At 50.9% G+C, this 68659-nt stretch overlaps 1 long non-coding RNA gene across 3 annotated transcripts; it reads right to left on the bottom strand.

The window, feature by feature from the left end:
* Nucleotides 1-42823: 42823 nt before the first annotated feature.
* LOC128076615 (uncharacterized) lies at nt 42824-61045 on the bottom strand. 3 transcript variants are annotated; one of them, XR_008204540.1, is made up of 3 exons: nt 60930-61045; nt 48238-48313; nt 42824-42919 (listed from the first exon to the last, which is right to left on the bottom strand). It is a non-coding gene; the product is annotated as an uncharacterized LOC128076615 (long non-coding RNA). The 3 variants fall into 3 exon arrangements; XR_008204538.1 differs by lacking the exon at nt 60930-61045 and adding an exon at nt 54769-54884; XR_008204539.1 differs by lacking the exons at nt 42824-42919; nt 60930-61045 and adding exons at nt 45972-46029; nt 54769-54884.
* Nucleotides 61046-68659: the final 7614 nt, after the last annotated feature.

Here is a 68659-nt window from a genome sequence, read left to right as displayed (position 1 = left end):
ATTGCTTATTTTCACTTAAATCCCTGTTTTTAGCACTAAAATATCGCTTATTTTCATAGAAAACCCTTTTTTATTAACCCTAAAATATCGCTTATTTTCACAGAAATCCCTGTTTCTAACCCTAAAATATCCCTTATTTTCACAGAAATCCCCGTTTTTCCCCTAAAATATCCCTTATTTTTCACAGAAATCCCTGTTTTTCCCCTAAAATATCCCTTATTTTCATAGAAACTCCCGTTTTTCCCTTAAAATATCCCTTATTTTCACAGAAATCCCTGTTTTTAACCCTAAAATATCACTCATTTTCATAGAAATCCCTGTTCTTAACCCTAAAATATCGCTTATTTTCACAGAAATCCCTGTTTTTCCCCTAAAATATCGCTTATTTTCATAGAAATCCCTGTTTTTCCCCTAAAATATCGCTTATTTTCATAGAAATCCCTGATTTTCTCCTAAAATATCACTTATTTTCACAGAAATCCCTGTTTTTCTCCTAAAATATCCCTTATTTTCACAGAAATCCCTGTTTTTCCCCTAAAATATCCCTTATTTTCATAGAAATCCCCGTTTTTCCCCTAAAATATCCCTTATTTTCACAGAAATCCCTGTTTTTAACCCTAAAATATCGCATTTTTTCATGGAAATCCTTGTTTTTAACCCTAAAATATCCCTTATTCTCACGGAAATCCCTGTTTTTCCCCTGAAATATCGCTCATTTTCATAGAAATCCTTGTTTTTAACCTCAAACATCACTTATTTTCATAGAAAACCCAGTTTCTAACCTAATACTCCGCCTATTTTCACATAAATCCCTGTTTTCCCCATTAAATATCGCTTATTTTCCAAGAAATCCCTTTTTTTTCCCCCTAAATATTGCTTATTTTCATAGAAATCCCTGTTTTTCCCCTAAAATATTGCTTATTTTCATAGAAATCCCTGATTTTCCCCTTCAACATAGCTTATTTTCACAGAAATCCCTGTTTTTCCCTTTAAATGTCGCTTATTTTCACAGAAATCCCTGTTTTTCCCCAAAAATATTGCTTATTTTCATGGCAATCCCTATTTTTCTCCTAAAATATCGCTTATTTTCATAGAAATCCCTGTTTTTAGCACTGAAATATCGCTTATTTTCATAGAAATCCCTGTTTTTCCCCTTAAATATTGCTTATTTTCATAGAAATCCCTGATTTTCCCCTTCAACATAGCTTATTTTCACAGAAATCCCTGTTTTTCCCCTAAAATATCACTGATTTTCACAGAAATCTGTTTTTCCCCTTCAATATCGCTTATTTTCACAGAAATCCCTGTTTTTCCCTTTAAATATCGCTTATTTTCACAGAAATCCCTGATTTTAACCCCAAAATATCGCTTATTTTCACAGAAATCCCTGTTTTTCCCATTAAATATCGCATATTTTCATAGAAATCCCTGTTTTTAACCCTCAATATTGCTTATTTTCATAGAAATCCCTGTTTCTATCCTTAAAATATCGCTTATTTTCATAGAAATCCCTGATTTTAACCCTAAAATATCGCATATTTTCATGGAAATCCTGTTTTTAACCTAAAATATCGCTTATTTTCACAGAAATCCCTGATTTTAAACCCTAAAATATCACTTGTTTTCATAGAAATCCCTGTTTTTAGCCCTTTAATATCGCTTATTTTCATGGAAATCCCTGTTTTTCCCATTCAATATCTCTAATTTTCATAGAAATCCCTGATTTTAAACCTAAAATATCACTTATTTTCATAGAAATCCCTGTTTTTAACCCCAAAATATCGCTTATTTTCATAGAAATCCCAGTTCCTAACCCTAAAATATTGCTTATTTTCATAGAAACCTTGTTTATAACCTAACATATCACACATTTTCACAGAAATCCCTGTTTTTAACACAAATTATGCTTATTTTCATGGAATTCCCTGTTTTTAACCCAAAAATACCGCTTATTCTCATAGCAGTAGCTGATTTTAACCCTTCGATATAGCTTATTTTCATAGAAATCCCTGTTTCTAACCCTCAATATCACTTATTTTCATAGAAATCCTTGTTTTTAACCCTTCAATATCACATATTTTCACAGAAATCCCTGTTTTTAAACCCTAAAATATCGCTTATTCTCATAGAAATCCCTGTTTTTAACCTAAAATATCGCTTATTTTCATAGAAATCCCTGTTCTTAACCCTAAAATATCGCTTATTTTCACAGAAATCCCTGTTTTTCCCCTAAAATATCGCTTATTTTCATAGAAATCCCTTTTTTTCCCCTAAAATATCGCTTATTTTCATAGAAATCCCTGATTTTCTCCTAAAATATCACTTATTTTCACAGACATCCGTGGTTTTCTCCTAAAATATCGCTTATTTTTACAGAAATCCCTGTTTTTCCCCTAAAATATCCCTTATTTTCATAGAAATCCCCATTTTTCCCCTAAAATATCCCTTATTTTCACAGAAATCCCTGTTTTTAACCCTAAAATATCGCATTTTTTCATGGAAATCCTTGTTTTTAACCCTAAAATATCCCTTATTCTCACGGAAATCCCTGTTTTTCCCCTGAAATATCGCTCATTTTCATAGAAATCCTTGTTTTTAACCTCAAACATCACTTATTTTCATAGAAAACCCAGTTTCTAACCTAATACACCGCCTATTTTCACATAAATCACTGTTTTCCCCATTAAATATCGCTTATTTTCATAGAAATCCCTGTTTTTAACCCTAAAATATCGCTTATTTTCATAGAAATCCCTGTTTTTCCCCTAAAATACCCCTTATATTCATGGAATTCCCCGTTTTTAACCCTAAAATATCCCTTATTTTCATGGAAATCCCTGTTTTTCCCCTAAAATATTGCTTATTTTCACAGAAATCCCTGTTTTTCCCCTAAAATATCGCTTATTTTCATAGAAATCCCTGTTTTTCCCCAAAAATATCGCTTATTTTCATAGAAATCCCTGTTTTTCCCCTAAAATACCCCTTATATTCATGGAATTCCCCGTTTTTAACCCTAAAATATCCCTTATTTTCATGGAAATCCCTGTTTTTCACCTAAAATATTGCTTATTTTCACATAAATCCCTGTTTTTAACCCTAAAATATCTTTTTTTTTCATGGAAATCCCTGTTTTTAACACTAAAATATCGCTTATTTTCATGGAAATGCCTGCTTTTAACCTAAAATATCCCTTATTTTCATGAAAATCCCTGTTTTTCACCTAAAATATCGCTGATTTTCATAGAAATCCCTGTTTTTAACCCTAAAATATCAGTTATTTTCACAGAAATCCCTGTTTTTCCTCTAAAATATCCCTTATTTTCCATGAAATCCCTGTTTTTCTCCTAAAATATCGCTTATATTCATAGAAATCCCTGTTTTTCCTCTTCAGTATTGCTTATTTTCACTTAAATCCCTGTTTTTCCCCTAAACATAGCTTATTTTCACAGAAATCCCTGTTTTTCCCCTAAAATATCGCTTATTTTCACAGAAATCCCTGTTTTTCCCCAAAAATATCGCTTATTTTCATAGAAATCCCTGTTTTTCCCCTAAAATATCGCTTATTTTCATAGAAATCCCTGTTTTTAACCCTAAAATATCGCTTATTTTCATAGAAATCCCTGTTTTTCCCCTAAATATTGCTTATTTTCATAGAAATCCCTAACATAGCTTATTTTCACAGAAATCCCTGTTTTAACCCTAAAATATCACTTATTTTCACAGAAATCCCTGTTTTTCCCCTAAAATATCGCTTATTTTCACAGAAATCCCTGTTTCTAACCCTAAAATATCCCTTATTTTCACAGAAATCCCTGTTTTTCCCCTAAAATATCCCTTATTTTCACAGAAATCCCTGTTTTTCCCCTTCAAATATCGCTTATTTTCACAGAAATCCCTGTTTTTCCCTTTAAATATCGCTTATTTTCACAGAAATCCCTGATTTTAACCCTAAAATATCGCTTATTTTCACAGAAATCCCTGTTTTTCCCCTATTAAATATCGCTTATTTTCATAGAAATCCCTGTTTTTAACCCTAAAATATTGCTTATTTTCATAGAAATCCCTGTTTCTATCCTTAAAATATCGCTTATTTTCATAGAAATCCCTGTTTTAACCCTAAAATATCGCTTATTTTCACAGAAATCCCTGTTCTTAACCCTAAAATATCGCTTATTTTCACAGAAATCCCTGTTTTTCCCCTAAAATATCGCTTATTTTCATAGAAATCCCTGTTTTTCCCCTAAAATATCGCTTATTTTCATAGAAATCCCTGATTTTAAACCCTAAAATATCACTTATTTTCATAGAAATCCCTGTTTTTAACCCTTTAAAATATCCCTTATTTTCACAGAAATCCCTGTTTTTCCCCTAAAATATCCCTTATTTTCATAGAAATCCCCGTTTTTCCCCTAAAATATCCCTTATTTTCACAGAAATCCCTGTTTTTAACCCTAAAATATCGCATTTTTTCATGGAAATCCTTGTTTTTAACCCTAAAATATCCCTTATTCTCACGGAAATCCCTGTTTTTCCCCTGAAATATCGCTCATTTTCATAGAAATCCTTGTTTTTAACCTCAAACATCACTTATTTTCATAGAAAACCCAGTTTCTAACCTAATACACCGCCTATTTTCACATAAATCCCTGTTTTCCCCATTAAATATCGCTTATTTTCCAAGAAATCCCTTTTTTTTCCCCCTAAATATTGCTTATTTTCATAGAAATCCCTGTTTTTCCCCTAAAATATTGCTTATTTTCATAGAAATCCCTGATTTTCCCCTTCAACATAGCTTATTTTCACAGAAATCCCTGTTTTTCCCTTTAAATGTCGCTTATTTTCACAGAAATCCCTGTTTTTCCCCAAAAATATTGCTTATTTTCATGGCAATCCCTATTTTTCTCCTAAAATATCGCTTATTTTCATAGAAATCCCTGTTTTTAGCACTGAAATATCGCTTATTTTCATAGAAATCCCTGTTTTTCCCCTTAAATATTGCTTATTTTCATAGAAATCCCTGATTTTCCCCTTCAACATAGCTTATTTTCACAGAAATCCCTGTTTATAACCCTAAAATATCACTGATTTTCACAGAAATCTCTGTTTTTGCCCTAAAATATCGCTTATTTTCACAGAAATCCCTGTTTTTCCCATTAAATATCGCTTATTTTCATAGAAATCCCTGTTTTTAACCCTCAATATTGCTTATTTTCATAGAAATCCCTGTTTCTATCCTTAAAATATCGCTTATTTTCATAGAAATCCCTGATTTTAACCCTAAAATATCGCATATTTTCATGGAAATCCTGTTTTTAACCTAAAATATCGCTTATTTTCACAGAAATCCCTGATTTTAAACCCTAAAATATCACTTGTTTTCATAGAAATCCCTGTTTTTAGCCCTTTAATATCGCTTATTTTCATGGAAATCCCTGTTTTTCCCATTCAATATCTCTAATTTTCATAGAAATCCCTGTTTTTAAACCTAAAATATTGCTTATTTTCATAGAAATCCCTGTTTTTAACCCCAAAATATCGCTTATTTTCATAGAAATCCCAGTTCCTAACCCTAAAATATTGCTTATTTTCATAGAAACCTTGTTTATAACCTAACATATCACACATTTTCACAGAAATCCCTGTTTTTAACACAAATTATGCTTATTTTCATGGAATTCCCTGTTTTTAACCCAAAAATACCGCTTATTCTCATAGCAGTAGCTGATTTTAACCCTTCGATATAGCTTATTTTCATAGAAATCCCTGTTTCTAACCCTCAATATCACTTATTTTCATAGAAATCCTTGTTTTTAACCCTTCAATATCACATATTTTCACAGAAATCCCTGTTTTTAAACCCTAAAATATCGCTTATTCTCATAGAAATCCCTGTTTTTAACCTTAAATATCGCTTATTTTCATAGAAATCCCTGTTCTTAACCCTAAAATATCGCTTATTTTCACAGAAATCCCTGTTTTTCCCCTAAAATATCGCTTATTTTCATAGAAATCCCTTTTTTTCCCCTAAAATATCGCTTATTTTCATAGAAATCCCTGATTTTCTCCTAAAATATCACTTATTTTCACAGACATCCGTGGTTTTCTCCTAAAATATCGCTTATTTTTACAGAAATCCCTGTTTTTCCCCTAAAATATCCCTTATTTTCATAGAAATCCCCATTTTTCCCCTAAAATATCCCTTATTTTCATAGAAATCCCCGTTTTTCCCCTAAAATATCCCTTATTTTTCACAGAAATCCCTGTTTTTCCCCTAAAATATCCCTTATTTTCATAGAAATTCCCGTTTTTCCCTTAAAATATCCCTTATTTTCACAGAAATCCCTGTTTTTAACCCAAAAATATCACTTATTTTCACAGAAATCCCTGTTCTTAACCCTAAAATATCGCTTATTTTCACAGAAATCCCTGTTTTTCCCCTAAAATATCGCTTATTTTCATAGAAATCCCTGTTTTTCCCCCTAAATATCGCTTATTTTCATAGAAATCCCTGATTTTCTCCTAAAATATCACTTATTTTCACAGACATCCCTGTTTTTCTCCTAAAATATCCCTTATTTTCACAGAAATCCCTGTTTTTCCCCTAAAATATCCCTTATTTTCATAGAAATCCCCGTTTTTCCCCTAAAATATCCCTTATTTTCACAGAAATCCCTGTTTTTAACCCTAAAATATCGCATTTTTTCATGGAAATCCTTGTTTTTAACCCTAAAATATCCCTTATTCTCACGGAAATCCCTGTTTTTCCCCTGAAATATCGCTCATTTTCATAGAAATCCTTGTTTTTAACCTCAAACATCACTTATTTTCATAGAAAACCCAGTTTCTAACCTAATACACCGCCTATTTTCACATAAATCCCTGTTTTCCCCATTAAATATCGCTTATTTTCCAAGAAATCCCTTTTTTTTCCCCCTAAATATCCCTTATTTTCATAGAAATCCCTGTTTTTCCCCTAAAATATTGCTTATTTTCATAGAAATCCCTGATTTTCCCCTTCAACATAGCTTATTTTCACAGAAATCCCTGTTTTTCCCTTTAAATGTCGCTTATTTTCACAGAAATCCCTGTTTTTCCCCAAAAATATTGCTTATTTTCATGGCAATCCCTATTTTTCTCCTAAAATATCGCTTATTTTCATAGAAATCCCTGTTTTTAGCACTGAAATATCGCTTATTTTCATAGAAATCCCCGTTTTTCCCCTTAAATATTGCTTATTTTCATAGAAATCCCTGATTTTCCCCTTCAACATAGCTTATTTTCACAGAAATCCCTGTTTATAACCTAAAATATCACTGATTTTCACAGAAATCTCTGTTATTGCCCTAAAATATCGCTTATTTTCACAGAAATCCCTGTTTTTCACCTAAAATGTCGCTTATTTTCACAGAAATCCCTGTTTTTCCCTTAAATATCGCTTATTTTCATGGCAATCCCTATTTTTCTCCTAAAATATCGCTTATTTTCATAGAAATCCCTGTTTTTAGCACTGAAATATCGCTTATTTTCATAGAAATCCCTGTTTTTCCCCTTAAATATTGCTTATTTTCATAGAAATCCCTGATTTTCCCCTTCAACATAGCTTATTTTCACAGAAATCCCTTTTTATAACCCTAAAATATCACTGATTTTCACAGAAATCTCTGTTTTTGCCCTAAAATATCGCTTATTTTCACAGAAATCCCTGTTTTTCCCCTTAGATATAGCTTATTTTCACAGAAATCCCTGTTTTTCCCCTAAAATATCACTGATTTTCACAGAAATCTCTGTTTTTCCCCTTCAATATCGCTTATTTTCACAGAAATCCCTGTTTTTCCCTTTAAATATCGCTTATTTTCACAGAAATCCCTGATTTTAACCCCAAAATATCGCTTATTTTCACAGAAATCCCTGTTTTTCCCATTAAATATCGCATATTTTCATAGAAATCCCTGTTTTTAACCCTCAATATTGCTTATTTTCATAGAAATCCCTGTTTCTATCCTTAAAATATCGCTTATTTTCATAGAAATCCCTGATTTTAACCCTAAAATATCGCATATTTTCATGGAAATCCTGTTTTTAACCTAAAATATCGCTTATTTTCACAGAAATCCCTGATTTTAAACCCTAAAATATCACTTGTTTTCATAGAAATCCCTGTTTTTAGCCCTTTAATATCGCTTATTTTCATGGAAATCCCTGTTTTTCCCATTCAATATCTCTAATTTTCATAGAAATCCCTGATTTTAAACCTAAAATATTGCTTATTTTCATAGAAATCCCTGTTTTTAACCCCAAAATATCGCTTATTTTCATAGAAATCCCAGTTCCTAACCCTAAAATATTGCTTATTTTCATAGAAACCTTGTTTATAACCTAACATATCACACATTTTCACAGAAATCCCTGTTTTTAACACAAATTATGCTTATTTTCATGGAATTCCCTGTTTTTAACCCAAAAATACCGCTTATTCTCATAGCAGTAGCTGATTTTAACCCTTCGATATAGCTTATTTTCATAGAAATCCCTGTTTCTAACCCTCAATATCACTTATTTTCATAGAAATCCTTGTTTTTAACCCTTCAATATCACATATTTTCACAGAAATCCCTGTTTTTAAACCCTAAAATATCGCTTATTCTCATAGAAATCCCTGTTTTTAACCTTAAATATCGCTTATTTTCATAGAAATCCCTGTTCTTAACCCTAAAATATCGCTTATTTTCACAGAAATCCCTGTTTTTCCCCTAAAATATCGCTTATTTTCATAGAAATCCCTTTTTTTCCCCTAAAATATCGCTTATTTTCATAGAAATCCCTGATTTTCTCCTAAAATATCACTTATTTTCACAGACATCCGTGGTTTTCTCCTAAAATATCGCTTATTTTTACAGAAATCCCTGTTTTTCCCCTAAAATATCCCTTATTTTCATAGAAATCCCCATTTTTCCCCTAAAATATCGCTTATTTTCATAGAAATCCCCGTTTTTCCCCTAAAATATCCCTTATTTTTCACAGAAATCCCTGTTTTTCCCCTAAAATATCCCTTATTTTCATAGAAATTCCCGTTTTTCCCTTAAAATATCCCTTATTTTCACAGAAATCCCTGTTTTTAACCCAAAAATATCACTTATTTTCACAGAAATCCCTGTTCTTAACCCTAAAATATCGCTTATTTTCACAGAAATCCCTGTTTTTCCCCTAAAATATCGCTTATTTTCATAGAAATCCCTGTTTTTCCCCCTAAATATCGCTTATTTTCATAGAAATCCCTGATTTTCTCCTAAAATATCACTTATTTTCACAGACATCCCTGTTTTTCTCCTAAAATATCCCTTATTTTCACAGAAATCCCTGTTTTTCCCCTAAAATATCCCTTATTTTCATAGAAATCCCCGTTTTTCCCCTAAAATATCCCTTATTTTCACAGAAATCCCTGTTTTTAACCCTAAAATATCGCATTTTTTCATGGAAATCCTTGTTTTTAACCCTAAAATATCCCTTATTCTCACGGAAATCCCTGTTTTTCCCCTGAAATATCGCTCATTTTCATAGAAATCCTTGTTTTTAACCTCAAACATCACTTATTTTCATAGAAAACCCAGTTTCTAACCTAATACACCGCCTATTTTCACATAAATCCCTGTTTTCCCCATTAAATATCGCTTATTTTCCAAGAAATCCCTTTTTTTTCCCCCTAAATATCCCTTATTTTCATAGAAATCCCTGTTTTTCCCCTAAAATATTGCTTATTTTCATAGAAATCCCTGATTTTCCCCTTCAACATAGCTTATTTTCACAGAAATCCCTGTTTTTCCCTTTAAATGTCGCTTATTTTCACAGAAATCCCTGTTTTTCCCCAAAAATATTGCTTATTTTCATGGCAATCCCTATTTTTCTCCTAAAATATCGCTTATTTTCATAGAAATCCCTGTTTTTAGCACTGAAATATCGCTTATTTTCATAGAAATCCCTGATTTTCCCCTTCAACATAGCTTATTTTCACAGAAATCCCTGTTTATAACCCTAAAATATCACTGATTTTCACAGAAATCTCTGTTTTTGCCCTAAAATATCGCTTATTTTCACAGAAATCCCTGTTTTTCCCCTTAGATATAGCTTATTTTCACAGAAATCCCTGTTTTTCCCCTAAAATATCACTGATTTTCACAGAAATCTCTGTTTTTCCCCTTCAATATCGCTTATTTTCACAGAAATCCCTGTTTTTCCCTTTAAATATCGCTTATTTTCACAGAAATCCCTGATTTTAACCCCAAAATATCGCTTATTTTCACAGAAATCCCTGTTTTTCCCATTAAATATCGCATATTTTCATAGAAATCCCTGTTTTTAACCCTCAATATTGCTTATTTTCATAGAAATCCCTGTTTCTATCCTTAAAATATCGCTTATTTTCATAGAAATCCCTGATTTTAACCCTAAAATATCGCTTAATTTCATAGCAATCCCTGTTTTTAACTTTCAATATCGCTTATTTTCATGGAAATCCCTGTTTTTAACCCAAAATATCGCTTATTATCATGGAAATCCCTGTTTCTCCCATTAATATCGCTTATTTTCATAGATATCACTGTTTCTCCCCTAAAATATAGCTTATTTTAATAGAAATCCCTGTTTTCCCCTAAAATATCGCATATTTTCATGGAAATCCTGTTTTTAACCTAAAATATCGCTTATTTTCACAGAAATCCCTGATTTTAAACCCTAAAATATCACTTGTTTTCATAGAAATCCCTGTTTTTCCCTTTAAATATCGCTTATTTTCACAGAAATCCCTGTTTTTCCCCTAAAATATTGCTTATTTTCATAGAAATCCCTATTTTTCTCCTAAAATATCGCTTATTTTCATAGAAATCCCTGTTTTTAGCACTAAAATATCGCTTATTTTCATAGAAATCCCTGTTTTTCCCCTTAAATATTGCTTATTTTCATAGAAATCCCTGATTTTCCCCTTCAACATAGCTTATTTTCACAGAAATCCCTGTTTATAACCCTAAAATATCACTGATTTTCACAGAAATCTCTGTTTTTGCCCTAAAATATCGCTTATTTTCACAGAAATCCCTGTTTTTCCCCTTAGATATAGCTTATTTTCACAGAAATCCCTGTTTTTCCCCTAAAATATCACTGATTTTCACAGAAATCTCTGTTTTTCCCCTTCAATATCGCTTATTTTCATAGAAATCCCTGTTTTTAACCCCAAAATATCGCTTATTTTCATAGAAATCCCAGTTCCTAACCCTAAAATATTGCTTATTTTCATAGAAACCTTGTTTATAACCTAACATATCACACATTTTCACAGAAATCCCTGTTTTTAACACAAATTATGCTTATTTTCATGGAATTCCCTGTTTTTAACCCAAAAATACCGCTTATTCTCATAGCAGTAGCTGATTTTAACCCTTCGATATAGCTTATTTTCATAGAAATCCCTGTTTCTAACCCTCAATATCACTTATTTTCATAGAAATCCTTGTTTTTAACCCTTCAATATCACATATTTTCACAGAAATCCCTGTTTTTAAACCCTAAAATATCGCTTATTCTCATAGAAATCCCTGTTTTTAACCCTAAAATATCGCTTATTTTCACAGAAATCCCTGTTTTTCCCCTAAAATATCGCTTATTTTCATAGAAATCCCTTTTTTTCCCCTAAAATATCGCTTATTTTCATAGAAATCCCTGATTTTCTCCTAAAATATCACTTATTTTCACAGACATCCGTGGTTTTCTCCTAAAATATCGCTTATTTTTACAGAAATCCCTGTTTTTCCCCTAAAATATCCCTTATTTTCATAGAAATCCCCATTTTTCCCCTAAAATATCCCTTATTTTCACAGAAATCCCTGTTTTTAACCCTAAAATATCGCACTTTTTCATGGAAATCCTTGTTTTTAACCCTAAAATATCCCTTATTCTCACGGAAATCCCTGTTTTTCCCCTGAAATATCGCTCATTTTCATAGAAATCCTTGTTTTTAACCTCAAACATCACTTATTTTCATAGAAAACCCAGTTTCTAACCTAATACACCGCCTATTTTCACATAAATCACTGTTTTCCCCATTAAATATCGCTTATTTTCATAGAAATCCCTGTTTTTAACCCTAAAATATCGCTTATTTTCATAGAAATCCCTGTTTTTAACCCTAAAATATCGCTTATTTTCATAGAAATCCCTGTTTTTAACACTAAAATATCGCTTATTTTCATGGAAATGCCTGCTTTTAACCTAAAATATCCCTTATTTTCATGAAAATCCCTGTTTTTCACCTAAAATATCGCTTATTTTCATAGAAATCCCTGTTTTTAACCCTAAAATATCGCTTATTTTCACAGAAATCCCTGTTTTTCCCCTAAAATATCCCTTATTTTCCATGAAATCCCTGTTTTTCCCCTAAAATATCGCTTATTTTCACAGAAATCCCTGTTTTTCCCTTAAAATATCGCTTATTTTCACAGAAATCCCTGTTCTTAACCCTAAAATATCGCTTATTTTCACAGAAATCCCTGTTTTTCCCCTAAAATATCGCTTATTTTCATAGAAATCCCTGTTTTTCCCCCTAAATATCGCTTATTTTCATAGAAATCCCTGATTTTCTCCTAAAATATCACTTATTTTCACAGACATCCCTGTTTTTCTCCTAAAATATCCCTTATTTTCACAGAAATCCCTGTTTTTCCCCTAAAATATCCCTTATTTTCATAGAAATCCCCATTTTTCCCCTAAAATATCCCTTATTTTCACAGAAATCCCTGTTTTTAACCCTAAAATATCGCATTTTTTCATGGAAATCCTTGTTTTTAACCCTAAAATATCCCTTATTCTCACGGAAATCCCTGTTTTTCCCCTGAAATATCGCTCATTTTCATAGAAATCCTTGTTTTTAACCTCAAACATCACTTATTTTCATAGAAAACCCAGTTTCTAACCTAATACACCGCCTATTTTCACATAAATCCCTGTTTTCCCCATTAAATATCGCTTATTTTCCAAGAAATCCCTTTTTTTTCCCCCTAAATATCGCTTATTTTCATAGAAATCCCTGTTTTTCCCCTAAAATATTGCTTATTTTCATAGAAATCCCTGATTTTCCCCTTCAACATAGCTTATTTTCACAGAAATCCCTGTTTTTCCCTTTAAATGTCGCTTATTTTCACAGAAATCCCTGTTTTTCCCCAAAAATATTGCTTATTTTCATGGCAATCCCTATTTTTCTCCTAAAATATCGCTTATTTTCATAGAAATCCCTGTTTTTAGCACTGAAATATCGCTTATTTTCATAGAAATCCCTGTTTTTCCCCTTAAATATTGCTTATTTTCATAGAAATCCCTGATTTTCCCCTTCAACATAGCTTATTTTCACAGAAATCCCTGTTTATAACCCTAAAATATCACTGATTTTCACAGAAATCTCTGTTTTTGCCCTAAAATATCGCTTATTTTCACAGAAATCCCTGTTTTTCCCCTTAGATATAGCTTATTTTCACAGAAATCCCTGTTTTTCCCCTAAAATATCACTGATTTTCACAGAAATCTCTGTTTTTCCCCTTCAATATCGCTTATTTTCACAGAAATCCCTGTTTTTCCCTTTAAATATCGCTTATTTTCACAGAAATCCCTGATTTTAACCCCAAAATATCGCTTATTTTCACAGAAATCCCTGTTTTTCCCATTAAATATCGCATATTTTCATAGAAATCCCTGTTTTTAACCCTCAATATTGCTTATTTTCATAGAAATCCCTGTTTCTATCCTTAAAATATCGCTTATTTTCATAGAAATCCCTGATTTTAACCCTAAAATATCGCTTTCATGGAAATCCCTGTTTTTAACCCAAAATATCGCTTATTATCATGGAAATATTTTCATGGAAATCCTGTTTTTAACCTAAAATATCGCTTATTTTCACAGAAATCCCTGATTTTAAACCCTAAAATATCACTTGTTTTCATAGAAATCCCTGTTTTTAGCCCTTTAATATCGCTTATTTTCATAGAAATCCCTGTTTTTCCCCTTAAATATTGCTTATTTTCATAGAAATCCCTGATTTTCCCCTTCAACATAGCTTATTTTCACAGAAATCCCTGTTTATAACCCTAAAATATCACTGATTTTCACAGAAATCTCTGTTTTTGCCCTAAAATATCGCTTATTTTCACAGAAATCCCTGTTTTATAACCTAAATATCACACTTATTTTCACAGAAATCCCTGATTTTAACCCCAAAATATCGCTTATTTTCACAGAAATCCCTGTTTTTCCCATTAAATATCGCATATTTTCATAGAAATCCCTGTTTTTAACCCTCAATATTGCTTATTTTCATAGAAATCCCTGTTTCTATCCTTAAAATATCGCTTATTTTCATAGAAATCCCTGATTTTAACCCTAAAATATCACTTACTTTCATAGAAATCCCTGTTCTTCCCCTGAAATATCGCTTAATTTCATAGAAATCCCTGATTTTAACCCTAAAATATCGCTTAATTTCATAGCAATCCCTGTTCTTAACTTTCAATATCGCTTATTTTCATGGAAATCCCTGTTTTTAACCCAAAATATCGCTTATTATCATGGAAATCCCTGTTTCTCCCATTAATATCGCTTATTTTCATAGATATCACTGTTTCTCCCCTAAAATATAGCTTATTTTAATAGAAATCCCTGTTTTCCCCTAAAATATCGCATATTTTCATGGAAATCCTGTTTTTAACCTAAAATATCGCTTATTTTCACAGAAATCCCTGATTTTAAACCCTAAAATATCACTTGTTTTCATAGAAATCCCTGTTTTTAACCCTTTAATATCCCTTATTTTCACAGAAATCCCTGTTTTTCCCCTAAAATATCCCTTATTTTCATAGAAATCCCCATTTTTCCCCTAAAATATCCCTTATTTTCACAGAAATCCCTGTTTTTAACCCTAAAATATCGCATTTTTTCATGGAAATCCTTGTTTTTAACCCTAAAATATCCCTTATTCTCACGGAAATCCCTGTTTTTCCCCTGAAATATCGCTCATTTTCATAGAAATCCTTGTTTTTAACCTCAAACATCACTTATTTTCATAGAAAACCCAGTTTCTAACCTAATACACCGCCTATTTTCACATAAATCCCTGTTTTCCCCATTAAATATCGCTTATTTTCCAAGAAATCCCTTTTTTTTCCCCCTAAATATCGCTTATTTTCATAGAAATCCCTGTTTTTCCCCTAAAATATTGCTTATTTTCATAGAAATCCCTGATTTTCCCCTTCAACATAGCTTATTTTCACAGAAATCCCTGTTTTTCCCTTTAAATGTCGCTTATTTTCACAGAAATCCCTGTTTTTCCCCTAAAATATTGCTTATTTTCATGGCAATCCCTATTTTTCTCCTAAAATATCGCTTATTTTCATAGAAATCCCTGTTTTTAGCACGGAAATATCGCTTATTTTCATAGAAATCCCTGTTTTTCCCCTTAAATATTGCTTATTTTCATAGAAATCCCTGATTTTCCCCTTCAACATAGCTTATTTTCACAGAAATCCCTGTTTATAACCCTAAAATATCACTGATTTTCACAGAAATCTCTGTTTTTGCCCTAAAATATCGCTTATTTTCACAGAAATCCCTGTTTTTCCCCTTAGATATAGCTTATTTTCACAGAAATCCCTGTTTTTCCCCTAAAATATCACTGATTTTCACAGAAATCTCTGTTTTTCCCCTTCAATATCGCTTATTTTCACAGAAATCCCTGTTTTTCCCTTTAAATATCGCTTATTTTCACAGAAATCCCTGATTTTAACCCCAAAATATCGCTTATTTTCACAGAAATCCCTGTTTTTCCCATTAAATATCGCATATTTTCATAGAAATCCCTGTTTTTAACCCTCAATATTGCTTATTTTCATAGAAATCCCTGTTTCTATCCTTAAAATATCGCTTATTTTCATAGAAATCCCTGATTTTAACCCTAAAATATCACTTACTTTCATAGAAATCCCTGTTCTTCCCCTGAAATATCGCTTAATTTCATAGAAATCCCTGATTTTAACCCTAAAATATCGCTTAATTTCATAGCAATCCCTGTTCTTAACTTTCAATATCGCTTATTTTCATGGAAATCCCTGTTTTTAACCCAAAATATCGCTTATTATCATGGAAATCCCTGTTTCTCCCATTAATATCGCTTATTTTCATAGATATCACTGTTTCTCCCCTAAAATATAGCTTATTTTAATAGAAATCCCTGTTTTCCCCTAAAATATCGCATATTTTCATGGAAATCCTGTTTTTAACCTAAAATATCGCTTATTTTCACAGAAATCCCTGATTTTAAACCCTAAAATATCACTTGTTTTCATAGAAATCCCTGTTTTTAACCCTTTAATATCCCTTATTTTCACTGAAATCCCTGTTTTTCCCCTAAAATATCCCTTATTTTCATAGAAATCCCCGTTTTTCCCCTAAAATATCCCTTATTTTCACAGAAATCCCTGTTTTTAACCCTAAAATATCGCATTTTTCCATGGAAATCCTTGTTTTTAACCCTAAAATATCCCTTATTCTCACGGAAATCCCTGTTTTTCCCCTGAAATATCGCTCATTTTCATAGAAATCCTTGTTTTTAACCTCAAACATCACTTATTTTCATAGAAAACCCAGTTTCTAACCTAATACACCGCCTATTTTCACATAAATCCCTGTTTTCCCCATTAAATATCGCTTATTTTCCAAGAAATCCCTTTTTTTTCCCCCTAAATATCGCTTATTTTCATAGAAATCCCTGTTTTTCCCCTAAAATATTGCTTATTTTCATAGAAATCCCTGATTTTCCCCTTCAACATAGCTTATTTTCACAGAAATCCCTGTTTTTCCCTTTAAATGTCGCTTATTTTCACAGAAATCCCTGTTTTTCCCCAAAAATATTGCTTATTTTCATGGCAATCCCTATTTTTCTCCTAAAATATCGCTTATTTTCATAGAAATCCCTGTTTTTAGCACGGAAATATCGCTTATTTTCATAGAAATCCCTGTTTTTCCCCTTAAATATTGCTTATTTTCATAGAAATCCCTGATTTTCCCCTTCAACATAGCTTATTTTCACAGAAATCCCTGTTTATAACCCTAAAATATCACTGATTTTCACAGAAATCTCTGTTTTTGCCCTAAAATATCGCTTATTTTCACAGAAATCCCTGTTTTTCCCCTTAGATATAGCTTATTTTCACAGAAATCCCTGTTTTTCCCCTAAAATATCACTGATTTTCACAGAAATCTCTGTTTTTCCCCTTCAATATCGCTTATTTTCACAGAAATCCCTGTTTTTCCCTTTAAATATCGCTTATTTTCACAGAAATCCCTGATTTTAACCCCAAAATATCGCTTATTTTCACAGAAATCCCTGTTTTTCCCATTAAATATCGCATATTTTCATAGAAATCCCTGTTTTTAACCCTCAATATTGCTTATTTTCATAGAAATCCCTGTTTCTATCCTTAAAATATCGCTTATTTTCATAGAAATCCCTGATTTTAACCCTAAAATATCACTTACTTTCATAGAAATCCCTGTTCTTCCCCTGAAATATCGCTTAATTTCATAGAAATCCCTGATTTTAACCCTAAAATATCGCTTAATTTCATAGCAATCCCTGTTTTTAACTTTCAATATCGCTTATTTTCATGGAAATCCCTGTTTTTAACCCAAAATATCGCTTATTATCATGGAAATCCCTGTTTCTCCCATTAATATCGCTTATTTTCATAGATATCACTGTTTCTCCCCTAAAATATAGCTTATTTTAATAGAAATCCCTGTTTTCCCCTAAAATATCGCATATTTTCATGGAAATCCTGTTTTTAACCTAAAATATCGCTTATTTTCACAGAAATCCCTGTTTTTAACCCTTTAATATCGCTTATTTTCATGGAAATCCCTGTTTTTCCCCTTCAATATCTCTAATTTTCATGGAAATCCCTGTTTTTCCCCTTCAATATCTCTAATTTTCATGGAAATCCCTGATTTTAACCCTAAAATATCACTTATTTTCATAGAAATCCCTGTTTTTAACCCCAAAATATCGCTTATTTTCATAGATATCCCAGTTCCTAACCCTAAAATATTGCTTATTTTCACAGAAACCTTGTTTTTAACCTTACATATCGCACATTTTCACAGAAATCCCTGTTTTTAACAGAAATTATCGCTTATTTTCATGGAAATCCCTGTTTTTAACCCAAAAATACCGCTTATTCTCATAGCAGTAGCTGATTTTAACCCTTCAATATCGCTTATTTTCATAGAAATCCATGTTTTTTACCCTTCAATATCACATATTTTCACAGAAATCCCTGTTTTTAAACCCTAAAATATCGCTTATTTTCATAGAAATCCCTGTTATTGACATTAAATATCGCTTATTTTCATAGAAATCCCTGTTTTTAACCCTCAATATTGCTTATTTTCATAGAAATCCCTGTTTCTATCCTTAAATATCGCTTAATTTCATAGAAATCCCTGTTTTTAACCTAAAATATCGCTTATTTTTATAGAAATCCCTTTTTTTAACTTTCAATATCGCTTATTTTCATGGAAATCCCTGTTTTTAACCTAAAATATTGCTTTTTTTCATAGAAATCCCTGTTTTTACCCTGAAATATCGGTTATTTTCACAGAAATCCCTGTTTTTAACCCTAAAATATCAATTATTTTCATGGAAATCCCTGTTTCTCCCATAAATATCGCATATTTTCATAGAAATCCCTGTTTTTCACCTTAATATCGCTTATTTTCATAGAAATCCAAGTTTCTAACCTAAAACACAGCTTAGTTTCACACAAATCCCTGTTTTTCCCATTAAATATCGCTTATTTTCACAGAAATCACTGTTTTCCCCATTAAATATCGCTTATTTTCCAAGAAATCCTTGTTTTTAACGTAAAATATCACTTGTTTTCAATGGTGTCACTTACCACAATCCAAGAATCAGGGTGCAGACATTACAGCAACTGAGGGGGTGTCAAAAGGCGAACAGCATCTGGCGGGGTACTTGGCAAAAGGGGAAAGCATGAAAATACCTTTATGTCCAGGAACAGGACACGCTCACTGCAGAACCATAGACCTCAAAAATGACTGCTACGTCCGGTGGTGGAGTCGCCAATCCTACAAAGAAAGAAGAAAGCCTCACACACCGTCCTCAACAAAGTGGGCTAGAAAACAAAGGTGGGCATTGGACAAAGCCCAAGACGAGGACAGCACTCAGCACAAGCCTGTTTAGGACCCAGGAGTGACCAGTGACACACCAGCGCCCCAGGATTGACAAATCTGCACCACACAAGTGCCCTCCTAGAGCCCCACAGGTGCTGCACAATTATCCTACAGCATGCGGTGACCCACAAGTTCCACACAAGCAACCCACAAGCAGCACAGCACGGATACACAAGCGACCCACAGCATCCTGTGAACCACAAGTGCCCATCAGTGACCCAAAAGTGCACCACAAGTGGCACAGCAGGGACCCACAAGTGACCCAGAACTGAAAAACAAGGGACCCACAGGTGCCCCATCAGAGCCCTACAAGTGCCACGCAAGAGCCCACCAGTGTCCCATAAGCGACCCATAAGCACCCCACCAGTGACCCATATGTGACACATCACCGCCCTATAACTGCTCCACAGAGCCCCATAAATGACCCACAGCACCATGTGACCCACAAGTGCCTCCCAAGTGACCCGCAGGGGGCATATCAGCGCCCCAGAAGTGGTCCATAAGTGACCCATGGAGTCCCACAATTGCCCAACCAGTGCCCCACAAGACACAAATCAGCACCCCACAACTGACCCCCTAGAGCCCCACAAGTAACCCATCAGCGCTTCAGAACTACCCCATCGGTGCCCCACAAGTGATCCACAGCATCCTGTGTCCCACAAGTGCCCCATCAGCGCCCCACAAGTCTATGACTCACAAGTGCCTCTCCAGTGCCCCACAAATGATCCACAGCAGCCTGTGACCCACAAGTTACACACAGGGACCCGCAGGTGCCCCACAAGTGACTCACCGAGTCGCCGAGCCCCGCCATTCAGCCGGCAGCAAAGTGGTGGCCGCGCTCTCTGCTGTTACCGCGTGGTGCGTGGAGCTGCCGCTGCCCGCTGCTGAGGTTCCCAGGCGGCACGACGCATGCGTCCACAAAAGCGGAAGCGCCGTTCTGACCGCTCTGCACAGCTCCTCTGCCGCTCTCTATGGTGCTCAGTCCTCCACTCATAGCGAACATGAACCCGGCAGTTCGCGGCAGCCATTGCTTCATCAGAGAGCTGCGGCTCCGGGCCAGGAGCCGATTCTCACACCGCCGGTTCAGCCGTTTTCTCCCCTTCTACCCCAGGAAGCCCCCGTCTATTGCCACCGTTTTAGCCTGGAGCCCAGCCGGGAACCTACCGGTTCTGCTCCCTGTTCCCCTTCGCCGCCCCGGGAGCCAGCAAACGTCCCCTTCCACCCTCAGCTGCTCTCCAGCTGTTTCAAAGCCCGCACAGCACCAGTGGAACACGAGCGGCTCGGCGCGCTTTGGAGTGGCTCGCGGCGGCTCGGCGCGCTTTGGAGTGGCTCGCGGCAGCTCGCGGTGCTTCGCTGTGCTATGGAGCGGCTTGGAGGGCTTCGGAGCAGCTCGAAGGGCTTCAGAGGGGCTCGCAGCGGCTCGGAGGGGCTCGGCGCAAATCGAAGCAGCTCGGAGCGATTCGCAGCAATTTGAAGCAATTCTCAGTTGTTCGGGGGTTTGCCATGGCGGTAGCGGCGCGCCGCAGCTCGGCCCCGAGCAGTCCCATAAAAGCAACCCCTATGCCGGAAATCCGGCCGCTGACACGCTCTTTATATACGCGCACGTTTCTGCCGCGCATGCGCACTTGTGCCGCAGTGCACTGCGCACGCGCCAGTTCCTTACAGAACTGCGCATGCGCTGCATTTGACAACCTACTGCGCATGCACGAACATCCCAGCCATTTTGCACATGCGCGTAGCCGGATAGCACACCGCATGATCGTCGCAAAAAAAAAAAAATACAGTTGGAGTACCCATTTTTGGCAACACGATGGCAGAAGAGACCGTGAAATAAAAATAAAATAAAAATAAAATAAAAAATAAAAGAAAAAAACAGTAAAAAATAAAATAAAAATTAAAAAAAATTAAAAAATAAGTAAAAAATAAAAAAGATAAAAAAATAAAAAATAAAATTAAGAAATAATAACAAAAATAAAAAATAAAAAAGAAAAGAAAAATATAAAATAAGAAAAAAATAATAAATAAATAAGAAAAATAAAAAATAAAAGAAAATAAATAAATAAATTATAATAAAAAATAAATAATAATTAATGAGTAATAAGCAACAAGCAATAAGCAATAAGTAATAATGGCCACTTATGGGTCACTTTCTGGGCACTTCTAAGCGACTTGTCGGACACTTGAGGGACACTTGGGGGGGCAGAAGTGGGTCCGTTCTGTGCCATTTGTGGGTCAATTGTAAGGCGAAGGGGGGGCACCTGTGAGGTCATTGTGGGGCTCCATAGGTCCCCTGTAGGTCCCTGCTTTGCCACTTGTGGTTCACTTGTGGCTCAGTTATGGGCAGAGAAAAAGCGGGCAAAAGGTAGGAGGAGGAAGAGGCTGGAAACGAGGACGTGGAGGAAAACGAGATGAAGTAGAATGGGGACACAAAGGAAATGGGGATGGAAAAGGGATAGAGGGATTGGGCTTTACAAACATCCCGTAGCTGTGCATCCACGGTCTGCACCCTGTCATTCCTGGGAACATACCAACTTGCTTGGCAGTTGGTGGCTCAATGCTTTGGCAGAAGGCACCTTTCCTGACAACCCAGAGAGCTGTGCTAATGTGCCACCATTAAATCATGTAGGGTTGTTCCAGTGTTCCCCCATTAAACGCAGCAGAGCTGCGCGAATATTCCCCTATTCAAACCACATCACATTTGCCACTGTGCCACCTTGAAAGGCATTAGAGTAGAGCAATGTGAGAGCATTCAACCCAGCAAAGCTGTGAACTGTACCACCAGTAAACACAACAGAGATGCTGCCATCATGCACCAGCTTGTCCATCATTCCTTCACTCTCTTCTGTAACAGGATGAGGGGGAAGAAAGGAGAGAGAGAGCAAAGAGGAAAAAGGGAATAGGGGCAGCAGAGAACAAAAAAAGGTGGTGGGGAAAAAAAGGGAAAAATGGGGTACAGGGACAGAAGAAAGGGGACGTGAGGTGGGGGGGAAGTGGAGCTGGGGATGAAGAAGAGGAAAGGGGAAAAAAGAACAGGAGAATGTGAAGAGAAATAAGGATGGGGGGAGAAAAAGGGGTCCAAGAGTGCAAGAAGAGATGAGGGAAGGCGGGGAAAAGGCGGGGCAACGGCGGGGAAAAGGCTGCTGCTGTCCAATGAGATGCTGGCGGAGGCGGGATGGAGCTGTCGATGACCAATGAAAGACTGGCGAGGGGGGCAGGACAGCGCTGCCGATGACCAATGAGACGCTGATAGGGCGGGACGGTGCTGTCGATCACATATGAGAGGCACATGAGGGCAGGATGGCACTGCCAACGACCAATCACAGGCTAGTGGGGGCGGGACGGCACTACCGATGACCAATCACAGGCTGACGAGGGCGGGACGGCACTGCCGCTGACCAATCACAGGCCGGCAAGGGCGGGACGGCGCAGCCGGTGACCAATGAGAGCCTGGCGAGAGAAGGACGGTGCTGCCATTGACCAACGAGAGGAAAGCGGAGAGCGCTTTCCGGAAGGGACACAGGTGTCACTTACCCCTCTGCAAGGATCAGGGCGCAGCAGTGCAGCAAATCAGGGGGGCCAAAAGGCTAACAGCATCTGGTGGGGGACTGGGCACATGGGCAAGGCATGAGGATAGATACCTTCGTGTCCAGGAACGCCCACACCTTTACCAGGAACAGGACACGTTCACTGCGGAACCTTGGACATCCCAAAATGCCTGCTACTTCTGGGGGTGGAGTCGCCAATCCTACAAAGAAAGAAGAAAGCCTCACACACCGTCCTCAACAAAGTGGGCTAGAAAACAAAGGTGGGCATTGGACAAAGCCCAAGACGAGGACAGCACTCAGCACAAGCCTGTTTAGGACCCAGGAGTGACCAGTGACACACCAGCGCCCCAGGATTGACAAATCTGCACCACACAAGTGCCCTCCTAGAGCCCCACAGGTGCTGCACAATTATCCTACAGCATGCGGTGACCCACAAGTTCCACACAAGCAACCCACAAGCAGCACAGCACGGATACACAAGCGACCCACAGCATCCTGTGAACCACAAGTGCCCATCAGTGACCCAAAAGTGCACCACAAGTGGCACAGCAGGGACCCACAAGTGACCCAGAACTGAAAAACAAGGGACCCACAGGTGCCCCATCAGAGCCCTACAAGTGCCACGCAAGAGCCCACCAGTGTCCCATAAGCGACCCATAAGCACCCCACCAGTGACCCATATGTGACACATCACCGCCCTATAACTGCTCCACAGAGCCCCATAAATGACCCACAGCACCATGTGACCCACAAGTGCCTCCCAAGTGACCCGCAGGGGGCATATCAGCGCCCCAGAAGTGGTCCATAAGTGACCCATGGAGTCCCACAATTGCCCAACCAGTGCCCCACAAGACACAAATCAGCACCCCACAACTGACCCCCTAGAGCCCCACAAGTAACCCATCAGCGCTTCAGAACTACCCCATCGGTGCCCCACAAGTGATCCACAGCATCCTGTGTCCCACAAGTGCCCCATCAGCGCCCCACAAGTCTATGACTCACAAGTGCCTCTCCAGTGCCCCACAAATGATCCACAGCAGCCTGTGACCCACAAGTTACACACAGGGACCCGCAGGTGCCCCACAAGTGACTCACCGAGTCGCCGAGCCCCGCCATTCAGCCGGCAGCAAAGTGGTGGCCGCGCTCTCTGCTGTTACCGCGTGGTGCGTGGAGCTGCCGCTGCCCGCTGCTGAGGTTCCCAGGCGGCACGACGCATGCGTCCACAAAAGCGGAAGCGCCGTTCTGACCGCTCTGCACAGCTCCTCTGCCGCTCTCTATGGTGCTCAGTCCTCCACTCATAGCGAACATGAACCCGGCAGTTCGCGGCAGCCATTGCTTCATCAGAGAGCTGCGGCTCCGGGCCAGGAGCCGATTCTCACACCGCCGGTTCAGCCGTTTTCTCCCCTTCTACCCCAGGAAGCCCCCGTCTATTGCCACCGTTTTAGCCTGGAGCCCAGCCGGGAACCTACCGGTTCTGCTCCCTGTTCCCCTTCGCCGCCCCGGGAGCCAGCAAACGTCCCCTTCCACCCTCAGCTGCTCTCCAGCTGTTTCAAAGCCCGCACAGCACCAGTGGAACACGAGCGGCTCGGCGCGCTTTGGAGTGGCTCGCGGCGGCTCGGCGCGCTTTGGAGTGGCTCGCGGCAGCTCGCGGTGCTTCGCTGTGCTATGGAGCGGCTTGGAGGGCTTCGGAGCAGCTCGAAGGGCTTCAGAGGGGCTCGCAGCGGCTCGGAGGGGCTCGGCGCAAATCGAAGCAGCTCGGAGCGATTCGCAGCAATTTGAAGCAATTCTCAGTTGTTCGGGGGTTTGCCATGGCGGTAGCGGCGCGCCGCAGCTCGGCCCCGAGCAGTCCCATAAAAGCAACCCCTATGCCGGAAATCCGGCCGCTGACACGCTCTTTATATACGCGCACGTTTCTGCCGCGCATGCGCACTTGTGCCGCAGTGCACTGCGCACGCGCCAGTTCCTTACAGAACTGCGCATGCGCTGCATTTGACAACCTACTGCGCATGCACGAACATCCCAGCCATTTTGCACATGCGCGTAGCCGGATAGCACACCGCATGATCGTCGCAAAAAAAAAAAAATACAGTTGGAGTACCCATTTTTGGCAACACGATGGCAGAAGAGACCGTGAAATAAAAATAAAATAAAAATAAAATAAAAAATAAAAGAAAAAAACAGTAAAAAATAAAATAAAAATTAAAAAAAATTAAAAAATAAGTAAAAAATAAAAAAGATAAAAAAATAAAAAATAAAATTAAGAAATAATAACAAAAATAAAAAATAAAAAAGAAAAGAAAAATATAAAATAAGAAAAAAATAATAAATAAATAAGAAAAATAAAAAATAAAAGAAAATAAATAAATAAATTATAATAAAAAATAAATAATAATTAATGAGTAATAAGCAACAAGCAATAAGCAATAAGTAATAATGGCCACTTATGGGTCACTTTCTGGGCACTTCTAAGCGACTTGTCGGACACTTGAGGGACACTTGGGGGGGCAGAAGTGGGTCCGTTCTGTGCCATTTGTGGGTCAATTGTAAGGCGAAGGGGGGGCACCTGTGAGGTCATTGTGGGGCTCCATAGGTCCCCTGTAGGTCCCTGCTTTGCCACTTGTGGTTCACTTGTGGCTCAGTTATGGGCAGAGAAAAAGCGGGCAAAAGGTAGGAGGAGGAAGAGGCTGGAAACGAGGACGTGGAGGAAAACGAGATGAAGTAGAATGGGGACACAAAGGAAATGGGGATGGAAAAGGGATAGAGGGATTGGGCTTTACAAACATCCCGTAGCTGTGCATCCACGGTCTGCACCCTGTCATTCCTGGGAACATACCAACTTGCTTGGCAGTTGGTGGCTCAATGCTTTGGCAGAAGGCACCTTTCCTGACAACCCAGAGAGCTGTGCTAATGTGCCACCATTAAATCATGTAGGGTTGTTCCAGTGTTCCCCCATTAAACGCAGCAGAGCTGCGCGAATATTCCCCTATTCAAACCACATCACATTTGCCACTGTGCCACCTTGAAAGGCATTAGAGTAGAGCAATGTGAGAGCATTCAACCCAGCAAAGCTGTGAACTGTACCACCAGTAAACACAACAGAGATGCTGCCATCATGCACCAGCTTGTCCATCATTCCTTCACTCTCTTCTGTAACAGGATGAGGGGGAAGAAAGGAGAGAGAGAGCAAAGAGGAAAAAGGGAATAGGGGCAGCAGAGAACAAAAAAAGGTGGTGGGGAAAAAAAGGGAAAAATGGGGTACAGGGACAGAAGAAAGGGGACGTGAGGTGGGGGGGAAGTGGAGCTGGGGATGAAGAAGAGGAAAGGGGAAAAAAGAACAGGAGAATGTGAAGAGAAATAAGGATGGGGGGAGAAAAAGGGGTCCAAGAGTGCAAGAAGAGATGAGGGAAGGCGGGGAAAAGGCGGGGCAACGGCGGGGAAAAGGCTGCTGCTGTCCAATGAGATGCTGGCGGAGGCGGGATGGAGCTGTCGATGACCAATGAAAGACTGGCGAGGGGGGCAGGACAGCGCTGCCGATGACCAATGAGACGCTGATAGGGCGGGACGGTGCTGTCGATCACATATGAGAGGCACATGAGGGCAGGATGGCACTGCCAACGACCAATCACAGGCTAGTGGGGGCGGGACGGCACTACCGATGACCAATCACAGGCTGACGAGGGCGGGACGGCACTGCCGCTGACCAATCACAGGCCGGCAAGGGCGGGACGGCGCAGCCGGTGACCAATGAGAGCCTGGCGAGAGAAGGACGGTGCTGCCATTGACCAACGAGAGGAAAGCGGAGAGCGCTTTCCGGAAGGGACACAGGTGTCACTTACCCCTCTGCAAGGATCAGGGCGCAGCAGTGCAGCAAATCAGGGGGGCCAAAAGGCTAACAGCATCTGGTGGGGGACTGGGCACATGGGCAAGGCATGAGGATAGATACCTTCGTGTCCAGGAACGCCCACACCTTTACCAGGAACAGGACACGTTCACTGCGGAACCTTGGACATCCCAAAATGCCTGCTACTTCTGGGGGTGGAGTCGCCAATCCTACAAAGAAAGAAGAAAGCCTCACACACCGTCCTCAACAAAGTGGGCTAGAAAACAAAGGTGGGCATTGGACAAAGCCCAAGACGAGGACAGCACTCAGCACAAGCCTGTTTAGGACCCAGGAGTGACCAGTGACACACCAGCGCCCCAGGATTGACAAATCTGCACCACACAAGTGCCCTCCTAGAGCCCCACAGGTGCTGCACAATTATCCTACAGCATGCGGTGACCCACAAGTTCCACACAAGCAACCCACAAGCAGCACAGCACGGATACACAAGCGACCCACAGCATCCTGTGAACCACAAGTGCCCATCAGTGACCCAAAAGTGCACCACAAGTGGCACAGCAGGGACCCACAAGTGACCCAGAACTGAAAAACAAGGGACCCACAGGTGCCCCATCAGAGCCCTACAAGTGCCACGCAAGAGCCCACCAGTGTCCCATAAGCGACCCATAAGCACCCCACCAGTGACCCATATGTGACACATCACCGCCCTATAACTGCTCCACAGAGCCCCATAAATGACCCACAGCACCATGTGACCCACAAGTGCCTCCCAAGTGACCCGCAGGGGGCATATCAGCGCCCCAGAAGTGGTCCATAAGTGACCCATGGAGTCCCACAATTGCCCAACCAGTGCCCCACAAGACACAAATCAGCACCCCACAACTGACCCCCTAGAGCCCCACAAGTAACCCATCAGCGCTTCAGAACTACCCCATCGGTGCCCCACAAGTGATCCACAGCATCCTGTGTCCCACAAGTGCCCCATCAGCGCCCCACAAGTCTATGACTCACAAGTGCCTCTCCAGTGCCCCACAAATGATCCACAGCAGCCTGTGACCCACAAGTTACACACAGGGACCCGCAGGTGCCCCACAAGTGACTCACCGAGTCGCCGAGCCCCGCCATTCAGCCGGCAGCAAAGTGGTGGCCGCGCTCTCTGCTGTTACCGCGTGGTGCGTGGAGCTGCCGCTGCCCGCTGCTGAGGTTCCCAGGCGGCACGACGCATGCGTCCACAAAAGCGGAAGCGCCGTTCTGACCGCTCTGCACAGCTCCTCTGCCGCTCTCTATGGTGCTCAGTCCTCCACTCATAGCGAACATGAACCCGGCAGTTCGCGGCAGCCATTGCTTCATCAGAGAGCTGCGGCTCCGGGCCAGGAGCCGATTCTCACACCGCCGGTTCAGCCGTTTTCTCCCCTTCTACCCCAGGAAGCCCCCGTCTATTGCCACCGTTTTAGCCTGGAGCCCAGCCGGGAACCTACCGGTTCTGCTCCCTGTTCCCCTTCGCCGCCCCGGGAGCCAGCAAACGTCCCCTTCCACCCTCAGCTGCTCTCCAGCTGTTTCAAAGCCCGCACAGCACCAGTGGAACACGAGCGGCTCGGCGCGCTTTGGAGTGGCTCGCGGCGGCTCGGCGCGCTTTGGAGTGGCTCGCGGCAGCTCGCGGTGCTTCGCTGTGCTATGGAGCGGCTTGGAGGGCTTCGGAGCAGCTCGAAGGGCTTCAGAGGGGCTCGCAGCGGCTCGGAGGGGCTCGGCGCAAATCGAAGCAGCTCGGAGCGATTCGCAGCAATTTGAAGCAATTCTCAGTTGTTCGGGGGTTTGCCATGGCGGTAGCGGCGCGCCGCAGCTCGGCCCCGAGCAGTCCCATAAAAGCAACCCCTATGCCGGAAATCCGGCCGCTGACACGCTCTTTATATACGCGCACGTTTCTGCCGCGCATGCGCACTTGTGCCGCAGTGCACTGCGCACGCGCCAGTTCCTTACAGAACTGCGCATGCGCTGCATTTGACAACCTACTGCGCATGCACGAACATCCCAGCCATTTTGCACATGCGCGTAGCCGGATAGCACACCGCATGATCGTCGCAAAAAAAAAAAAATACAGTTGGAGTACCCATTTTTGGCAACACGATGGCAGAAGAGACCGTGAAATAAAAATAAAATAAAAATAAAATAAAAAATAAAAGAAAAAAACAGTAAAAAATAAAATAAAAATTAAAAAAAATTAAAAAATAAGTAAAAAATAAAAAAGATAAAAAAATAAAAAATAAAATTAAGAAATAATAACAAAAATAAAAAATAAAAAAGAAAAGAAAAATATAAAATAAGAAAAAAATAATAAATAAATAAGAAAAATAAAAAATAAAAGAAAATAAATAAATAAATTATAATAAAAAATAAATAATAATTAATGAGTAATAAGCAACAAGCAATAAGCAATAAGTAATAATGGCCACTTATGGGTCACTTTCTGGGCACTTCTAAGCGACTTGTCGGACACTTGAGGGACACTTGGGGGGGCAGAAGTGGGTCCGTTCTGTGCCATTTGTGGGTCAATTGTAAGGCGAAGGGGGGGCACCTGTGAGGTCATTGTGGGGCTCCATAGGTCCCCTGTAGGTCCCTGCTTTGCCACTTGTGGTTCACTTGTGGCTCAGTTATGGGCAGAGAAAAAGCGGGCAAAAGGTAGGAGGAGGAAGAGGCTGGAAACGAGGACGTGGAGGAAAACGAGATGAAGTAGAATGGGGACACAAAGGAAATGGGGATGGAAAAGGGATAGAGGGATTGGGCTTTACAAACATCCCGTAGCTGTGCATCCACGGTCTGCACCCTGTCATTCCTGGGAACATACCAACTTGCTTGGCAGTTGGTGGCTCAATGCTTTGGCAGAAGGCACCTTTCCTGACAACCCAGAGAGCTGTGCTAATGTGCCACCATTAAATCATGTAGGGTTGTTCCAGTGTTCCCCCATTAAACGCAGCAGAGCTGCGCGAATATTCCCCTATTCAAACCACATCACATTTGCCACTGTGCCACCTTGAAAGGCATTAGAGTAGAGCAATGTGAGAGCATTCAACCCAGCAAAGCTGTGAACTGTACCACCAGTAAACACAACAGAGATGCTGCCATCATGCACCAGCTTGTCCATCATTCCTTCACTCTCTTCTGTAACAGGATGAGGGGGAAGAAAGGAGAGAGAGAGCAAAGAGGAAAAAGGGAATAGGGGCAGCAGAGAACAAAAAAAGGTGGTGGGGAAAAAAAGGGAAAAATGGGGTACAGGGACAGAAGAAAGGGGACGTGAGGTGGGGGGGAAGTGGAGCTGGGGATGAAGAAGAGGAAAGGGGAAAAAAGAACAGGAGAATGTGAAGAGAAATAAGGATGGGGGGAGAAAAAGGGGTCCAAGAGTGCAAGAAGAGATGAGGGAAGGCGGGGAAAAGGCGGGGCAACGGCGGGGAAAAGGCTGCTGCTGTCCAATGAGATGCTGGCGGAGGCGGGATGGAGCTGTCGATGACCAATGAAAGACTGGCGAGGGGGGCAGGACAGCGCTGCCGATGACCAATGAGACGCTGATAGGGCGGGACGGTGCTGTCGATCACATATGAGAGGCACATGAGGGCAGGATGGCACTGCCAACGACCAATCACAGGCTAGTGGGGGCGGGACGGCACTACCGATGACCAATCACAGGCTGACGAGGGCGGGACGGCACTGCCGCTGACCAATCACAGGCCGGCAAGGGCGGGACGGCGCAGCCGGTGACCAATGAGAGCCTGGCGAGAGAAGGACGGTGCTGCCATTGACCAACGAGAGGAAAGCGGAGAGCGCTTTCCGGAAGGGACACAGGTGTCACTTACCCCTCTGCAAGGATCAGGGCGCAGCAGTGCAGCAAATCAGGGGGGCCAAAAGGCTAACAGCATCTGGTGGGGGACTGGGCACATGGGCAAGGCATGAGGATAGATACCTTCGTGTCCAGGAACGCCCACACCTTTACCAGGAACAGGACACGTTCACTGCGGAACCTTGGACATCCCAAAATGCCTGCTACTTCTGGGGGTGGAGTCGCCAATCCTACAAAGAAAGAAGAAAGCCTCACACACCGTCCTCAACAAAGTGGGCTAGAAAACAAAGGTGGGCATTGGACAAAGCCCAAGACGAGGACAGCACTCAGCACAAGCCTGTTTAGGACCCAGGAGTGACCAGTGACACACCAGCGCCCCAGGATTGACAAATCTGCACCACACAAGTGCCCTCCTAGAGCCCCACAGGTGCTGCACAATTATCCTACAGCATGCGGTGACCCACAAGTTCCACACAAGCAACCCACAAGCAGCACAGCACGGATACACAAGCGACCCACAGCATCCTGTGAACCACAAGTGCCCATCAGTGACCCAAAAGTGCACCACAAGTGGCACAGCAGGGACCCACAAGTGACCCAGAACTGAAAAACAAGGGACCCACAGGTGCCCCATCAGAGCCCTACAAGTGCCACGCAAGAGCCCACCAGTGTCCCATAAGCGACCCATAAGCACCCCACCAGTGACCCATATGTGACACATCACCGCCCTATAACTGCTCCACAGAGCCCCATAAATGACCCACAGCACCATGTGACCCACAAGTGCCTCCCAAGTGACCCGCAGGGGGCATATCAGCGCCCCAGAAGTGGTCCATAAGTGACCCATGGAGTCCCACAATTGCCCAACCAGTGCCCCACAAGACACAAATCAGCACCCCACAACTGACCCCCTAGAGCCCCACAAGTAACCCATCAGCGCTTCAGAACTACCCCATCGGTGCCCCACAAGTGATCCACAGCATCCTGTGTCCCACAAGTGCCCCATCAGCGCCCCACAAGTCTATGACTCACAAGTGCCTCTCCAGTGCCCCACAAATGATCCACAGCAGCCTGTGACCCACAAGTTACACACAGGGACCCGCAGGTGCCCCACAAGTGACTCACCGAGTCGCCGAGCCCCGCCATTCAGCCGGCAGCAAAGTGGTGGCCGCGCTCTCTGCTGTTACCGCGTGGTGCGTGGAGCTGCCGCTGCCCGCTGCTGAGGTTCCCAGGCGGCACGACGCATGCGTCCACAAAAGCGGAAGCGCCGTTCTGACCGCTCTGCACAGCTCCTCTGCCGCTCTCTATGGTGCTCAGTCCTCCACTCATAGCGAACATGAACCCGGCAGTTCGCGGCAGCCATTGCTTCATCAGAGAGCTGCGGCTCCGGGCCAGGAGCCGATTCTCACACCGCCGGTTCAGCCGTTTTCTCCCCTTCTACCCCAGGAAGCCCCCGTCTATTGCCACCGTTTTAGCCTGGAGCCCAGCCGGGAACCTACCGGTTCTGCTCCCTGTTCCCCTTCGCCGCCCCGGGAGCCAGCAAACGTCCCCTTCCACCCTCAGCTGCTCTCCAGCTGTTTCAAAGCCCGCACAGCACCAGTGGAACACGAGCGGCTCGGCGCGCTTTGGAGTGGCTCGCGGCGGCTCGGCGCGCTTTGGAGTGGCTCGCGGCAGCTCGCGGTGCTTCGCTGTGCTATGGAGCGGCTTGGAGGGCTTCGGAGCAGCTCGAAGGGCTTCAGAGGGGCTCGCAGCGGCTCGGAGGGGCTCGGCGCAAATCGAAGCAGCTCGGAGCGATTCGCAGCAATTTGAAGCAATTCTCAGTTGTTCGGGGGTTTGCCATGGCGGTAGCGGCGCGCCGCAGCTCGGCCCCGAGCAGTCCCATAAAAGCAACCCCTATGCCGGAAATCCGGCCGCTGACACGCTCTTTATATACGCGCACGTTTCTGCCGCGCATGCGCACTTGTGCCGCAGTGCACTGCGCACGCGCCAGTTCCTTACAGAACTGCGCATGCGCTGCATTTGACAACCTACTGCGCATGCACGAACATCCCAGCCATTTTGCACATGCGCGTAGCCGGATAGCACACCGCATGATCGTCGCAAAAAAAAAAAAATACAGTTGGAGTACCCATTTTTGGCAACACGATGGCAGAAGAGACCGTGAAATAAAAATAAAATAAAAATAAAATAAAAAATAAAAGAAAAAAACAGTAAAAAATAAAATAAAAATTAAAAAAAATTAAAAAATAAGTAAAAAATAAAAAAGATAAAAAAATAAAAAATAAAATTAAGAAATAATAACAAAAATAAAAAATAAAAAAGAAAAGAAAAATATAAAATAAGAAAAAAATAATAAATAAATAAGAAAAATAAAAAATAAAAGAAAATAAATAAATAAATTATAATAAAAAATAAATAATAATTAATGAGTAATAAGCAACAAGCAATAAGCAATAAGTAATAATGGCCACTTATGGGTCACTTTCTGGGCACTTCTAAGCGACTTGTCGGACACTTGAGGGACACTTGGGGGGGCAGAAGTGGGTCCGTTCTGTGCCATTTGTGGGTCAATTGTAAGGCGAAGGGGGGGCACCTGTGAGGTCATTGTGGGGCTCCATAGGTCCCCTGTAGGTCCCTGCTTTGCCACTTGTGGTTCACTTGTGGCTCAGTTATGGGCAGAGAAAAAGCGGGCAAAAGGTAGGAGGAGGAAGAGGCTGGAAACGAGGACGTGGAGGAAAACGAGATGAAGTAGAATGGGGACACAAAGGAAATGGGGATGGAAAAGGGATAGAGGGATTGGGCTTTACAAACATCCCGTAGCTGTGCATCCACGGTCTGCACCCTGTCATTCCTGGGAACATACCAACTTGCTTGGCAGTTGGTGGCTCAATGCTTTGGCAGAAGGCACCTTTCCTGACAACCCAGAGAGCTGTGCTAATGTGCCACCATTAAATCATGTAGGGTTGTTCCAGTGTTCCCCCATTAAACGCAGCAGAGCTGCGCGAATATTCCCCTATTCAAACCACATCACATTTGCCACTGTGCCACCTTGAAAAGCATTAGAGTAGAGCAATGTGAGAGCATTCAACCCAGCAAAGCTGTGAACTGTACCAACAGTAAACACAACAGAGATGTGCCAGTTTGCCAACATGAAATCCAGCCGAGCTGTGTCACTACGAAAATCAGAACAACTGTACCAGCATTCAAGCCAGCAGACTTGTTCCAATGTGTCCAAATTATGCCCAGCAGTGCTTTGCCAATATGTCCCCATTAAACTAAGCAGGGCTGTACCAATGCGTTCTTTAGTGATGAGCACATCCTTGCTAAGTCCTTGAAAGTAATCCGCCATGCGATATGGCGAGATATTGCCCACAACGACTCAGGGACCCCATTTCGTAATGGGAACCGCTCGCTTGTAACAGGGGGATCCCACAAATCCTGGAATCATTTTCTCCAGAAAAGAATTGTTCTCCCCTTCACCCATTGATAGAAATTCCCAAGAAAAGACATGATGTACATTTTAGTACATTTGGCCTGCCTGGCGCGCCAAGCGTATAATCATAGAATATTAGCATGTTCTAGTCACGAAATAAACAAGACAGTTAGGCAAAGCGGACCATGACAAAAGAGAAGAAACAGTATGCTTACCCCTGTCCTGGACTCACTCACCAAACACCAGTAGAGGCTTTCTCCGGAAGAGATCCTTCCCCTCTGGTAGCCAGCTCTTAAATAGATCTAGGAGGGGTGCAGCATGGCTTCCGGCAACACAGCTGAATTGCCTTCACCTGTGCTTCTCTGGCTGACTCATTGCTCACCTCAGCTGATCAATCAGAGGTTTAGGCTGTGACTCAGCAGTCCCCATACACACCCCTTTGCTGTATTTCTTCTGGATTAGTTGTGACATACTGGCAAAGCACTGCTGGGATTAATGGAGGCACATTGCACAGCTCTGCTGCAGGGTTTCTTAGTGACACGTTGTCCCAGTTCTGCAGGGTAAAATGCAGCCACACTGGCACAGCTCTGCTGGTGACGCTACTCCTGGCTCTGAAGGTTGTGCCCATGCCTTTCGATCCAGCGACAATTTGTTGCAGTGTTGTTCTCCGTGACTGCACTTGGGCATTCTGTGGCGACAAGGGTAGAAGGGAAAACCCTCTCTTCAGAGGCAACTGGAAATTCGAGGAGCGACAGATGTGCTCTCAGGGAGCACGTTCGAAACAGTCGGGAGCACTGGTAAGGGACCTAGAGGAAAAACGCCTACCAAAAGATTGTAAAATGTGCCACCATTAAGCCTCGCAGAGCTATGCCACAATTCAATCTAGCACAGCTGTGCAATGCGTCACCATGAAACCCAGAAGAGATGAGCCAGTGTGTCTCCATGAAAACCAGCATATGTTTGCCAGTCTTTTCCATTCAGCCCATCAGAGCTGTGCAAGGTGTCACTATTGAACAGCTCAGAGGTGTCCGTTTTGTTACCATTAAGAACAAAAAAGCTCTGCTGGATTATAGACAGCAGAGATGTGCTAATCTGCCACCATTAAACCCAGAGAGCTGTGCTAATGTGCCAACATTAAGGCATGCAGGATTCTTCCTGTGTTCCCCAAAAAAAACCAGCAAATGAAACTTGCAAGCAAAAGACATGAGGTATTGGTGACGCAGAGGCAGGAGTAGTGCAATCTTCGTATATCTACATGTCGAAGTCCAAACATCACCGCTCCCATGTGCGCAGACGAGCCAGCTACTCGGAGTAAGGCAGCCTGCGGCAGTAACCCTTTCCTGGCGACCGAGAAAAAAGGAGACCGCTGATGAAGGCATAAAGCGGCATTCGAGGATAAGCGCGATTGCTCGGACGCGAGTGCTAGCTCTCCGTAGCGGTTCTCGCTATTGTCACTTTCGAACCGGGAGAGAGAAGTAGTGCCATTCCTATTGCAAGAACGTGCCAATTCTGCCTGCTAGATCCTCTCGACGGGGTTAGTACGTCCGCACTTCAGGAAGGATTCCGCCGAGTCTTTATTCGACTGCGCTCCGACATAGCACAACATCTTTTTTCGAATGCGCTCCGACATAGCACAGCATCTGTCGCTGCTCGCATTTCCCGGGTCCTCTTCTGAGAGGCTTATACTTCCACTCCTGTCATCACCTAATGCAGACGTTTAGCCACCGTAAGACAACTACCACGAATTTTGGCTGGACAGACAGGCATGGGCGCAACCTTCATGTCAGGCGTCGAACATTCTGTTTGTTTTTAAACGAATTGAATTTCACTCAGATCTTTTCCTACGTGCACAGAAGAGCCCGCCACTTGTAGAAACGAAGCCGGCGGCCGTCGCCCATTCCCGGAGACCGAGAAAGAAGGATACCGCTTCTGCAGGCTGCAATCGGCATTCGGGGAGAAGCGCGATTGCTCGGACGCGAGTGCAAACGCTTCGGAGCGATTATCCGCGAATGCCGCTTTCGAACGGCGAGGGAGAAGAAGTGCCATTTCGACGACGAGATCATGCGAATTCTGTTTGCCTTCTGCGGACCGGCCGAAAACGTGTTTTTTTCTCCGCAGAGCAGATTACTTCGCTCTCGAATATTTCGAATGCGCACCCAAACAGCACAGCATTTGTCCCTCCTCGTCATGCCCCTTCCCTCTTTACAGATGGTTATACCTTCGACTCTAATCGTCTCAGATTGCAGACTGGAAGCCAGGGATAAACTCCCCACTAAGAAATGTCTCTCGATCGAAAGTCATGGAGAAAAAGTTCATGCCAGGTGCCGAGCATTCTGCTTGTTTTTCAACGAATCGAATTCCAATCCGCTCCTTTCCTACGTGCAAAGAAGAGCCCGCTACTCGGAGAAAAGCAGCCGGCGGCAGTCTCCCTTTCCCGGGGACCGAGGAAAAGGGAGACTGCTGCTGGAGGCTGCAAGAGGCATTCGGGGAGAAGCGCGATTGCTCGGACGCGAGTGCAAGCGCTCCGAAGCGGTTCTCGCCGCTTTCGAAAGGAGGTGCGAAGTAGAGCTATTCCGATGGCAAGAACGTGCCAATTCTGCCTGCCAGAACCTCTCGACGGGGTTAGTACGTCCGCACTTCAGGAAGGATTCCCTCGAGTCTTTTTTCGAATGCGCTCCGACATAGCACAGCATCTGTCGCTGCTCGCATTTCCAGGGTCCTCTTCTGAGAGGCTTATACTTCCACTGCTGTCGTCACCTAATGCAGACGTTTAGCCACGGAGAAGACAACTACCACGAATTTTGGCTGGACAGACAGGCATGGGCGCAACCTTCATGTCAGGCGTCGAACATTCTGTTTGTTTTTAGACAAATCAGATTTCAATCAGATCTTTTCCTACGTGCACAGAAGAGCCCAACATTTGTAGAAAAGCAGCCCGAGGCCATCGCCCAATCCCGAAGACCGAGAAAGAAGGATACCGCTTCTGCAGGCTGCAATAGACATTCAGGGAGAAGCGCGATTGCTCGGACACGAGTGCAAACGCTTCGGAGCGATTATCCGCGAATGCCGCTTTCGAACGGCGAGGGAGAAGAAGTGCCATTTCGACGACGAGATCATGCGAATTCTGTTTGCCTTCTGCGGACCGGCCGAAAACGTGTTTTTTTTCTCCGCAGAGCAGATTACTTCGCTCTCGAATATTTCGAATGCGCACCCAAACAGCACAGCATTTGTCGCTCCTCGTCATGCCCCTTCCCTCTTTACAGATGGTTATACCTTCGACTCTAATCGTCTCAGATTGCAGACTGGAAGCCAGGGATAAACTCCCCACTAAGAAATGTCTCTCGATCGAAAGTCATGGAGAAAAAGTTCATGCCAGGTGCCGAGCATTCTGCTTGTTTTTCAACGAATCGAATTCCAATCCGCTCCTTTCCTACGTGCAAAGAAGAGCCCGCTACTCGGAGAAAAGCAGCCGGCGGCAGTCTCCCTTTCCCGGCGACCGAGGAAAAGGGAGACTGCTGCTGGAGGCTGCAAGAGGCATTCGGGGAGAAGCGCGATTGCTCGGACGCGAGTGCAAGCGCTCCGAAGCGGTTCTCGCCGCTTTCGAACGGAGGTGCGAAGTAGAGCTATTCCGATGGCAAGAACGTGCCAATTCTGCCTGCCAGATCCTCTCGACGGGGTTAGTACGTCCGCACTTCAGGAAGGATTCCGCCGAGTCTTTATTCGACTGCGCTCCGACATAGCACAACATCTGTCGCTGCTCGCATTTCCAGGGTCCTCTTCTGAGAGGCTTATACTTCCACTGCTGTCGTCACCTAATGCAGACGTTTAGCCACGGAGAAGACAACTACCACGAATTTTGGCTGGACAGACAGGCATGGGCGCAACCTTCATGTCAGGCGTCGAACATTCTGCTTATTTTTAGACAAATCGGATTTCAATCAGATCTTTTCCTACGTGCACAGAAGAGGCCACCATTTGTAGAAAAGCAGCCCGAGGCCATCGCCCAATCCCGAAGACCGAGAAAGAAGGATACCGCTTCTGCAGGCTGCAATCGGCATTCGGGGAGAAGCGCGATTGCTCGGACGCGAGTGCAAACGCTTCGGAGCGATTATCCGCGAATGCCGCTTTCGAACGGCGAGGGAGAAGAAGTGCCATTTCGACGACGAGATCATGCGAATTCTGTTTGCCTTCTGCGGACCGGCCGAGAACTTGTTTTTTTTTTCTCCTCAGAGCAGATTACTTCGCTCTCGAATATTTCGAATGCGCACCCAAACAGCACAGCATTTGTCGCTCCTCGTCATGCCCCTTCCCTCTTTACAGATGGTTATACCTTCGACTCTAATCGTCTCAGATTGCAGACTGGAAGCCAGGGATAAACTCCCCACTAAGAAATGTCTCTCGATCGAAAGTCATGGAGAAAAAGTTCATGCCAGGTGCCGAGCATTCTGCTTGTTTTTCAACGAATCGAATTCCAATCCGCTCCTTTCCTACGTGCAAAGAAGAGCCCGCTACTCGGAGAAAAGCAGCCGGCGGCAGTCTCTCTTTCCCGGCGACCGAGGAAAAGGGAGTTTGCTGCTGGAGGCTGCAAGAGGCATTCGGGGAGAAGCGCGATTGCTCGGACGCGAGTGCAAGCGCTCCGAAGCGGTTCTCGCCGCTTTCGAACGGAGGTGCGAAGTAGAGCTATTCCGATGGCAAGAACGTGCCAATTCTGCCTGCCAGATCCTCTCGACGGGGTTAGTACGTCCGCACTTCAGGAAGGATTCCCTCGAGTCTTTTTTCGAATGCGCTCCGACATAGCACAGCATCTGCCGCTGCTCGCATTTCCAGGGTCCTCTTCTGAGAGGCTTATACTTCCACTGCTGTCGTCACCTAATGCAGACGTTTAGCCACGGAGAAGGCAACTACCACGAATTTTGGCTGGACAGACAGGCATGGGCGCAACCTTCATGTCAGGCGTCGAACATTCTGCTTATTTTTAGACAAATCGGATTTCAATCAGATCTTTTCCTACGTGCACAGAAGAGGCCACCATTTGTAGAAAAGCAGCCCGAGGCCATCGCCCAATCCCGAAGACCGAGAAAGAAGGATACAGCTTCTGCAGGCTGCAATCGGCATTCGGGGAGAAGCGCGATTGCTCGGACGCGAGTGCAAGCGCTCCGCAGCGGTTCTCGCCGCTTTCGAGCGGAGGTTCGAATTAGAGCTATTCCGATGGCAAGAACGTGCCAATTCTACCTGCCAGATCCTCTCGACGGGGTTACTACGTCCGCACTTCAGGACGGTTTCCTTCGAGTCTTATCTGGAGACAGGTGCTGTAGGCAGCAAGTGGCATTCGAGGATAAGCGCGATTGTTCGAACGGGAGAATGAAGTAGTGCCATTTATGCTTTATATTAGATTTTAATGAACGGGAGATCTGTTTGCTGTTTTCTCTCGTGTTTTTGCCATTTCCTGCATTTTAACGATGCCACTTATGTTGGCCCAGGATGTGTTTATTTTTATTTTCTCGATGCTTGCGAGAATTCCTTCATTTTTTTTTGCTATTGTCCAAGTGCAACGTTAATGAGTTTAGTAGCCGAGATGAATGCCCTCTGCGAGGAGCTGAGCTGCCCAACTTGGCTGTAAAGCTGCCCGCTGTTTGTAGTCCACGGTCTCGGTGGCAATAGCTGCGTGCGGTTGTGGTCCCTAGAGGACACTTGGAAGGTATGAAATGTGCCTCGATGCTGACCAGCAGCGCGCTGTGCCCATGGTTCCCTACTCTGCGCCTGGAATCTCTTCTGATTTGTGTCTAAATCCCTTTCTACACTTTCCCAGGATACTATTGGTGCCTCTACAGAGGAGGAGCGGCTGGTCAGAATGCAGGACGCCATCCAGCATCTGCCCGCTCCTCACTACAGGTCAGTGCTGCCCTCAGCCTGCTGAGCTCAGCCCTGCTGCACTTCCGAGGGCAATGGTGCGATTTCAGTCTTTGTCTCATGCGATCAACACGATGCCTGTGTGAGCTGAAACACTGCAGGGGGGTAATTTAAGGGGTCAGCACCGGAGCACACGAGGGCACACTTGGTGCAGCTGACGGCTGTGACTGCTGTTCTGGGGGTTTGGTGCTGTAGTGTGGCTGTTTGTCAAGTAGGATCCAGTTCATTTTCAGCATCAGTAGCAGTAATAACAACTAGCATGAATTGAGGATTTGCTTTGATTGTCGCAACACGGCATGGTGGACATTCGCCTCACTTGTTTTCCAGGGCACTTGATGAGACCCTTGGCGTGTCTGGCTGCGAACAAATCTGTCATCAACATGCACTCTAAGAATTTAGAGATTGTGTGGGCTCCAAACCTCTTAAGGTCAACTTATTTTTCCATTTCAACGCTTAAATCTGTTCTCCAGTAAAATAAAGCATTCCTCCCTTTTCTGCACCAAATATGCTCTTCTCCAGTGAAATCAGCAGTGAGTAGATGACAGTAGAGCAGGAGCCTGGACTGTTCTACAACCCCACAGGCATAATTTATAGCTGAGCATTGCAGACTTCTGGGCTTACGTTAGAATGTGTCAACCTGTTGCTAGATGCTGAGAATGTGCAAGCCCAAAAGTGACAAGAAGAAAACCGTCACCATCATTATGACCATTTGCACGCAGGTGAAGCTTGGTAAAATTGTGGCAGCGAAGGTTTCCGAGTTCACTGTAACTGCATACTGTGGTTTTTGTTTGCCTGTTTCGATTCAAGGAGCTGCAAGTATTTACGACTACGTCCTTTGACACAAACACACCTCTGAGCACATGGTTGTTTTCAGCTGCTCTTTTTCCAGGGGCTAGGATAAGCAGATATGAGAAAAACAGAGCACAACCCGGACCTGTGATGGCTATGCAGCCGCTTTCATCATCAGCACTGTCCCTCCTCAGACTGCATACTATTGGTCATCGACAGCGCTGTCTCCTCCCTGCGAGTCTCTCATTGGTCATCGGCTGCTCCGTCCCGCCCCCGCCAACATCTCATTGCTCAATGGCAGTACCAACCCGCCACCAGCATCCTATCATTGCTCAGCGGATGCTCCGTCCCGCCCACACCAGTCTATCATTGGAAATAGGCAGCGCAATCCCACCCTTCTGAGCCGCTCATTGATCAACGGCAACGCCATCCAATATCGGGCAGCCTATCATTGGTAAGGGGCAGCGCCGTCCCGCCCTCACCAGTCTGTCATTGGCAGTCATTGGCAACACTGCCCCATACTCGCCACACTCTCATTGGTCATCAGCACCGCCTTCTCACCCCGCTAGCAGGTGATTGGTCGTCAGCAGTGCCATCCAGTCCTCATGTGCCTCTCTTTGGTGACCGACAGCGATGTCCTGCCATCATGTGCCACTCATTGGTCATCAGCACCGCCGTCCCGCCCCCGATAGCCTGTGATTGGTCACCGGCAGCACCGTCCCGCCCTCGTCAGCCTTTGATTTGTCATCGGCAGCGCTGTCCCGCCCTCGCCAGCCTGTGATTGGTCATCGGAAGCACCGTCCCGCCCACGTCAGCCTTTGATTTGTAATCTGCAGCACCGTCTCGCCCTCGTCAGCCTCTTATTGGTCATCGGCAGCGCCGTTCCACCCTTGTCAGCCTGTGATTGTTCATCGTCAGCGCCGTCCCGCCCTTGTCGGCTTGCGATCGGTAATCGGCAGAGCCGTCCCGCCCCCGCCAGCCTGTCATTGGTCATCGGCAGCGGCGTCCCGCCCTCACCAGAAACTCAATGGTCGCCTGCAGCGCCATCCTGCCCTCGTCAGCCTGCGATTGGTCATCGGTAGCGGCGTCCCGCCCTCGTCATCCTGTGATTTGTCATCTGCAGCGCAGTCCGGCCCTCGTCAGCCACTCATTGGTCATCGGCAGCGCTGTCCCTCCTCATCCGCCTCTCATTGGTCATCAGTACCGCCGTCCCGCCATCGCTAGCCTGTGATTGGTCGTCGGCAGTGCCATCCCGCTCTCATGTGCCTCTCATTGGTCATCAGCAGCACCGTCCCGTCCCCGCCTGCCTCTCATTGGTCATCGGCAGCGCCGTCCCGCCCTCACCAGAAACTCATTGGTCATCAGCAGCGCCGTCCCGCCCTCGTCAGCCTGTGATTGGTCATGGGCAATGCCATCCCGCCCTCGTCAGCCTGCGATTGGTCAAAGGTAGGGCCGTCCTGCCCTTGTCAGCCTGTGATTGGTCATCGGCAGCGCCATCCCGCCCTCACCAGAAACTCATTTGTCACCGGCAGCGCCTTCCCGCCCTCACCAGATACTCATTGGTCACCGGCAGCGCCATTCCGCCCACGTCAGCCTGTGATTGGTCATCGGCAGCGGCGTCCCGCCCTCGTCAGCCACTGATTGGACATCAGCAGCGCCGTCCGGCCCTCATCAGCCTCTCATTGGTCATCAGCTCTGCCATCCCGCCCCCGCTAGCCTGTGATTGGTCGTCGGCAGTGCCATCCCGCCCTCATGTGCCTCTCATGGGTGACTGACAGCGCCGTCCTGCCCTTATCAGCCTCTCATTGGTCATCGGTAGCGCCTTCCCGCCATCGCCAGCCACTCATTGATCACCGGAAGCGCCGTCCTGCCCGCATCAGCCTGCGATTGGTCATCGGCCGCGCCTTCCCGCCCTCGTCAGTCGTTGATTGGTCATCGGCAGCGCTGTCCCGCCTCCGCTAGTTTGTGATTGGTCGTCGGCAGTGCCATCCCGCCCTCCAGTGCCTATCATTGGAGACCGACAGCGCCGTCCTGCCGTCATGTGCCACTCTTTGGTCATGAGCAGCACCGTCCTGCCCCCGACAGCCTATCATTGGTCACCGGCAGCGCCATCCCGCCATCACCAGCAACTTATTGGTCACCGGCAGCGCCGTCCCGCCCTCGTCAACCTGTGATTGCACATCGGCACCACCGTCCCGCCCTCTTCAGCCTGTGATTGGTCATCGGCAGCGCCATCCCGCCGTTGTCAGCCTGCGATTGGTCATCGGTAGCGCCGTCCCGCACTCGTCAGCCTGTGATTGGTCATGAGCAGCTCCGTCCCGCCCACATCAGCCTGCGATTGGTCATCGGTAGCGGCGTCCCGCACACTTCCGCTTGTAATTGCTCATCGGCAGCGCCGTCCCGCCCTCGTAAGGTTTGCGATTGGACAGCGGCAGCGCTGTCCCGCCCACGTCAGCGTGTAATTGGACATCTGCAGCGCCGTCCGGTCCTCAACAGCCTCTCATTTTTCATCAGCACCGCTGTCCCGCCCTACCTAGCCTGTGATTGGTCGTCGGCAGTGCCATCCCACCCTCATCAACCTATGATTGCTCATCGGCAGCTCCGTTCCGCATTCGTCAGCCTGCGATTGGTCATCGGCAGTGCCGTCCCACCCTCGTCACCGGGTGATTGGTCATCAGCAGCGCTGTCCCGCCTCATCAGCCTCTCATTGGTCGTCAGAACCGCCGTCCCGCCCCCGCTAGCCTGTTATTGTTCGTTGGAAGCGCCATCCCGCCCTCGTCAGCCTGCGATTGCGCATCGGCAGCGTTATCCTGCCTTCGTTAGCCTGCGATTGGTCATCAGCAGCGGCGTCCCGCCCTCGTCAGGCTGTGATTGGTGATTGGCATCGCCATCCCGCCCTCGTTAGCCTGTGATTGGTCATTGGCAGAGACGTCCCGCCTCATCAGCCTCTCATTGGTCATCAGCACCACCATCCCGCATCGCTAGCCTGTGTTTGGTCATCGGCAGTGCCATCCCGCCCTCATGTGCCTCTCATTGGTGACCGACAGCGTCGTCCTGCCCACATGTGCCACTCATTGGTCATCAGCAGCACCGTCCCGCCCCCGCTAGCCTCTCATTGGTCATCGGCAGCGCATTCCCGCCCTCGCCAGCGACTCATTGGTCAACGGCAGCGTCTTCCCGCCCACGTCAGCACGCGAGTGGCCATCGTCAGTGGCGTCCCGCCATCGTCAGCCTGTGATTTGTCATTGGCAGCGCCGTCCCGCCCTCACAAGCCACGCATTGGTCACCGGCAGCGCTGTCCCGCCCTTGTCAGCATGTGAGTGGTCACCGGCAGCGCCTTCCCGCCCTCACCTGCCACTCATTTGTCACCGGAAGCGCCATCCCGCCCTCGTCAGCCAGTGTTTTGTCATCGGCAGCGCCGTCCCGCCCGCTTCAGCCTGTGATTGGTCATCGGCAGCGCCGTCCCGCCCTCATCAGCCTCTCATTGGTCATCAGCACCGCCGCTCCGCTCCCGCTAGCCTGTAATTGGTCGTCGGTAGTGCCATCCCGCCCTCATGTGCCTCTCATTGGTGACCGACAGCGCTGTCCTGCCTCATGTGCCACTCACTGGTCATCAGCAGCACCATCCCGCCCTCGCCAGCCATTCATTGGTCACCGGCAGCGCCTTCCCGCCCTCGTCAGCCTGTGATTGGTCATCGGCAGCACCGCCCCGCCTTCATCAGCCTCTCATTGGTCATCAGCACCGCCATCCCGCATCGCTAGCCTGTGTTTGGTCATCGGCAGTGCCATCCCGCCCTCATGTGCCTCTCATTGGTGACCGACAGCGTCGTCCTGCCCACATGTGCCACTCATTGGTCATCAGCAGCACCATCCCGCCCCCGCTATCCTCTCATTGGTCATCGGCAGCGCATTCCTGCCCTCGCCAGCGACTCATTGGTCAACGGCAGCGTCTTCCCGCCCACGTCAGCACGCGAGTGGCCATCGTCAGTGGCGTCCCGCCATCGTCAGCCTGTGATTTGTCATTGGCAGCGCCGTCCCGCCCTCACAAGCCACTTATTTGTCACCGGCAGCGCCTTCCCGCCCTTGCCAGCCACTCATTGTTCACCGGCAGCGCTGTCTCGCCCTCGTCAGCCTGTGATTTGTCATCGGCAGCGCCTTCCCACATTCGCCAGATACTCATTGGTCACCGGAAGCGCCGTCCCGCCCTCATCAGCCTCTCATTGGTCACCAGCACCGCCGTCCCACCTTGCTAGCCTGTGATTGGTCGTCGGCAGTGCCATCCCGTCCTCATGTGCCTCTCATTGGTGACCGACAGCGATGTCCTGGCCTCATGTGCCACTCATTGGTCATCAGCACCGCCGTCCCGCCTCCGATAGCCTGTGATTGGTCATCAGCAGCACCGTCCCGCCCACGTCAGCCTTTGATTTGTCATCGGCAGCGCTGTCCCGCCCTCGCCAGCCTGTGATTGGTCATCGGCAGCGCCGTCCCACCCTTGTCAGCCTCTTATTGGTCATCGGCAGCGCCGTCCCGCCCTTGTCGGCTTGCGATGGATAATCAGCAGCGGCGTCCCGCCACCGCCAGCCTGTGATTGGTCACCGGCAGCAACATCCCGCCCTCTCCAGCAACTCACTGGTCAACGGCAGTGCCGTCCCGCCCACGTCAGCCTGCGATTGGTCTTCAGCAGAGCCGTACTGCCTTCGTCAGCCTGTGATTGGTCATCGGAACCGCCATCCCGCCCTCAACAAAAACTCATTTGTCACCGGCAGCGCCTTCCCGCCCACACCAGATACTCATTGGTCACCGGCAGCGCCATACCGCCCTCGTCAGCCTGCGATTGGTCATCGGCAGCGGCGCCCCGCCCACGTCAGCCTGTGATTGGTCATCGGCAGGTCCATCCCGCCCTCGTCAGCCTGTGATTGGACACCTGCAGCGTTGTCACGCCCTCGCCAGCCACTGATTGGTCATCAGCACCGCCCTCCCGCCCTGGCTATCCTGTAATTGGTCTTCGGCAGTGCCATCCTGCCCTCATCTGCCTCTCATTGTTGGCCGACAGCGCCATCCTGCCCACATGTGCCACTCATTGGTCATCAGCAGTGCCTTCCCGCCCTCATCAGCCTGTGATTGGTCATCGGCAGCGCCGTCCCGCCCTCATCAGCCTCTCATTGGTCATCAGCACCTTCGTCCCACCCCGCTAGCCTTTTATTGGTCGTCGGCAGTGCCATCCCGCCCTCATGTGCCTCTCATTGGTGACGGACAGCGCCGTCCTGCCCTCATGTGCCACTCATTAGTAATCAGCAGCAGCGTCCCGCCCCCGCCAGCCACTCATTGGTCACCGGCAGCGCCGTCCCGCCCTCGTCAGCCTGTGAATGGTCATCGGCAGCGCCGTCCCGTCCTCTTCAGCCTGTGATTGGTCATCGGCAGCGCCGTCTCTACCTCGTCAGCCTGTGATTGTTTATCGGAAGCGCCGTCCCGCCCTCGTCAGCCTGTGATTGGTCTCCGGCAGCGCCATCCCGACCTCATCAGCCTCTCATTGGTCATCAGCGCCGATGTCCCACCCTCGCTAGCCTGTGATTGGTCATTAGCAGTGCCGTCCCGCCCTCACCAGAAACTCATTGGTCACCGGCAGTGCCATCCCGCCCTCGCCAGCCTGCGATTGGTCACCGGCAGCGGCGTCCCGCCCCCGCTAGCCTGTGATTGCTCATCGGCAGCGCCATCCCGCCATCATGTGCCTCTCATTGGTGAACAACAGCGCCGTCCTTCCTCATGTGCCACTCATTGGTCATCAGCAGAACCGTCCCGCCCTCGCAAGCCTCTCATTTGTCATCGGCAGCGTCTTCCCGCTCTCACCAGCCAATCATTTGTCACCAGCAGCGCCTTTTCTCCATCACCAGCCTTTCAATGGTCACCGGCAGCGCCGTCCCGCCCTCGTCAGCCTGTGATTGGTCATCGGCAGCGGCGTCCCGCACACTTCAGCCTGTGATTGGTCATCGGCAGCGGCGTCCCGCCCACGTCAGCCTGGGATTGGTCATCGGCAGCGCCGTCCCGCCCTGGTCATCCTGTGATTGGTCATCTGCAGCGCAATCCCGCCCTCATCAGCCTCTCATTGATCATCAGCAGCGCCGTCCCACCCCGCTAGCCTGTTATTGGTCATCGGCAGTGCCATCCCGCCCTCATGTGCCTCTCATTGGTGACCGACAGCGCCGTCCTTCCTCATGTGCCACTCATTGGTCATCAGCAGCACCGTCCCGCCCTCGCAAACCTCTCATTGGTCATCGGCAGCGCCTTCCCGCTCTCACCAACCACTCATTGGTCACTTGCAGCGCCTTCCCACAATCGCCAGCCTCTCATTGTTCACCGGCAGCGCCTTTCCACCATCGCCAGCCTTTCATTGGTCACCCGCATCGCCGTCCCGCCCTCGTCAGCCTCTGATTGGTCATCGACAGCGCTGTCCCGCCCTCATCAGCCTCTCATTGGTCATCAGCACCGCCGTCCTGCCCCCGCTAGCCTGTGATTGGTCTTCAGCAGTGCCATCCCGCCCTCATGTGCCTCTCATTGGTGACCAACAGCGCCGTCCTTCCTCATGTGCCACTCATTGGTCATCAGCAGCATTGTCTCGCCGCCGCCAGCCTCTCATTGGTCATCGGCAGCTCCGTCCAGCCCTAGTCAGCCTGTAATTGCTCATTTGCAGCGCCGTACCTCCCTCGGCAGCCTACGATTGGTCATCGACAGCAGCGTCCCTCCCACGCCTGGCTGTGATTTGTCATCGGCTGTGCCATCCCGCCCCCGCTAGCCTGTGATTGGTCGTCGGCAGTGCCATCCTGCTCTAATGTGCCTCTCATTGGTAACCGACAGCACCATCCGGCCCACATGTGCCACTCATTGGTCATCAGCAGCACCGTCCCGTCCCCGCCAGCCTCTCATTGGTCACTGGCAGCGCCGTCCCGCCTTCGTCAGCCTGCGATTGGTCATCGGCAGCGCCGTCCCGCCCTCACCGGAAACTCATTGTTCAACGGCAGTGCCATCCCGCCCTCGTCAGCCTGCGGTTGGTCATCGGCAGCGGCGCCCCGCCCACGTCAGCCTGTGATTTGTCATCGGCAGCGCGTCCCGACCTCGGCGGCCTGCGATTGGTCATTGGCAGCTGCGTCCCGCCCACGTCAGGCTGTGATTTGTCATCGGCAGCGCCATCCCGCCCCCGCTAGCCTGTGATTGGTAATCGGCAGTGCCATCCCGCCCTCGTGTGCCTCTCATCGGTGACCGACAGCGCCGTCCTGCATCATGTGCCACCCATTGGTCATCAGCAGCATAGTCCCGCCCTCGCAAGCCTCTCATTGGTCATCGGCAGCTCCTTCCTGCTCTCACCAGCCACTCATTGGTCACCGGCAGCGCCTTCCCGCCATCACCTGCCACTCATTGGTCACCTGCAGCGCCGTACTGCCCCCGCTAGCCTGTGATTTGTCGTCGGCAGTGCCATCCCACCCTCATGTGCCTGTCATTGGTGACCGACAGTGCAGTCCTGCCCTCATGTGACACTCATTGGTCATCAGCAGCACCGTCCCGACCCTGCCAGCCTCTCATTGGTCATCGGCATCACATTCCCGCCCTCGCCAACCACTCATTGCTCACCGGCAGCGCCGTCCCGCCCTCGTCAGCCTGTGATTGGTCACCGGCAGCGCCGTCCCGACCTCCTCAGCCTCTCATTGGTCATCAGCGCCGATGTCCCGCCCTCGCTAGCCTGTGATTGGTCATCGGCAGTGCCGTCCCGCCCTCACCAGAAACTCATTGGTCAACGGCAGCGCCTTCCCGCCCTCACCAGCCACTCATTGGTCACCGGCAGTGCCATCCCGCCCTCGCCAGCCTGTGATTGTTCATCGGCAGTGCCGTCCCGCCCTCACCAGAAACTCATTGGTCAACGGCAGCGCCTTCCCGCCCTCACCAGCCACTCATTGGTCACCGGCAGTGCCATCCCGCCCTCGCCAGCCTGTGATTGGTCATCGGCAGCGCCGTCCCGTCCTAGTCAGCCTGTAATTGCTCATCGGCAGTGCCATACCGCCGTCAGCAGCCTGCGATTGGTAATCGGCAGCGCCGTCCCGCCCACGTCCGCCTGTGATTTGTCATCGGCAACGCCATCCCGCCCCCGCTAGCCTCTCATTGGTCATCAGCAGTGCCATCCTGCCCTCATGTGCCTCTCATCGGTGACTGACTGCGCCGTCCTGCCTCATGTGCCACTCATTGGTCATCAGCAGCATTGTCCCGCCCTCGCAAGCCTCTCATTGGTCATCAGCAGTGCCTTCCTGCTCTCACCAGCCACTCATTGGTCACCGGCAGCGCCTTCCCAGCATCGCCAGCCTCTCATTGGTCACCAGCAGCGCCTTCCCGCCATCGCCAGCCTCTCATTGGTCACCGGCAGCGCCGTCCCTCCCCCGCTAGCCTTTTATTGGTCGTCGGCAGTGCCATCCCGCCCTCATGTGCCTCTCATTGGTGACCGACAGCTCTGTCCTGCCTCATGTGCCACTCATTGGTCATCAGCAGCGCCGTCCCGCAATCGGCAGCCTGCGATTGGTCACCGGCAGCGGCTTCCCGCCCCCGCTAGCCTGTGATTGCTCATCGGCAGTGCCATCCTGCCATAATGTGCCTCTCATTGGTGAACAACAGCGCCGTCCTTCCTCATGTGCCACTCATTGGTCATCAGCAGAACCGTCCCGCCCTCGCAAGCCTCTCATTTGTCATCGGCAGCGTCTTCCCGCTCTCACCAGCCACTCATTGGTCACCGGCAGCGCCTTCCCAGCATCGCCAGCCTCTCATTGGTCACCAGCAGCGCCTTTCCACCATCGCCAGCCTTTCAATGGTCATCGGCAGCGGCGTCCCGCACACTTCAGCCTGTGATTGGTCATCGGCAGCGCCGTCCCGCCCTGGTCATCCTGTGATTTGTCATCTGCAGCGCCATCCCGCCCTCATCAGCCTCTCATTGATCATCAGCAGCGCCGTCCCACCCCGCTAGCCTGTTATTGGTCTTCGGCAGTGCCATCCTGCTCTAATGTGCCTCTCATTGGTAACCGACAGCGCCATCCGGCCCACATGTGCCACTCATTGGTCATCAGCAGCACCGTCCCGTCCCCGCCAGTCTCTCATTGGTCACTGGCAGCGCCGTCCCGCCTTCGTCAGCCTGCGATTGGTCATCGGCAGCGCCGTCCCGCCCTCACCGGAAACTCATTGTTCAACGGCAGTGCCATCCCGCCCTCGTCAGCCTGCGGTTGGTCATTGGCAGCGGCGTCCCGCCCACGTCAGGCTGTGATTTGTCATCGGCAGCGCCATCCCGCCCCCGCTAGCCTGTGATTGGTCATCGGCAGTGCCATCCCGCCCTCGTGTGCCTCTCATCGGTGACCGACAGCGCCGTCCTGCATCATGTGCCACCCATTGGTCATCAGCAGCATTGTCCCGCCCCCGGTAGCCTCTCATTGGTCATCGGCAGTGGCGTCCCGCCCTCATCAGCCTCTCATTGGTGACGGACAGTGCCGTCCTGCCCTCATGTGCCACTCATTGGTCATCAGCACTGCCGTCCCGCCCCCGATAGCCTGTGATTGGTCATCAGCAGCACCGTCCCGCCGCCGCCAGCCTCTCATTGGTCATCGGCAGCGCCGTCCCGCCAACGTCAGCCTGTGATTGGTCATCGGCAGAGCCGTCCTGCCCCAGTCAGCCTGTAATTGCTCATCTGCAGCGCCGTCCCGCCCTCGGCAGCTTGCGATTGGTCATCGGCAGCGGCGTCCCGCCCCTGCTAGCCTGTGATTGCTCATCGGCAGTGCCATCCCGCCATCATGTGCCTCGCATTGGTGAATAACAGCGCCGTCCTTCCTCATGTGCCACTCATTGGTCATCAGCAGAACCGTCCCGCCTTCGCAAGCCTCTCATTTGTCATCGGCAGCGTCTTCCCGCTCTCACCAGCCACTCATTGGTCACCAGTAGTGCCTTCCCAGCATCGCCAGCCTCTCATTTGTCACCGGCAGCGCCTTTCCACCATCGCCAGCCTTTCATGGTCACCGGCAGCGCCGTCCCGCTCTCATCAGCCTGTGATTGGTCATCGGCAGCGCCGTCCCGACCCATCAGCCTGCGATTGGTCATCGGCAGCGGCGTCCCGCCCACGTCAGCCTGTGATTGGTCATCGGCAGCTCCGTCCCGCCCTGGTCATCCTGTGTTTTGTCATCTGCAGCGCCGTCCCGCACTCATCAGCCTCTCATTGGTCATCAGCACCGCCGTCCCGCACCCGCTAGCCTGTGATTGGTCATCGGCAGCGCTGTCCCGCCCTCACCAGAAACTCATTGGTCAACGGCAGCGCCTTCCCGCCCTCACCAGCCACTAATTGGTCACCGGCAGTGCCATCCCACCCTCGTCAGCCTGTGATTTGTCATCGGCATCCCTCCCTTCGTGGCCTGCGATTGGTCATCGGCAGCGCCGTCCCGCCCTCGGCGGCCTGCGATTGGTCATCGGCAGCGCCGTCCCGCCCTCATCAGCCTCTCATTGGTCATCACCACCGCCGTCCTGCCCCCGCTAGCCTGTGATTGGTTGTCAGCAGTGCCATCCCGCCCTCATGTGCCTCTCATTGGTGACCGACAGTGCCGTCCTGCCTCATGTGCCACTCATTGGTCATCAGCAGCATTGTCCCGCCCTCGCAAGCCTCTCATTGGTCACTGGCAGCGCCTTCCCGCCATCGCCATCCACTCATTGGTCTCCGGCAGAGCCGTCCCTCCCTCGTCAGCCCGCGAGTGGTCATCTGCAGAGGCGTCCCAAACTCTTCAGCCTGTGATTTGCCATCGGCAGCGGCGTCCCGCCCTCGTCAGCTTGCGATTGTTAATTGGCAGCGCCGTCCCGCTCTTGTCGGCCTGCGATATGTAATCGGCAGCGGCGTCCCGCCCCCGCCAGCCTCTCATTATTCACCGGTAGCGCCGTCCCGCCCCTGCCAGCCTCTCATTGGTCACCGACAGCGCCTTCCCGCCCTCACCAGCAACTCATTGGTCACCGGAAGCGCCATCGCGCCCTCGTCAGCCTGTGATTGGTCATCGGCAGCACCGTCCCGCCCACGTCAGCCTTGGATTTTTCATCGGCAGCACCGTCTCGCAACCTTCAGCCTGTGATTGGTCATCGGCAGCGCCGTCCCACCCTCATCAGCCTCTCATTGGCAATCAGCACCGCCGTTCCGCTCCCGCTAGCCTGTGATTGGTCGTCGGTAGTGCCATCCCGCCCTCATCTGCCTCTCATTGGTGACCGACAGCGCTGTCCTGCCTCATGTGCCACTCACTGGTCATCAGCAGCACCATCCCGCCCTCGCAAGCCTCTCATTGGTCATCGGCAGCGCCTTCCCGCCCTCGCCAGCCATTCATTGGTCACGGCAGCACCTTCCCACCATCGCCAGCCTCTCATTGGTCACCGGCAGCGCCGTCCCGCCCTCGTCAGGCTGTGATTGGTGATCGGCATCGCCATCCCGCCCTCATTAGCCTGTGATTGGTCATCGGCAGCGCCGCTCCGCCTTCATCAGCCTCTCATTGGTCATCAGCACCGCCATCCCGCATCGCTAGCCTGTGTTTGGTCATCGGCAGTGCCATCCCGCCCTCATGTGCCTCTCATTGGTGACCGACAGCGTCGTCCTGCCCACATGTGCCACTCATTGGTCATCAGCAGCACCGTCCCGCCCCCGCTAGCCTCTCATTGGTCATCGGCAGCGCATTCCCGCCCTCGCCAGCGACTCATTGGTCAACGGCAGCGTCTTCCCGCCCACGTCAGCACGCGAGTGGCCATCGTCAGTGGCGTCCCGCCATCGTCAGCCTGTGATTTGTCATTGGCAGCGCCGTCCCGCCCTCACAAGCCACTTATTTGTCACTGGCAGCGCCTTCCCGCCCTTGCCAGCCACTCATTGTTCACCGGCAGCGCTGTCCCGCCCTCGTCAGCCTGTGATTTGTCATCGGCAGCGCCATCCCGCCCCCGCTAGCCTCTCATTGGTCATCGGCAGTGGCGTCCCGCCCTCATCAGCCTCTCATTGGTCATCAGCACCTCCGTCCAACCCCGCTAGCCTTTTATTGGTCGTCGGCAGTGCCATCCCGCCCTCATGTGCCTCTCATTGGTGACGGACAGCGCCGTCCTGCCCTCATGTGCCACTCATTGGTCATCAGCACTGCCGTCCCGCCCCCGATAGCCTGTGATTGGTCATCAGCAGCACCGTCCCGCCGCCGCCAGCCTCTCATTGGACATCTGCAGCGCCGTCCCGCCAACGTCAACCTGTGATTGGTCATCGGCAGAGCCGTCCTGCCCCAGTCAGCCTGTAATTGCTCATCTGCAGCGCAGTCCCGCCCTCAGCAGCTTGCGATTGGTCATCGGCAGCGGCCTCCCGCCCCCGCCAGCCTGTGATTGGTCACTGGCAGCGCCGTCCGGCCCTCGGCAGCCTGCGATTGTTCATCGGCAGCGCCATCCCGCCCTCATGCGCCTCTCATTGGTGACCGACAGCGCCGTCCTGCCTCTTGTGCCTCTCATTGGTCATCAGCAGCACCGTCCCGCCCCCGCCAGCCTGTGAATGGTCGTCGGCCGTGCCTTCCCGCCCTCGCCATCCACTTATTGGTCACCGGCAGCGCCGTCCCGCCCTCGTCAGCCTGTGATTGCTCATCGGCAGCGCCGTTCCGCCCTCGTCAGCCCGCGAGTGTTCATCGGCAGAGGCGTCCCTCCCACTTCAGGCTGTGATTTGCCATCGGCAGCGCCGTCCCGCCCTCGACAGTCTGTAATTGCTCATCGGTAGCGCCATCCCGCCCTTGTCAGCCTGTGATTTGTCATCGGCAGCACCGTCCTGCCCTCGCAAGCCTCTCACTGGTCATCGGCAGCGCCGTCCAGCCCACATCAGAAACTCATTGGTCACCGGCAGCGCCTTCCCGCCCTCACCTGCCACTCATTTGTCACCGGAAGCGCCATCCCGCCCTCGTCAGCCAGTGTTTTGTCATCGGCAGCGCCGTCTCGCCCGCTTCAGCCTGTGATTGGTCATCGGCAGCGCCGTCCCGCCCTCATCAGCCTCTCATTGGTCATCAGCACCGCCGCTCCGCTCCCGCTAGCCTGTAATTGGTCGTCGGTAGTGCCATCCCGCCCTCATGTGCCTCTCATTGGTGACCGACAGCGCTGTCCTGCCTCATGTGCCACTCACTGGTCATCAGCAGCACCATCCCGCCCTCGCAAGCCTCTCATTGGTCATCGGCAGCACCTTCCCGCCCTCGCCAGCCATTCATTGGTCAACGGCAGCGCCTTCCCACCATCGCCAGCCTCTCATTGGTCACCGGCAGCGCCGTCCCGCCCGCGACAGCCTGTGATTGGTCATCAGCAGCGGCGTCCCGCCCTCGTCAGGCTGTGATTGGTGATCGGCATCGCCATCCCGCCCTCGTTAGCCTGTGATTGGTCATCGGCAGCACCGCCCCGCCTTCATCAGCCTCTCATTGGTCATCAGCACCGCCATCCCGCATCGCTAGCCTGTGTTTGGTCATCGGCAGTGCCATCCCGCCCTCATGTGCCTCTCATTGGTGACCGACAGCGTCGTCCTGCCCACATGTGCCACTCATTGGTCATCAGCAGCACCATCCCGCCCCCGCTATCCTCTCATTGGTCATCGGCAGCGCATTCCTGCCCTCGCCAGCGACTCATTGGTCAACGGCAGCGTCTTCCCGCCCACGTCAGCACGCGAGTGGCCATCGTCAGTGGCGTCCCGCCATCGTCAGCCTGTGATTTGTCATTGGCAGCGCCGTCCCGCCCTCACAAGCCACTTATTTGTCACCGGCAGCGCCTTCCCGCCCTTGCCAGCCACTCATTGTTCACCGGCAGCGCTGTCTCGCCCTCGTCAGCCTGTGATTTGTCATCGGCAGCGCCTTCCCACATTCGCCAGATACTCATTGGTCACCGGAAGCGCCGTCCCGCCCTCATCAGCCTCTCATTGGTCACCAGCACCGCCGTCCCACCTTGCTAGCCTGTGATTGGTCGTCGGCAGTGCCATCCCGTCCTCATGTGCCTCTCATTGGTGACCGACAGCGATGTCCTGGCCTCATGTGCCACTCATTGGTCATCAGCACCGCCGTCCCGCCTCCGATAGCCTGTGATTGGTCATCAGCAGCACCGTCCCGCCCACGTCAGCCTTTGATTTGTCATCGGCAGCGCTGTCCCGCCCTCGCCAGCCTGTGATTGGTCATCGGCAGCGCCGTCCCACCCTTGTCAGCCTCTTATTGGTCATCGGCAGCGCCGTCCCGCCCTTGTCGGCTTGCGATGGATAATCAGCAGCGCCGTCCCGCACACTTCAGCCTGTGATTGGTCATCGGCAGCGCCGTCCCGCCCTGGTCATCCTGTGATTTGTCATCTGCAGCGCCATCCCGCCCTCATCAGCCTCTCATTGATCATCAGCAGCGCCGTCCCACCCCGCTAGCCTGTTATTGGTCGTCGGCAGTGCCATCCTGCTCTAATGTGCCTCTCATTGGTAACCGACAGCGCCATCCTGCCCACATGTGCCACTCATTGGTCATCAGCAGCACCGTCCGGTCCCCGCCAGCCTCTCATTGGTCACTGGCAGCGCCGTCCCGCCTTCGTCAGCCTGCGATTGGTCATCGGCAGCGCCGTCCCGCCCTCACCGGAAACTCATTGTTCAACGGCAGTGCCATACCGCCCTCGTCAGCCTGCGGTTGGTCATCGGCAGCGGCGTCCCGCCCTCGTCAGCCTGTGATTGCTCATCGGCAGCGCTGTCCCGCTCTCGTTAGCCTGTGATTGGTCATCGGAAGCGCCATCCTGCCCTCGTCAGCCTGCGATTGGTCATTGGCAGCGGCCTCCCGCTCCCGTCAGCCTCTCATTGGTCATCGGCAGCGCCTTCCCGCCCTCGCCAGCCACTCATTGTTCCCGCCCTCATCAGTGTGTGATTGGTCATCAGCAGCTCTGTCCCGCATACGTCAGCCTGCGATTGGTCATCGGCACTGCCGTCCCGCCCTAGTCAGCCTGTAATTGCACATCTGCAGCGCCGTCCCGCCGTCGTTAGCCTGCGAATGGTCATCGGCAGCGGCCGTCCCGCCCATGTCAGCCTTTGATTTGTCATTGGCAGCGCTGTCCTGCCCTCACCAACCACTCATTTGTCACCGGCAGTGCCTTCCCGCCCTCGCCAGCCGCTCATTGGTCACCGGCAGCGCCGTCCCGCCCTCGTCAGCCTGTGATTGGTCACCGGCAGCTCAGTCCTGCCCTCATCAGCCTCTCATTGGTCATCAGCACCTCCGTTCCACCCCACTAGCCTCTCATTGGTCGTCGGCAGTGCCATCCCGCCCTCATGTGCCTCTCATTGACGACGGACAGTGCCGTCCTGCCCTCACGTGCCACTCACTGGTCATCAGCAGCACCATCCCGCCACCGCCAGCCTCTCATTGGTCATCGGCAGCGCCTTCCCACCCTCGCCAGAAACTCATTGGTCAACGGCAGTGCCGTCCCGCCCACGTCAGCACGCGTGTGGTCATCGGCAGTGGCGTCCCGCCCTCTTCAGCCTGTGATTGGTCACTGGCAGCGCCGTCCGGCCCTCGGCAACCTGCGATTGTTCATCGGCAGCGCCATCCCGCCCTCATGCGCCTCTCATTGGTGACCGACAGCGCCGTCCTGCCTCTTGTGCCTCTCATTGGTCATCAGCAGCACCGTCCCGCCCCCGCCAGCCTGTGAATGGTCGTCGGCCGTGCCTTCCCGCCCTCGCCATCCACTTATTGGTCACCGGCAGCGCCGTCCCGCCCTCGTCAGCCTGTGATTGCTCATCGGCAGCGCCGTTCCGCCCTCGTCAGCCCGCGAGTGTTCATCGGCAGAGGCGTCCCTCCCACTTCAGGCTGTGATTTGCCATCGGCAGCGCCGTCCCGCCCTCGGCAGTCTGTAATTGCTCACCGGTAGCGCCATCCCGCCCTTGTCAGCCTGTGATTGGTCATCGGCAGCACCGTCCTGCCCTCGCAAGCCTCTCACTGGTCATCGGCAGCGCCGTCCAGCCCACATCAGAAACTCATTGGTCACCGGCAGCGCCTTCCCGCCCTCACCTGCCACTCATTTGTCACCGGAAGCGCCATCCCGCCCTCGTCAGCCAGTGTTTTGTCATCGGCAGCGCCGTCTCGCCCGCTTCAGCCTGTGATTGGTCATCGGCAGCGCCGTCCCGCCCTCATCAGCCTCTCATTGGTCATCAGCACCGCCGCTCCGCTCCCGCTAGCCTGTAATTGGTCGTCGGCAGCGCCATCCCACCCTCATGTGCCTCTCATTGGTGACCGACAGCTCTGTCCTGCCTCATGTGCCACTCATTGGTCATCAGTAGCACCGTCTCGCCCTCGCAAGCCTCTCATTGATCATCGCCAGCGCCTTCCCGCCCTCACCAGGAACTCATTGGTCACGTCAGCGCCTTCCCCCCATCGCCAGCCTCTCATTGGTCTCCGGCAGAGCCGTCCCTCCCTCGTCAGCCCGCGAGTGGTCATCTGCAGAGGCGTCCCAAACTCTTCAGCCTGTGATTTGCCATCGGCAGCGTCGTCCCGCCCTCGTCAGCTTGCGATTGTTAATTGGCAGCGCCGTCCCGCTCTTGTCGGCCTGCGATAGGTAATCGGCAGCGGCGTCCCGCCCCCGCCAGCCTCTCATTATTCACCGGTAGCGCCGTCCCGCCCCTGCCAGCCTCTCATTGGTCACCGACAGCGCCTTCCCGCCCTCACCAGCAACTCATTGGTCACCGGAAGCGCCATCGCGCCCTCGTCAGCCTGTGATTGGTCATCGGCAGCACCGTCCCGCCCACGTCAGCCTTGGATTTTTCATCGGCAGCACCGTCTCGCAACCTTCAGCCTGTGATTGGTCATCGGCAGCGCCGTCCAACCCTCATCAGCCTCTCATTGGTAATCAGCACCGCCGTTCCGCTCCCGCTAGCCTGTGATTGGTCGTCGGTAGTGCCATCCCGCCCTCATCTGCCTCTCATTGGTGACCGACAGCGCTGTCCTGCCTCATGTGCCACTCACTGGTAATCAGCAGCACCATCCCGCCCTCGCAAGCCTCTCATTGGTCATCGGCCGCGCCTTCCCGCCCTCGCCAGCCATTCATTGGTCACGGCAGCACCTTCCCACCATCGCCAGCCTCTCATTGGTCACCGGCAGCGCCGTCCCGCCCGCGACAGCCTGTGATTGGTCATCAGCAGCGGCGTCCCGCCCTCGTCAGGCTGTGATTGGTGATTGGCATCGCCATCCCGCCCTCGTTAGCCTGTGATTGGTCATCGGCAGCGCCGCCCCGCCTTCATCAGCCTCTCATTGGTCATCAGCACCACCATCCCGCATCGCTAGCCTGTGTTTGGTCATCGGCAGTGCCATCCCGCCCTCATGTGCCTCTCATTGGTGACCGACAGCGTCGTCCTGCCCACATGTGCCACTCATTGGTCATCAGCAGCACCGTCCCGCCCCCGCTAGCCTCTCATTGGTCATCGGCAGCGCATTCCCGCCCTCGCCAGCGACTCATTGGTCAACGGCAGCGTCTTCCCGCCCACGTCAGCACGCGAGTGGCCATCGTCAGTGGCGTCCCGCCATCGTCAGCCTGTGATTTGTCATTGGCAGCGCCGTCCCGCCCTCACAAGCCACGCATTGGTCACCGGCAGCGCTGTCCCGCCCTTGTCAGCATGTGAGTGGTCACCGGCAGCACCGTTTCGCCCTCGTCAGCCTTGATTCGACGTCGGCAGCGTCGTACTGCCCTCATCAGCCTCTCATTGATCATCAGAACCGCCATCCCGCCCCTGCTAGCCTGTGATTGGTCGTCGGCAGTGCCATCCCGCCCTCGTCAGCCTGTGATTTGTCATCGGCAGCGCCATCCCGCCCCCGCTAGCCTCTCATTGGTCATCGGCAGTGGCGTCCCGCCCTCATCAGCCTCTCATTGGTCATCAGCACCTCCGTCCAACCCCGCTAGCCTTTTATTGGTCGTCGGCAGTGCCATCCCGCCCTCATGTGCCTCTCATTGGTGACGGACAGCGCCGTCCTGCCCTCATGTGCCACTCATTGGTCATCAGCACTGCCGTCCCGCCCCCGATAGCCTGTGATTGGTCATCAGCAGCACCGTCCCGCCGCCGCCAGCCTCTCATTGGACATCTGCAGCGCCGTCCCGCCAACGTCAACCTGTGATTGGTCATCGGCAGAGCCGTCCTGCCCCAGTCAGCCTGTAATTGCTCATCTGCAGCGCAGTCCCGCCCTCAGCAGCTTGCGATTGGTCATCGGCAGCGGCCTCCCGCCCCTGCTAGCCTGTGATTGCTCATCGGCAGTGCCATCCCGCCATCATGTGCCTCGCATTGGTGAATAACAGCGCCGTCCTTCCTCATGTGCCACTCATTGGTCATCAGCAGAACCGTCCCGCCCTCGCAAGCCTCTCATTTTTCATCGGCAGCGTCTTCCCGCTCTCACCAGCCACTCATTGGTCACCAGTAGTGCCTTCCCAGCATCGCCAGCCTCTCATTTGTCACCGGCAGCGCCTTTCCACCATCGCCAGCCTTTCAATGGTCACCGGCAGCGCCGTCCCGCAATCTTCAGCCTGTGATTGGTCACTGGCAGCGCCGTCCGGCCCTCGGCAGCCTGCGATTGTTCATCGGCAGCGCCATCCCGCCCTCATGCGCCTCTCATTGGTGACCGACAGCGCCGTCCTGCCTCTTGTGCCTCTCATTGGTCATCAGCAGCACCGTCCCGCCCCCGCCAGCCTGTGAATGGTCGTCGGCCGTGCCTTCCCGCCCTCGCCATCCACTTATTGGTCACCGGCAGCGCCGTCCCGCCCTCGTCAGCCTGTGATTGCTCATCGGCAGCGCCGTTCCGCCCTCGTCAGCCCGCGAGTGTTCATCGGCAGAGGCGTCCCTCCCACTTCAGGCTGTGATTTGCCATCGGCAGCGCCGTCCCGCCCTCGACAGTCTGTAATTGCTCATCGGTAGCGCCATCCCGCCCTTGTCAGCCTGTGATTTGTCATCGGCAGCACCGTCCTGCCCTCGCAAGCCTCTCACTGGTCATCGGCAGCGCCGTCCAGCCCACATCAGAAACTCATTGGTCACCGGCAGCGCCTTCCCGCCCTCACCTGCCACTCATTTGTCACCGGAAGCGCCATCCCGCCCTCGTCAGCCAGTGTTTTGTCATCGGCAGCGCCGTCTCGCCCGCTTCAGCCTGTGATTGGTCATCGGCAGCGCCGTCCCGCCCTCATCAGCCTCTCATTGGTCATCAGCACCGCCGCTCCGCTCCCGCTAGCCTGTAATTGGTCGTCGGTAGTGCCATCCCGCCCTCATGTGCCTCTCATTGGTGACCGACAGCGCTGTCCTGCCTCATGTGCCACTCACTGGTCATCAGCAGCACCATCCCGCCCTCGCAAGCCTCTCATTGGTCATCGGCAGCACCTTCCCGCCCTCGCCAGCCATTCATTGGTCACGGCAGCACCTTCCCACCATCGCCAGCCTCTCATTGGTCACCGGCAGCGCCGTCCCGCCCGCGACAGCCTGTGATTGGTCATCAGCAGCGGCGTCCCGCCCTCGTCAGGCTGTGATTGGTGATCGGCATCGCCATCCCGCCCTCGTTAGCCTGTGATTGGTCATCGGCAGCACCGCCCCGCCTTCATCAGCCTCTCATTGGTCATCAGCACCGCCATCCCGCATCGCTAGCCTGTGTTTGGTCATCGGCAGTGCCATCCCGCCCTCATGTGCCTCTCATTGGTGACCGACAGCGTCGTCCTGCCCACATGTGCCACTCATTGGTCATCAGCAGCACCATCCCGCCCCCGCTATCCTCTCATTGGTCATCGGCAGCGCATTCCTGCCCTCGCCAGCGACTCATTGGTCAACGGCAGCGTCTTCCCGCCCACGTCAGCACGCGAGTGGCCATCGTCAGTGGCGTCCCGCCATCGTCAGCCTGTGATTTGTCATTGGCAGCGCCGTCCCGCCCTCACAAGCCACTTATTTGTCACCGGCAGCGCCTTCCCGCCCTTGCCAGCCACTCATTGTTCACCGGCAGCGCTGTCTCGCCCTCGTCAGCCTGTGATTTGTCATCGGCAGCGCCTTCCCACATTCGCCAGATACTCATTGGTCACCGGAAGCGCCGTCCCGCCCTCATCAGCCTCTCATTGGTCACCAGCACCGCCGTCCCACCTTGCTAGCCTGTGATTGGTCGTCGGCAGTGCCATCCCGTCCTCATGTGCCTCTCATTGGTGACCGACAGCGATGTCCTGGCCTCATGTGCCACTCATTGGTCATCAGCACCGCCGTCCCGCCTCCGATAGCCTGTGATTGGTCATCAGCAGCACCGTCCCGCCCACGTCAGCCTTTGATTTGTCATCGGCAGCGCTGTCCCGCCCTCGCCAGCCTGTGATTGGTCATCGGCAGCGCCGTCCCACCCTTGTCAGCCTCTTATTGGTCATCGGCAGCGCCGTCCCGCCCTTGTCGGCTTGCGATGGATAATCAGCAGCGCCGTCCCGCACACTTCAGCCTGTGATTGGTCATCGGCAGCGCCGTCCCGCCCTGGTCATCCTGTGATTTGTCATCTGCAGCGCCATCCCGCCCTCATCAGCCTCTCATTGATCATCAGCAGCGCCGTCCCACCCCGCTAGCCTGTTATTGGTCGTCGGCAGTGCCATCCTGCTCTAATGTGCCTCTCATTGGTAACCGACAGCGCCATCCTGCCCACATGTGCCACTCATTGGTCATCAGCAGCACCGTCCGGTCCCCGCCAGCCTCTCATTGGTCACTGGCAGCGCCGTCCCGCCTTCGTCAGCCTGCGATTGGTCATCGGCAGCGCCGTCCCGCCCTCACCGGAAACTCATTGTTCAACGGCAGTGCCATACCGCCCTCGTCAGCCTGCGGTTGGTCATCGGCAGCGGCGTCCCGCCCTCGTCAGCCTGTGATTGCTCATCGGCAGCGCTGTCCCGCTCTCGTTAGCCTGTGATTGGTCATCGGAAGCGCCATCCTGCCCTCGTCAGCCTGCGATTGGTCATTGGCAGCGGCCTCCCGCTCCCGTCAGCCTCTCATTGGTCATCGGCAGCGCCTTCCCGCCCTCGCCAGCCACTCATTGTTCCCGCCCTCATCAGTGTGTGATTGGTCATCAGCAGCTCTGTCCCGCATACGTCAGCCTGCGATTGGTCATCGGCACTGCCGTCCCGCCCTAGTCAGCCTGTAATTGCACATCTGCAGCGCCGTCCCGCCGTCGTTAGCCTGCGAATGGTCATCGGCAGCGGCCGTCCCGCCCATGTCAGCCTTTGATTTGTCATTGGCAGCGCTGTCCTGCCCTCACAATCCACTCATTTGTCACCGGCAGTGCCTTCCCGCCCTCGCCAGCCGCTCATTGGTCACCGGCAGCGCCGTCCCGCCCTCGTCAGCCTGTGATTGGTCACCGGCAGCTCAGTCCTGCCCTCATCAGCCTCTCATTGGTCATCAGCACCTCCGTTCCACCCCACTAGCCTCTCATTGGTCGTCGGCAGTGCCATCCCGCCCTCATGTGCCTCTCATTGACGACGGACAGTGCCGTCCTGCCCTCACGTGCCACTCACTGGTCATCAGCAGCACCATCCCGCCACCGCCAGCCTCTCATTGGTCATCGGCAGCGCCTTCCCACCCTCGCCAGAAACTCATTGGTCAACGGCAGTGCCGTCCCGCCCACGTCAGCACGCGTGTGGTCATCGGCAGTGGCGTCCCGCCCTCTTCAGCCTGTGATTGGTCACTGGCAGCGCCGTCCGGCCCTCGGCAACCTGCGATTGTTCATCGGCAGCGCCATCCCGCCCTCATGCGCCTCTCATTGGTGACCGACAGCGCCGTCCTGCCTCTTGTGCCTCTCATTGGTCATCAGCAGCACCGTCCCGCCCCCGCCAGCCTGTGAATGGTCGTCGGCCGTGCCTTCCCGCCCTCGCCATCCACTTATTGGTCACCGGCAGTGCCGTCCCGCCCTCGTCAGCCTGTGATTGCTCATCGGCAGCGCCGTTCCGCCCTCGTCAGCCCGCGAGTGTTCATCGGCAGAGGCGTCCCTCCCACTTCAGGCTGTGATTTGCCATCGGCAGCGCCGTCCCGCCCTCGGCAGTCTGTAATTGCTCACCGGTAGCGCCATCCCGCCCTTGTCAGCCTGTGATTGGTCATCGGCAGCACCGTCCTGCCCTCGCAAGCCTCTCACTGGTCATCGGCAGCGCCGTCCAGCCCACATCAGAAACTCATTGGTCACCGGCAGCGCCTTCCCGCCCTCACCTGCCACTCATTTGTCACCGGAAGCGCCATCCCGCCCTCGTCAGCCAGTGTTTTGTCATCGGCAGCGCCGTCTCGCCCGCTTCAGCCTGTGATTGGTCATCGGCAGCGCCGTCCCGCCCTCATCAGCCTCTCATTGGTCATCAGCACCGCCGCTCCGCTCCCGCTAGCCTGTAATTGGTCGTCGGCAGCGCCATCCCACCCTCATGTGCCTCTCATTGGTGACCGACAGCTCTGTCCTGCCTCATGTGCCACTCATTGGTCATCAGTAGCACCGTCTCGCCCTCGCAAGCCTCTCATTGATCATCGCCAGCGCCTTCCCGCCCTCACCAGGAACTCATTGGTCACGTCAGCGCCTTCCCCCCATCGCCAGCCTCTCATTGGTCTCCGGCAGAGCCGTCCCTCCCTCGTCAGCCCGCGAGTGGTCATCTGCAGAGGCGTCCCAAACTCTTCAGCCTGTGATTTGCCATCGGCAGCGTCGTCCCGCCCTCGTCAGCTTGCGATTGTTAATTGGCAGCGCCGTCCCGCTCTTGTCGGCCTGCGATAGGTAATCGGCAGCGGCGTCCCGCCCCCGCCAGCCTCTCATTATTCACCGGTAGCGCCGTCCCGCCCCTGCCAGCCTCTCATTGGTCACCGACAGCGCCTTCCCGCCCTCACCAGCAACTCATTGGTCACCGGAAGCGCCATCGCGCCCTCGTCAGCCTGTGATTGGTCATCGGCAGCACCGTCCCGCCCACGTCAGCCTTGGATTTTTCATCGGCAGCACCGTCTCGCAACCTTCAGCCTGTGATTGGTCATCGGCAGCGCCGTCCAACCCTCATCAGCCTCTCATTGGTAATCAGCACCGCCGTTCCGCTCCCGCTAGCCTGTGATTGGTCGTCGGTAGTGCCATCCCGCCCTCATCTGCCTCTCATTGGTGACCGACAGCGCTGTCCTGCCTCATGTGCCACTCACTGGTAATCAGCAGCACCATCCCGCCCTCGCAAGCCTCTCATTGGTCATCGGCCGCGCCTTCCCGCCCTCGCCAGCCATTCATTGGTCACGGCAGCACCTTCCCACCATCGCCAGCCTCTCATTGGTCACCGGCAGCGCCGTCCCGCCCGCGACAGCCTGTGATTGGTCATCAGCAGCGGCGTCCCGCCCTCGTCAGGCTGTGATTGGTGATTGGCATCGCCATCCCGCCCTCGTTAGCCTGTGATTGGTCATCGGCAGCGCCGCCCCGCCTTCATCAGCCTCTCATTGGTCATCAGCACCACCATCCCGCATCGCTAGCCTGTGTTTGGTCATCGGCAGTGCCATCCCGCCCTCATGTGCCTCTCATTGGTGACCGACAGCGTCGTCCTGCCCACATGTGCCACTCATTGGTCATCAGCAGCACCGTCCCGCCCCCGCTAGCCTCTCATTGGTCATCGGCAGCGCATTCCCGCCCTCGCCAGCGACTCATTGGTCAACGGCAGCGTCTTCCCGCCCACGTCAGCACGCGAGTGGCCATCGTCAGTGGCGTCCCGCCATCGTCAGCCTGTGATTTGTCATTGGCAGCGCCGTCCCGCCCTCACAAGCCACGCATTGGTCACCGGCAGCGCTGTCCCGCCCTTGTCAGCATGTGAGTGGTCACCGGCAGCACCGTTTCGCCCTCGTCAGCCTTGATTCGACGTCGGCAGCGTCGTACTGCCCTCATCAGCCTCTCATTGATCATCAGAACCGCCATCCCGCCCCTGCTAGCCTGTGATTGGTCGTCGGCAGTGCCATCCCGCCCTCGTCAGCCTGTGATTTGTCATCGGCAGCGCCATCCCGCCCCCGCTAGCCTCTCATTGGTCATCGGCAGTGGCGTCCCGCCCTCATCAGCCTCTCATTGGTCATCAGCACCTCCGTCCAACCCCGCTAGCCTTTTATTGGTCGTCGGCAGTGCCATCCCGCCCTCATGTGCCTCTCATTGGTGACGGACAGCGCCGTCCTGCCCTCATGTGCCACTCATTGGTCATCAGCACTGCCGTCCCGCCCCCGATAGCCTGTGATTGGTCATCAGCAGCACCGTCCCGCCGCCGCCAGCCTCTCATTGGACATCTGCAGCGCCGTCCCGCCAACGTCAACCTGTGATTGGTCATCGGCAGAGCCGTCCTGCCCCAGTCAGCCTGTAATTGCTCATCTGCAGCGCAGTCCCGCCCTCAGCAGCTTGCGATTGGTCATCGGCAGCGGCCTCCCGCCCCTGCTAGCCTGTGATTGCTCATCGGCAGTGCCATCCCGCCATCATGTGCCTCGCATTGGTGAATAACAGCGCCGTCCTTCCTCATGTGCCACTCATTGGTCATCAGCAGAACCGTCCCGCCCTCGCAAGCCTCTCATTTTTCATCGGCAGCGTCTTCCCGCTCTCACCAGCCACTCATTGGTCACCAGTAGTGCCTTCCCAGCATCGCCAGCCTCTCATTTGTCACCGGCAGCGCCTTTCCACCATCGCCAGCCTTTCAATGGTCACCGGCAGCGCCGTCCCGCAATCTTCAGCCTGTGATTGGTCACTGGCAGCGCCGTCCGGCCCTCGGCAGCCTGCGATTGTTCATCGGCAGCGCCATCCCGCCCTCATGCGCCTCTCATTGGTGACCGACAGCGCCGTCCTGCCTCTTGTGCCTCTCATTGGTCATCAGCAGCACCGTCCCGCCCCCGCCAGCCTGTGAATGGTCGTCGGCCGTGCCTTCCCGCCCTCGCCATCCACTTATTGGTCACCGGCAGCGCCGTCCCGCCCTCGTCAGCCTGTGATTGCTCATCGGCAGCGCCGTTCCGCCCTCGTCAGCCCGCGAGTGTTCATCGGCAGAGGCGTCCCTCCCACTTCAGGCTGTGATTTGCCATCGGCAGCGCCGTCCCGCCCTCGACAGTCTGTAATTGCTCATCGGTAGCGCCATCCCGCCCTTGTCAGCCTGTGATTTGTCATCGGCAGCACCGTCCTGCCCTCGCAAGCCTCTCACTGGTCATCGGCAGCGCCGTCCAGCCCACATCAGAAACTCATTGGTCACCGGCAGCGCCTTCCCGCCCTCACCTGCCACTCATTTGTCACCGGAAGCGCCATCCCGCCCTCGTCAGCCAGTGTTTTGTCATCGGCAGCGCCGTCTCGCCCGCTTCAGCCTGTGATTGGTCATCGGCAGCGCCGTCCCGCCCTCATCAGCCTCTCATTGGTCATCAGCACCGCCGCTCCGCTCCCGCTAGCCTGTAATTGGTCGTCGGTAGTGCCATCCCGCCCTCATGTGCCTCTCATTGGTGACCGACAGCGCTGTCCTGCCTCATGTGCCACTCACTGGTCATCAGCAGCACCATCCCGCCCTCGCAAGCCTCTCATTGGTCATCGGCAGCACCTTCCCGCCCTCGCCAGCCATTCATTGGTCACGGCAGCACCTTCCCACCATCGCCAGCCTCTCATTGGTCACCGGCAGCGCCGTCCCGCCCGCGACAGCCTGTGATTGGTCATCAGCAGCGGCGTCCCGCCCTCGTCAGGCTGTGATTGGTGATCGGCATCGCCATCCCGCCCTCGTTAGCCTGTGATTGGTCATCGGCAGCACCGCCCCGCCTTCATCAGCCTCTCATTGGTCATCAGCACCGCCATCCCGCATCGCTAGCCTGTGTTTGGTCATCGGCAGTGCCATCCCGCCCTCATGTGCCTCTCATTGGTGACCGACAGCGTCGTCCTGCCCACATGTGCCACTCATTGGTCATCAGCAGCACCATCCCGCCCCCGCTATCCTCTCATTGGTCATCGGCAGCGCATTCCTGCCCTCGCCAGCGACTCATTGGTCAACGGCAGCGTCTTCCCGCCCACGTCAGCACGCGAGTGGCCATCGTCAGTGGCGTCCCGCCATCGTCAGCCTGTGATTTGTCATTGGCAGCGCCGTCCCGCCCTCACAAGCCACTTATTTGTCACCGGCAGCGCCTTCCCGCCCTTGCCAGCCACTCATTGTTCACCGGCAGCGCTGTCTCGCCCTCGTCAGCCTGTGATTTGTCATCGGCAGCGCCTTCCCACATTCGCCAGATACTCATTGGTCACCGGAAGCGCCGTCCCGCCCTCATCAGCCTCTCATTGGTCACCAGCACCGCCGTCCCACCTTGCTAGCCTGTGATTGGTCGTCGGCAGTGCCATCCCGTCCTCATGTGCCTCTCATTGGTGACCGACAGCGATGTCCTGGCCTCATGTGCCACTCATTGGTCATCAGCACCGCCGTCCCGCCTCCGATAGCCTGTGATTGGTCATCAGCAGCACCGTCCCGCCCACGTCAGCCTTTGATTTGTCATCGGCAGCGCTGTCCCGCCCTCGCCAGCCTGTGATTGGTCATCGGCAGCGCCGTCCCACCCTTGTCAGCCTCTTATTGGTCATCGGCAGCGCCGTCCCGCCCTTGTCGGCTTGCGATGGATAATCAGCAGCGGCGTCCCGCACACTTCAGCCTGTGATTGGTCATCGGCAGCGCCGTCCCGCCCTGGTCATCCTGTGATTTGTCATCTGCAGCGCCATCCCGCCCTCATCAGCCTCTCATTGATCATCAGCAGCGCCGTCCCACCCCGCTAGCCTGTTATTGGTCGTCGGCAGTGCCATCCTGCTCTAATGTGCCTCTCATTGGTAACCGACAGCGCCATCCTGCCCACATGTGCCACTCATTGGTCATCAGCAGCACCGTCCGGTCCCCGCCAGCCTCTCATTGGTCACTGGCAGCGCCGTCCCGCCTTCGTCAGCCTGCGATTGGTCATCGGCAGCGCCGTCCCGCCCTCACCGGAAACTCATTGTTCAACGGCAGTGCCATACCGCCCTCGTCAGCCTGCGGTTGGTCATCGGCAGCGGCGTCCCGCCCTCGTCAGCCTGTGATTGCTCATCGGCAGCGCTGTCCCGCTCTCGTTAGCCTGTGATTGGTCATCGGAAGCGCCATCCTGCCCTCGTCAGCCTGCGATTGGTCATTGGCAGCGGCCTCCCGCTCCCGTCAGCCTCTCATTGGTCATCGGCAGCGCCTTCCCGCCCTCGCCAGCCACTCATTGTTCCCGCCCTCATCAGTGTGTGATTGGTCATCAGCAGCTCTGTCCCGCATACGTCAGCCTGCGATTGGTCATCGGCACTGCCGTCCCGCCCTAGTCAGCCTGTAATTGCACATCTGCAGCGCCGTCCCGCCGTCGTTAGCCTGCGAATGGTCATCGGCAGCGGCCGTCCCGCCCATGTCAGCCTTTGATTTGTCATTGGCAGCGCTGTCCTGCCCTCACAATCCACTCATTTGTCACCGGCAGTGCCTTCCCGCCCTCGCCAGCCGCTCATTGGTCACCGGCAGCGCCGTCCCGCCCTCGTCAGCCTGTGATTGGTCACCGGCAGCTCAGTCCTGCCCTCATCAGCCTCTCATTGGTCATCAGCACCTCCGTTCCACCCCACTAGCCTCTCATTGGTCGTCGGCAGTGCCATCCCGCCCTCATGTGCCTCTCATTGACGACGGACAGTGCCGTCCTGCCCTCACGTGCCACTCACTGGTCATCAGCAGCACCATCCCGCCACCGCCAGCCTCTCATTGGTCATCGGCAGCGCCTTCCCACCCTCGCCAGAAACTCATTGGTCAACGGCAGTGCCGTCCCGCCCACGTCAGCACGCGTGTGGTCATCGGCAGTGGCGTCCCGCCCTCTTCAGCCTGTGATTGGTCACTGGCAGCGCCGTCCGGCCCTCGGCAACCTGCGATTGTTCATCGGCAGCGCCATCCCGCCCTCATGCGCCTCTCATTGGTGACCGACAGCGCCGTCCTGCCTCTTGTGCCTCTCATTGGTCATCAGCAGCACCGTCCCGCCCCCGCCAGCCTGTGAATGGTCGTCGGCCGTG

The sequence above is a fragment of the Tympanuchus pallidicinctus genome, unplaced genomic scaffold, assembly GCF_026119805.1.
Source record: "Tympanuchus pallidicinctus isolate F22 unplaced genomic scaffold, pur_lepc_1.0 scaffold149, whole genome shotgun sequence".
NCBI classification, from domain to species: Eukaryota; Metazoa; Chordata; class Aves; order Galliformes; family Phasianidae; genus Tympanuchus; species Tympanuchus pallidicinctus.
The sequence above is the reverse complement of the archived record's forward strand: the minus strand, read 5'-3'. Positions and strand labels throughout refer to the sequence as shown.